This window comes from Bombina bombina, chromosome 8 (assembly GCF_027579735.1).
Source record: "Bombina bombina isolate aBomBom1 chromosome 8, aBomBom1.pri, whole genome shotgun sequence".
Taxonomy (NCBI): domain Eukaryota; kingdom Metazoa; phylum Chordata; class Amphibia; order Anura; family Bombinatoridae; genus Bombina; species Bombina bombina.
Genome location: NC_069506.1, coordinates 245,098,302 through 245,170,390, shown reverse-complemented (window position 1 = coordinate 245,170,390; position 72,089 = coordinate 245,098,302). Strand labels below are relative to the sequence as shown.

The 72,089-nt window shown below is 39.4% G+C and overlaps 1 protein-coding gene across 1 annotated transcript; it reads left to right on the top strand.

Moving 5' to 3' along the window:
- The first annotated feature begins 28,574 nt into the window (after nucleotides 1-28,574).
- LOC128638154 (lens fiber membrane intrinsic protein) lies at nucleotides 28,575-70,658 on the top strand. The gene is made up of 5 exons (XM_053690017.1): nucleotides 28,575-28,650; nucleotides 54,861-55,070; nucleotides 67,892-68,038; nucleotides 69,723-69,851; nucleotides 70,472-70,658. Exons 2-5 carry the CDS (start codon nucleotides 54,899-54,901, stop codon nucleotides 70,534-70,536), a joined length of 513 nt encoding a protein of 170 aa, XP_053545992.1. The 5' UTR covers nucleotides 28,575-28,650; nucleotides 54,861-54,898; the 3' UTR covers nucleotides 70,537-70,658.
- The last annotated feature ends 1,431 nt before the right edge of the window (nucleotides 70,659-72,089 follow it).

Genomic DNA, 72,089 nt, shown 5'->3' with positions numbered 1-72,089 from the left:
ATGGTTCTGCACCTCTACCTCAGCGATATGGAGGTGATCCTATTCAGTGCAGAGGGTTTTTGAACCAGGTGGGCATTTACTTTGAGATGTTACCTCAGGCGTTTCCCTCTGACAGAGCTAAGGTGGGATTTCTCATCTTGTTACTCTCTGACACAGCTCTTGCCTGGGCTAATCAATTGTGGGAGACTAATAAACCTGTGATTTCAAATTACCCTGAATTTGTGGCCTCCTTTCGAAGGGTATTTGATGTTCCGGCTCGCTCCTCCTCTGCTGCTAAATGACTCATGTCCATTCAGCAAGGTACAAGATCTGTTGCTCAGTATGCTATTGAGTTCCGTACGCTTGCCGCAGAGGTAGGTTTGAACAATGAAGCCCTTGTTGCCGCCTTCTTTCATGGGCTCTCTGATGCGATTAAAGACGAAGTTGCTGCCAGAGATTTGCCAGAGGATCTCGAGGCATTGGTGTCTTTTTTGATCCTAATTGACATCAGACTCAGAGAGAGGCCCTCTTTCAAGGAGCGCTTGTGGAAGCCTCCTGTTCCGTTGTCTCCTACGTGTTCATTCCCACCCATGCCTCCCTCTCCTCCCATGCCTCCTGGTCCCAAGTCACCAGGTACTGCTGAGCCAATGCAGTTGGGATTCATGCGTCTCTCCGTGGCGGAAAGGGCCTTTATGAGGAGGGAGGGGCTCTGCCTCTATTGTGGGTTACAGGGCCACCTTTTGAAGTCTTGTCCTACATGGCCGGGAAACACTCACACCTAAGGTCCTGTCGGAGGCAGACCTTGGGTGGTTTATCCTCGTCCCCGGAACCAATTAAGGAGAAACCTTTGGTCACGGTTGTCCTTTCCTGGGTGGACTCCTCCATAGTCACTCAGGCTCTTGTTGACTCCGGTGCTGTGGGCTATTTCATTGACAGTGCTTTTGTATCAAAGCACTCCATTCCTGTTTTGCCTCGGTCCGTTCCACTTGCTATTGAGGCCATTAATGGCAGGCCCCTACAGACCGCACTCGTTACTCACGAAACTGCTCCGTTGTCCATGGCTGTTGGGGCTCTCCATTTTGAAACCCTCCAGTTCCAGGTGATAAACTCTCCGCATTTTCCGGTTGTTCTGGGTTATCCCTGGCTCCATAAGCACACTCCCAGTCTCGACTGGCGCAGGTCCGAAATTTTGTCGTGGTCCCCGCAATGTATTTCCACATGTCTTCGGAAACCAGTTAAAGTCTTGTGCACTTCTTCGGTATCTCAATTGCCAGAGGAGTACCGAGAGTTCCTAGATGTTTTTGACAAGGTGCGTGCCGGTACTTTGCCTCCTCAACGGTCTTACGATTGTGCCATAGACTTGCAACCCGGAGCCATTCCTCCTTGGGGTCGGGTGTACCCTCTGTCTGTTGCAGAGAATTGTGCTATGGAGGAGTATGTTGCCGATCATCCGAAAATCCTGCTCTCCTGCAGGGGCTGGCTTCTTCTTTGTGAAGAAAAAGGGTGGCGAGTTAAGACCATGCATCGATTATAGGGGTCTTATTTGTCTTACCATTAAGAATGCTTACCCTATTCCGCTCATTACGGAACTATTTGACCGCCTCAAGGGAGCTACGGTCTTTACTAAACTTGATTTGAGAGGAGCGTACAATCTTGTTAGGATCAAGGAGGGCCACAAATGGAAAACAGCATTTAACACCAGGAGCGGGCATTATGAGTATCTTGTAATGCCCTTTGGCCTATGTAATGCTCCTGCTGTTTTTCAGGAATTTATTAATGATGTCCTATGAGATATGTTGCAACAGTGTGTTGTGGTGTACTTAGACGACATCCTCATACACTCACCCACACTTGAGGCTCATCGTTCTGATGTTACACGGGTTCTTCAGAGACTACATGAGAACAGCCTGTTTTGTAAACTCGAGAAATGTGAGTTCCATCAGACTCAAGTAACCTTCCTAGGTTATGTTATCTCCATTGCAGGGTTTTCCATGGATCCTGACAAGTTATCTGCAGTTCTGCAGTGGCCTCGCCCAGTTGGTCTTCGGTCTATTCAACGTTTTTTGGGGTTCGCTAATTACTATAGAAAGTTTATTAAAAAAATTTCTTCCTTGGGCAAACCTATGAGAGACATGACCCGCAAAGAGAATGATCCACTCCATTGGTCACCTACTGCCATTAAGGCCTTTGATAGTCTTAAGACTGCCTTTGCTGCCGTCCAAGTTCTGGCTCATCCTAACCCTGTCCTGCCTTTCATTCTTGAGGTTGATGCGTCTGAGACTGGAGTAGGTGCCCTCTTGTCTCTGACGGTTCCTTGCATCCGTGTGGTTTCTTCTCTAAGAAATTGTCTCCAGCGTAGTGCAATTAGGAAATTGGCGACAGGGAATTACTGGCCATAATTTTGGCACTCAAGGAATGGAGGCATCTTTTCGAGGGTACTAGCATGCCAGTGCTCATTCTTACTGACCACAAGAATTTAACTTTTCCATCTGAAGCAAAACGTTTGTCGCCCCGACAGGCCAGATGGGCGCTATTTTTGCCTCGGTTTAATTATGTGGTCTCCTACCTGCCTGGTAGAAAGAATGTTAGGGCTGATGCCCTCTCTCGACAATTTTCACCTCTGTCTAAGGAGTAATCTGTACCTACTCCTGTTATACCTCCTGCCCATATTTTTGCTACCATACGTAATAATTTGACTTCTCCCTTGGGGGAGGAGATCCTGGCTGCACAAACCAATGCACCTCCTGAGAAACCTAGTGGTAAGTGTTTCGCTCCTGAGAATCTTCGAACTAAACTTTTGCACACTTACCACTATCCTAAAGCCGCAGGTCACCCAGGCAAGAACCAAATGATTTGGTCTGTCACTTGACAATTCTGGTGGCCAGGTCTTCGTTCTGATGTTGCTGTGTATGTTGCCTCCTGCTCAGTTTGTGCACAGAATAAGACTCCTCGACATCTTCCTGTGGGTCTTCTTCAACCTATTGCTAATGGTGAGCGTCCTTGTAAACATCTTTCCATGGATTTTATTGTCAAGCTCCCTGTTTCCAATGGCAATACTGTTATCCTTATGGTGGTTGACCATTATTCTAAAATGTCACATTGCATTCCCTTGATGAAGCTGCCTACCGCTCAGGAGCTTGCTTCAATTTTTGCCAGGGAGGTTTTCCGTTTACATGGGTTACCCAAGGAGATAGCGTCGGACCGGGGTAGCCAGTTTGTCTCCAGATTTTGGCGTTCCTTTTGTGCTCAAATAGGGACCCAGCTTTCCTTCTCCTCGGCATATCACCCTCAATTCAATGGGGCTGCGGAATGGTCTAATCAAGTTCTGGAACAGTTCCTCCGTTGCTATGTCTCAGAGCACCACAATAATTGGTCTGAACTGTTACCTTGGGCAGAGTTTGCTAGTAATAGTACTATTAATGCTTCCTCCAAGTTATCTCCGTTCATGGCGAATTATGGGTTTCAACCATCCTTGTTGCCCGATTCATTCATGTCTCAGGGTATTTCGGCTTTGGAGGAGCATCTCCGGCAACTCCGTTCCACGTGGGTGCAGATTCAGGATTGCCTTCATCGTTCTATGCAGCGCCAAAAGTTCCAGGCTGATCGTAGGAGTCTGCCCGCACCTTCCTACCAGGTTGGTGAGAGAGTTTGGCTGTCCTCCTGCAACTTGAACCTTCGTGTGCCTTCCAATAAATTGGCTCCCCGTTATGTTGGTCCTTTTCGAATACTCAGACGGGTTAATCCTGTGGCCTACGCTCTTGACCTTCCTCCTGCTATGCGCATCTCCAATGTTTTTCATGTCTCCCTCTTGAAACCAATGGTTCGTAATCGGTTTACCACTGTGTTGCCTCATCCCCGTCCTATCTTTGTTGACAACCATGAGGAGTATGAGGTCAGCAGTATTATTGACTCTCGTATGTACAGGGGCTGTGTACAGTATTTGGTTCATTGGAGGGGCTATGGTCCGGAGGAGCGTTCTTGGGTTTCCTCCTCTGATGTTCATGCTCCCGCCCTCGTCCGTGCCTTCCATGCCCGTTTCACCAATAAGCCTTTTGTCCTCCTGTGGGGGAGGGGTCATTGAAGGGAGGGTACTGTCAGGGTTTTTTCCCTGTTTTGTTTGCCATGTGCTGCTGGCAGCCATTTTACTCACCTCTCTTGCTGACTATGGTGCATTGTGTGGGATGCTGCTCATGCTTATTTCATGCACTTCCTTTTATGGTCAGACTGGTGTGCATCATCCATGTGAGGCAGGATGCAGTCTCAGAGTTGTGATGTCATCACTTATTATTTAAAGGGACAGTCTACCATAGAATTGTTATTGTTTTAAAAGATAGATAATTCCTTTATTACCCATTCCCCAGTTTTGCACAACCAACACTGTTATATTAATACATGTTTTAGCTCTGTGATTACCTTGTATCTAAGAACCTTCTTCCAGCCCCCTGATCACATGACTGTGACTGCTTATTATCTATTGTCTTGCCGTTAGCATTGTGTTGGGCTAAATCTTAAATAACTTCCTGTGCCTGTACACAGTGTTATCTATATGGCCCACGTGTACTTTGTCTCTTTGTGTTGAAAAGGAATTTAAAAAGACCGTGATAAGAGGCAGCCCTCAAGGGTTTAGAAATTAGCATATGAGTCTGCCTAGGTTTAGTTTAAACTAAGAATACTAAGAGAAAAAAGCAAATTTGATGATAAAAGTAAATTGGAAAGTTGATTAAAATTACATGTCCTATCTGAATAATGAAAGTTTAATTTTGACTAGACTGTCCCTTTAAAGGGCCTCTGTTCAGTATGCTTTGCCTTTGCATTGTCTCAGACCTGTTTGTGAGAGTTCCTGTGTATTACCTGGCTGCCTCATGTCCTTCGTGGTTCCTGATCCCTGGCTTATTCCTGACTCTGCTGTTTTCCTTGTTCCTGATTCCGGCTCGTCTGACTATTCGCTTTGGCTCCTGACTCGGCTCGTCTAACTACCAGCTCTGGTTTTGACTCCTGGCTTGTTATTTGACTTGTGGACTTTTTATTATTTTTTGCTATTAATAAAGGTGTGATTATTTTTGCACTTCTCGTCTCAGTCTGATTCCTGCCACCCTGACATTTGTACTGTTTATTCTTATGTGGGTGTCTGAACTTTAAGCTCTGTATCATGGCACTACATGTAGTGCAACTTGGGCATCTGTATTATCCTTGTTTCTTGGATTTCAACCACTTCTACTGCCTATAGCAGTGTGTAGGATCTGTCTTCATTAAGAAATCTTTCAAATTCCTGTCCCTTTTGTATCCCATTCTGGGGACTATGCTGTCCATAAATGGTAATGTGGGGTCTGTCTGTAACACCCACCAGTTGTTCTTTATGCTGTTGGCCAATATATGTGATTTTGGACCAAATGTTGTAGTCACTGTGATTTTTTCTTCTGTGCTGGATATATCTTTGTCCTGCAATAATGTTGCTTGATCTTTCTTATGAACCTCCTCTTTTACTGATGTTATCAGTTGTTGAGTGTATCCTCTTTTCACAAATTTTTCCGCCATCTCATTTACTTAAGTGGACGCCACCTCTAGTAGGGAGTTGTTCCTAATTACCCTTGTTAGTTGGGCTTTGGGGATTGCTCATATAAGGGACATTGGATAATTACTAGTGGCTAAACGAATTGAATTTCGGTCTGTAGGTTTATGGTATGTTGTTGCCAGACTAATGTCATTTCTAAATATTCTCAGGTCCAGAAAGTCAATCATATCCATATAGTATGACAGTTTAAATATTTCTGGGTTGCCATATTGTTAAGTTCAATGACCCATTTCTCAAGGTCTTCTTCTTTAGCCTTCCAAATGAGAAAAACATTGTCAATATATCTTTTGTAAAAGTATACACTGATATTTTCATATACCTTCAACCCCGGTTTCAAAATTATCCATATAAAGGTTGGCGTATGATGGGGCCATACTCAACCCCATGACTGTACCTGTGAGCTGTTGGTAGAAAGTGATTTCAAATCTGAAGTAACTATGCGTCAAGCATAAGTGTAAAATTTTGCAAATATACTCAGGTTCAGGTCCAACATAGGGGCTCCTTAGCAACACCTCTTCTACTGCTGCCACGCCATCTGCATGTGGTATGATAGTATACAGACTATTCACATCCATAGTCACAAGATATTCTGCAGAAGCCATCTGTGGAATGTAAAAAATCAATTTGATCATAACTGATGAATCTTTAATGTAGGAATTCATCTTACCAACCAATGGTTGTAAGAACTGGTCAATCCATATTGACAATGTCTGGAGCAAAGATCCCCTTGCAGATACGATCGGTTGCCCTGGAGGTTTATCCAGTCTCTTATTGGAGTGATGGGATATAGCACCATCAGCCAATGAAATGTAGACTGATCCATCCAACCTTTCTCTAGACCCTCCAGTAGGATAATCTTAATATCTGCGTGAAACTTGGCCATTGGATCCTTGGGCAAAGGACTATACATGGTTGTATCCATAAATTGTGACATGGTGTCATCTTTGTAATCCTTATAATTCAGGATAACCGTAGCCCCTCCCTTGTCCGCTGGCCTGGCGAAAATGTTGGGATCTTGCACCAGGTTAAGGATAGCAATTCTCTCATCCATGGTAATGTTCTGTTTGGCCTTAGAACTAAACATGGGTTGAGTGTCTTGTGTCACAAGGCACATGTACGTTTTGATGCTAGGATTGACTTGTACTGGATCAAACATACTCGGACATTTACATTTCTCATGCTCATTAATGTTTGATTAAAAAAAATCTTTTAATTTGAGTGTTCGCTGAAATTTGTGCAAATCCAGCCATACATCAAAAGGTTTGGTCTGTGTTGTTGGAACAAAGCTTAGGCCTCTATTCAGTACTTTTTGCTCATGTTAAGTCAGTGTCCTAGAGCTGAGACTAATTACTAGTTCCTCCTCATTCTTCTAGGTAGAGGGGGTCTTCTTGTTGACCCACCTCTCCTCGTATGTGGCCTTTTTCTCTGTGTCTGTGGCCTGATCTGGTTGTCATCCCTAAAAAAACACTGAAATCCAGTGGCCCTCTGAATCTGAGCTAGAGCTACTGTCAATAGTATTTAATTGACACCTTGTGTACATCCTCTGTCTCTGTGGTCTCCTCTGGAAGTATACAAAGAGAGAAGCGCTCTACCAGGAATGAACAACAGCTCATCAGCTAGTTCTATGGTGATTTACCACCCTGGAGCAGCATCTTTTAGATCAGTGTGCTTATCACAGAGAACTTTCCTGAAGCATATCAGTCTGATCCAGTCAAGTAAAGTCAGTCTAGCCCGGAAATACCAGGCAATTCTCCTCTGAACAAGGAACATGACAACCCCAGAGGATCGTTTTGGCCTCCTATGGGCCTCATCAGTGAGGTGCAGCCACATTCCTCTAAGTACACTGGGCAAGGAGTCCACGTCTGGTTTCACCCATAGGGAGACTTCCTCAGGGTCATATTAATTTGCATACGAAGAGAGAAGCGCTTTATCAGGAACAAACAACAGCTCATCAGCTAGTTCTATGGCCATTTACCACCCAAGAGCAGCCTCTTTCAGACCAGTGTGCTTTTCACAAACAAAAACTTTCCTGAAGCATATCAGTCTGATCCCGCCAAGTAAGGTCAGTCCAGCCCCGAAATACTAGGCAATTCTCCTCTGAACAAGGAACATGACAATCCCAGATGATCGTTTCAGCCTTCTATGGGCCTCATCAGTGAGGTGCAGCCACATTCCTCTAAGCACACTGGGCAAGGAGTTAATGTCTGGTTTCCCCCATCACCCATAAGGAAACTTCCTCAGGGTCATATTAATTTGCATACGAAGAGAGAAGCGCTCTACCAGGAATGAACAACAGCTCATCAGCTAGTTCTATGGCGATTTACCACCCAGGAGCAGCCTCTTTTAGACCAGTGTGCTTTTCACAGAGGAAAACGTTCCTGAAGGATATCAGTCTGATCCCGCCAAGTAAGGTCAGTCCAGCCCCGAAATACCAGGCAATTCTCCTCTGAACAAGGAACATGACAACCCCAGACGATCGTTTTAGCCTCCTATGGGCCTCATCAGTGAGGTGCAGCCACATTCCTCTAAGCACACTGGGGAAGGAGTCCACGTCTGGTTTGCCCATCACCCGTAAGGAGACTTCTCCAGGTTCAAATTAATTTGCATACGAAGAGAGAAGCACTCTACCAGGAATGAACAAAAGCTCATCAGCTAGTTCTATGGCGATTTATCACCTAGGAGCAGCCTCTTTTAGACCAGTGTGCTTTTCACAGAGGAAAACTTTCCTGAAGCATATCAGTCTGATCCCGCCAAGTAAGGTCAGTCCAGCCCCGAAATTCCAGGCAATTCTCCTCTGCACAAGGAACATGACAACCCCAGACAATCGTTTCAGTCTCCTATGGGCCTCGTCAGTGAGGTGCAGCCTCATTCCTCTAAGCACACTGGGCAAGGAGTCCACGTCTGGTTTCCCCCATCACCCATAGGGAGACTTCCCCAGGGTCATATTAATTTGCATACAAAGAGGGAAGCGCTCTACCAGGAATGAACAACAGCTCATCAGCTAGTTCTATGGCGATTTACCACCCAGGAGCAGCCTCTTTTACACCAGTGGAAGTAGATATTGCCTTCTTCAAGGAGCAATGTCCATTTGTAGACTTTTTTGTCCTTATAGTCCTCTATGACGAATTTAAGTTTTTGTTTTTGAAATTGGTTATAGCTTCCTAGTATTCCTTCACCTGTATGGACAATTTATTGATCCAATCTTCAGATGTATCAATCTGCAGTGTTACAGTGTTTACTTCTTCAAATTGGGTGATCCCTTGTTTCATCTTATTCAATTGTGTTCTGACTTCTTCTGTTACCAATAGTATTAAGTCTAAAGAACATTTGTTAAAGGGATACTGAACCCATATGTTTTCTTTCAGGATTTAGATAGAGCATGCAATTTTAAGCAACTTTCTAATTTACTTCTATTATCAATTTTTCTTTGTTCTCTTGCTATCTTTATTTGAAAAAGAAGGCATCAAAGCTAAGGAGCCAGCAAATTTTTGGTTCAGAACCATGGACACCAAAAATGGGCCAGCATCTAAACTTACATTCTTGATTTTCAAATAAACATACCAAGAGAATGAAGAAAATGTGATAATAGGAGTAAATTAGAAAGTTGCTTAAAAACAAAATTTATGCTTACCTGATAAATTTATTTCTCTTGTGGTGTATCCAGTCCACGGATTCATTCATTACTTGTGGGATATTCTCCTTCCCAACAGGAAGCTGCAAGAGGATCACCCACAGCAGAGCTGTCTATATAGCTCCTCCCCTAACTGCCACCTCCAGTCATTCGACCGAAGATAAGCAAGAGAAAGGAGAAACTATAGGGTGCAGTGGTGACTGTAGTTTAAAAATAAAAAACACCTGCCTTAAAATGACAGGGCGGGCCGTGGACTGGATACACCACAAGAGAAATAAATTTATCAGGTAAGCATAAATTTTGTTTTCTCTTGTAAGGTGTATCCAGTCCACGGATTCATTCATTACTTGTGGGATACCAATACCAAAGCTATAGGACACAGATGAAGGGAGGGACAAGGCAGGCGCTTAAATGGAAGGCACCACTGCCTGTAAGACCATTCTCCCAAAAATAGCCTCCGAAGAAGCAAAAGTATCAAATTTGTAGAATTTAGAAAAAGTATGAAGCGAAGACCAAGTCGCCACCTTACAAATCTGTTCAACAGAAGCCTCATTTTTAAAAGCCCATGTGGAAGCCACCGCTCTAGTGGAATGAGCTGTAATTCTTTCAGGAGGCTGCTGGCCAGCAGTCTCATAAGCTAAGCGGATTATACTTCTTAACCAAAAGGAAAGAAAAGTTGCTGAAGCCTTTTGGCCTTTCCTCTGTCCAGAGTAGACAACAAACAATGCAGATGTTTGACGAAAATCCTTAGTAGCTTGTAAATAAAACTTTAAAGCACGAACCACGTCAAGATTGTGTAATAGACATTCCTTCTTTGAAGAAGGATTAGGACACAGTGACGGAACAACAATCTCCTGATCGATATTCTTATTAGATACCACCTTAGGAAGAAACCCAGGTTTGGTACGCAAAACTACCTTATTTGCATGGAAGATCAGATAAGGGGAATCACACTGCAAGGCAGATAACTCTGAAACTCTTCGAGCCGAAGAGATAGCTACCAAAAACAGAACTTTCCAAGATAAAAGCTTAATATCTATGGAATGCAGAGGTTCAAACGGAACCCCTTGAAAAACTTTAAGAACTAAATTTAAACTCCATGGTGGAGCAACAGGTTTAAACACAGGCTTGATTCTAACTAAAGCCTGACAAAAAGCCTGAACGTCTGGAACATCCGCCAGACGCTTGTGCAAAAGAATAGACAGAGCAGAAATCTGTCCCTTTAAGGAACTAGCTGACAATCCCTTCTCCAATCCTTCTTGGAGAAAAGATAATATCCTGGGAATCCTGACTTTACTCCATGAGTAACCCTTGGATTCACACCAATGAAGATATTTACACCATATCTTATGATAGATGTTCCTGGTGACAGGCTTTCGAGCCTGAATTAAGGTATCAATGACCGATTCGGAGAAACCACGTTTTGATAAAATCAAGCGTTCAATCTCCAAGCAGTCAGACGCAGAGAAATTAGATTTGGATGGCTGAAAGGACCCTGAAGTAGAAGGTCCTGCCTCAGCGGTAGAGTCCATGGTGGAAGGGATGACATGTCCAACAGATCTGCATACCATGTCCTGCGTGGCCACGCAGGTGCTATCAAAATCACTGAAGCTCTCTCCTGCTTGATCTTGGCAATCAGACGAGGGAGCAGAGGAAACGGTGGAAACACATAAGCCAGGTTGAAAGACCAAGGCGCTGCTAGAGCATCTATCAGCGCTGCCTTGGGATCCCTGGACCTGGATCCGTAACAAGGAAGCTTGGCGTTCTGACGAGACGCCATGAGATCCAGTTCTGGTTTGCCCCAAAGTTGAATCAACTGTCCAAATACCTCCGGATGGAGTTCCCACTCCCCCGGATGAAAAGTTTGTCGACTTAGAAAATCCGCCTCCCAGTTCTCTACTCCTGGGATATGGATAGCTGATAGATGGCAAGAGTGAACCTCTGCCCATAGAATTATTTTTGAAACCTCCAACATTGTTAGGGAACTCCTTGTTCCCCCTTGATGGTTGATGTAGGCTACAGCCGTGATATTGTCCGACTGAAATCTGATGAACCTGACCGCAGCTAGCTGAGGCCAAGCCTGAAGAGCATTGAATATCGCTCTTAGTTCCAGAATGTTTATCGGAAGGAGTGTCTCCTCCTGAGTCCACAAGCCCTGAGCCTTCAGGGAGTTCCAGACTGCACCCCAGCCCAGAAGGCTGACATCTGTCATTACTATTGTCCAATCTGGCCTGCAGAAGGTCATACCCTTGGACAGATGGACCCGAGATAACCACTAGAGAAGAGAATCCCTGGTCTCTTGATCCAGATTTAGTAGAGGGGACAAATCTGTGTAATCCCCATTCCACTGACTGAGCATGCAGAGTTGCAGCGGTCTGAGATGTAGGCAGGCAAACGGCACTATGTCCATTGCCGCTATCATTAAGCCGATTACTTCCATACACTGAGCCACTGAAGGGCGAGAAGTAGAATAAAGAACACAGCAGGAATTTAGAAGTTTTGACAACCTGACCTCTGTCAGGTAAATCTTCATTTCTACAGAATCTATCAGAGTTCCTAGGAAGGAAACTCTTGTGAGAGGGGATAGAGAACTTTTTTCTTCATTCACTTTCCACCCATGCGACCTCAGAAATGCCAGAACAATGTCTGTATGGGACCTGGCGATTTGAAAATTCGACGCCTGTATTAGAATGTTGTCTAGATAAGGGGCTACTGCTATACCCCGCGGCCTTAGGACCGCTAGGAATGACCCCAGAACCTTCGTAAAGATTATTGGTGCCGTAGCTAATCCAAAGGGAAGAGCCACAAACTGGTAATGCCTGTCTAGGAAGGCGAACCTGAGAAACCGATGATGATCTCTGTGTATCGGAATGTGCAGATAAGCATCCTTTAAGTCCACGGTAGTCATATATTGACCCTCCTGGATCATAGGTAGGATGGTTCGAATAGTCTCCATCTTGAAGGATGGGACCCTGAGAAATTTGTTTAGGATCTTGAGATCTAAGATTGGTCTGAAGGTTCCCTCTTTCTTGGGAACCACAAACAGATTTGAATAGAAGCCTTTCCCCTGTTCCTCCTTTGGAACTGGGTGGATCACTCCCATAACTAGGAGGTCTTGAACACAATGTAAGAATGCCTCTCTCTTTATCTGGTTTGCAGATAATTGTGAGAGATTAAATCTTCCTTTTGGGGAAGAAGCTTTGAAGTCCAGAAGATATCCCTGGGACACAATTTCCAATGCCCAGGGATCCTGGACATCTCTTGCCCAAGCCTGGGCGAAGAGAGAAAGTCTGCCCCCTACTAGATCTGTTACCGGATCGGGGGCTGATCTTTCATGCTGTCTTAGAGGCAGCAAAAGTATCAGGGTTTTGATCTCCATGTGGAGGTGTGCTCATGGATGTAGAAAAAAATGTCCAAAGTAACGGCAGCTCTTCCGAAGGTTTCAGGTACGATGAGGAGATCTATAGTAGGGATAAGAAGGCGCCAAACATAGGGTGATATCGTCAATGACTGGAAGCACACTTGGGTAACAGATAGAAGGGATACTTACAAACAAAGCGGCACCACAATGTGCCTAGCAACACAGACCGGGACCTCAACCGTCGCCCGGAAGACCAAACAATGGCGTGCACCAAGCCTCCCGCAGTCACGTGAATCGTGTGGCCAATCACGAACCCTTGGGCTCACACACCTTTCTTCCGAGTTTCCGATTGAGCTATGCAGCAACAGTGTAGACAAACCAGGTGTCCCATACACTGCAATCTCTGGAAATTGGTTAGTTATAATAGGAGGGTAAAAGGAAGACCCACTCCAAAGAGGTACTATAAAAACAATTTATTTAAAATGTCCTTAAAATCAGCAACGCGTTTCGCAGCCACGCAGGGCCGTTTCATCAGGCTGTAATACACAGTGTAACATTCCCGCTGCTTATGTACCTCTTCTAACCAATCACAACATTTCCTACCTAACACACCTTAAAGGGGGATGGATATATTGTTCTCAGTGTATGCTTCTATTTGATACACCAATGCAACTATTACTATTACCCATGATCATTCGTAATGCCATAAGGACACCATTATATGCCCTCTATAAACTAAATCTATACTTTGTTTTATTCTTATATTATTATATTGTGGGTGTCCCTCTATTACATATTTGAGATATTATATTTGATTCTATACTATTTTTGTCGTTACAGAATCAATTTCCAAACATCCTATATTATTTATAATCGACATATTCTTAGGTTAATTAGATATTAATACATGGACTCAATGATTACAAAATGGCTACAACATAGTCATATATATTCCTAAATATCAATTGTGCCATAATTCTACCCTAATCCTAGATCATTAATTATATATCAAAATATGATTCACATACTCTACCATCACAATATATGACATTTTAAAATTGACAAAATCTACTAACAATTAATATTATAGACCTATACATTTCTCAAGTGTGTCTTCAAAATAACCTCATATAGTTTTATGATATCAATATATAAACATAAGGTATCTGTACAATCTATATCTATTACATATTCCTTAACAATTTGCCTATATGATATATATGGTCAGTGTTTTATTTTATTCTATTTGGGTCTTATATATTCAACTATAGGTTTCTCAAAAAATAATATACCGTTATGTCATTAATGGTAGATGTCATTATTAAACTAGCTATGATCTTTGTAAGCAAGTATATATTGTTATATTGTGTCTCATACCCAATACAAGTTATATTTACATGCCAAAGTGTCTTATTCGCTCATTGATTATTGAACCCTATATAATATATAACCATTATTTTGTTTGTTTAATCAATTAATTATTTTATTATTTAAAGGCTGCAAGGTCAATATTTATATTTAGACCTAGATGATGTAAGGTTTGTAACCTGTATATCCAAAAGGTCTCTCTTTGCCTTAAACTGAAGAAACGGTTGTAAAAATCAGATTTGGAGATATGTTCTATTGGAGTTATTTTTAGACAGCATGGATTCCCATCATGTTTTACATTACAGTGTCTGGATACACTGTGTAATTTATAATTCTTTTTAATATTACGGAAATGTTCGGACCATCTCACACTTAGGCGTCTGCAGGTACGTCCTACATATTGATAACCACAGACGCAGGTTAACAAGTATATTATGTAGTTGGATGCGCAAGTCATTCGACTACTCATTCTGAATATTTTGGAAGTAACATTAGATTGAAATGTATTGACATTATTGGTTATATGGTCATACATCTTACATTTCTTATTGTTACATTTGAAACTGCCTTTTCTTAATCGTTTACTAATGGTATTTTTATTTTTATTCCCAAGATGATTCGGTCTCTCTCCATTATTTTTATTTTGCATGGGTTTAAACTTGTTCTTAACTATTTTACTGGGTGCTAAAATCCTTTTTAAATTTGGTGCCTTTTTGAAAACTACTGTAGGTTTTGTATCTAATACCTGACCCAATATAGGATCCTTCATAAGAATTCTCCAATGTTTGTCTATGCTCCTTTTGATCATGATTACAATTGTATTATGTAATAAACATAACTTGGTTTTGTCGACTCTCTTGAGATGGATTAGATTTTTTTGAGAAATATAAATTTCTATCATCATTTTTGGCTCTCTCATACCCACTATTGATAATATGTTCTGGATACCTTTTTTTCTCTAAATCTTTTTTTAAGGATTTGACTCTGAGACTCATAATCTATTATGTTACTGCAATTTCTACGAACACGTTTAAATTGCCCATAGGGCACATTCGTCTTCCATGGGCGATGGTGATTGCTCCTATAGTCAAGGTAACTATTACAGTTAACTTGATTAAAATGGGTACTAGTAATAATTCTATTATTATCAAAACGTATAAATAGATCCAAAAATACAACACCACTATCATCTATTGTGCTAGTGAATTTTAAACCTCTGTTGTTATTGTTGAGGTGTTTAACAAAATTTTCTGCTGATGGTTTGTCGCCTTTACAGACGATAATCAAATCATCTATAAACTGGCCATAGTATACCAGGTTCGCCCCAGAGTTTGAGTCATAGATATATCGTTGTTCAAATGACCCCATGTATAAATTTGCATAACTAGGGGCGAACCTGGTACCCATGGCCGTCCCTCTGACCTGAAGATAGTATTCATCTTGGAAAATGAAATAATTGTGATATAAAATAAAAGAAATTAATGATAAAATAAAATCTTTTTGTGTGTCTGGTAGATATATGTCTGTCTCCAGAAATTCAGAAATAGCTTGAATACCCATAGCATGTGGAATGTTGGAGTATAGGGCTTGTACATCACATGTGATAAAGATTAGATCACAAGTGATGTTGATTTTTTCTAATTTACTGATCAAATCTGATGAATCTCGTATGTAGGAGGTTAGGCCTACTACATACTTCTGTAAAAAGAAGTCTACGTAGGATGAGGCATTGTCTGTTAAGCTCCCTATTCCCGAGATTATCGGGCGACCGGGTGGACATTTAGAGTCTTTATGCAACTTTGGGAGATGATAGTAAAATGCTCGATTAGGTTCGGTTGGAATTAAATAGTTTTTTTCCCACAATATAATAATATAAGAATAAAACAAAGTATAGATTTAGTTTATAGAGGGCATATAATGGTGTCCTTATGGCATTACGAATGATCATGGGTAATAGTAATAGTTGCATTGGTGTATCAAATAGAAGCATACACTGAGAACAATATATCCATCCCCCTTTAAGGTGTGTTAAGTAGGAAATGTTGTGATTGGTTAGAAGAGGTACATAAGCAGCGGGAATGTTACACTGTGTATTACAGCCTGATGAAACAGCCCTGCGTTGCTGAGAAACGTGTTGCTGATTTTAAGGACATTTTAAATAAATTGTTTTTATAGTACCTCTTTGGAGTGGGTCTTCCTTTTACCCTCCTATTATAACTAACCAATTTCCAGAGATTGCAGTGTATGGGACACCTGGTTTGTCTACACTGTTGCTGCATAGCTCAATCGGAAACTCGGAAGAAAGGTGTGTGAGCCCAAGGGTTCGTGATTGGCCACACGATTCACGTGACTGCGGGAGGCTTGGTGCACGCCATTGTTTGGTCTTCCGGGCGACGGTTGAGGTCCCGGTCTGTGTTGCTAGGCACATCGTGGTGCCGCTTTGTTTGTAAGTATCCCTTCTATCTGTTACCCGAGTGTGCTTCCAGTCATTGACGATATCACCCTATGTTTGGCGCCTTCTTATCCCTACTATAGATCTCCTCATCTTAGAGGCAGCAGCAGGTTTTTGGCCTGCTTTCCTTTGTTCCAAGCCTGGTTAGGTCTCCAGACCGGCTTGGACTGGGCAAAATTTCCCTCTTGTTTTGTATTAGAGGAAGTTGAAGCTGCACCACTCTTGAAGTTTCGAAAGGCACGAAAATTAGGCTGTTTGGTCCTTAATTTGTTGGACCTATCCTGAGGAAGGGCGTGACTTTTTCCTCCAGTAATATCAGAAATGATCTCCTTCAGTCCAGGCCCGAATAGGGTCTGCCCCTTGAAGGGAATGTTGAGAAGCTTAGACTTTGAAGTAACATCAGCTGACCAGGATTTAAGCCATAGCGCCCTACGCGCCTGAATAGCAAAACCTGAGTTCTTAGCCGTTAGTTTGGTTAAATGAACAACGGCGTCAGAAACAAATGAATTGGGTAGCTTAAGAGCTTTAAGCTTTTCAAGGATATCATCCAATGGGGTTTCTACCTGTAGAGCCTCTTCTAAAGACTCAAACCAGAAGGCCGCAGCAGCAGTGACGGGGCAATGCATGCAAGGGGCTGGAGAATAAAACCTTGTTGAATAAAAATTTTCTTAAGGTAACCCTCTAATTTTTTGTCCATTAGATCTAGAAAAGCACAACTGTCCTCGACAGGGATAGTTGTACGCTTCGCTAGAGTAGAGACTGCTCCCTCCACTTTAGGGACCGTTTGCCACAAGTCCCGTGTAGCGGCATCTATGGGAAACATCTTTTTAAAAACAGGAGAGGGAGAGAACGGTACACCTGGTCTATCCCATTCCTTAGTAATAATTTCTGAAAACCTCTTAGGTATTGGAAAAACATCAGTGTAAACAGGCACTGCGTAGTATTTATCCAATTTACACAATTTCTCTGGGACTACAATGGCGTCACAGTCATCCAGAGTTGCTAAAACCTCCCTGAGCAACATGTGGAGGTGTTCAAGCTTAAATTTAAATGTAGACATATCAGAATCAGGTTGAAGTATCTTCCCTGAGTCAGAAAAATCACCCACAGATAGAAGCTCTCCTTCTTCGGCTTCTGCACATTGTGAGGGTATATCGGACATAACTACTAAAGCGTCAGAGAGCTCTGTATTTTTTCTAGCCCCAGAGCTGTCTCACTTTCCTTGTAACCCTGGCAGTTTGGACAATAGTTCTGTAAGAGTATGATTCATAACTGCCGCCATGTCTTGTAAAGTATACGCAATGGGCGCGCTAGATGTACTTGGCGCCCCTTGAGCGGGAGTTAAAGGCTCTGACATGTGGGGAGAGTTAGTCAGCATAACTTCCCCCTTGTCAATTTCCTCTGGTGATAAATCTTTTAAAGCCAGAATATGGTCTTTATAACTTATAGTAAGATCAGTGCATTTGGTACACATTCTAAGAGGGGGTTCCACAATGGCTTCTAAACATAATGAACAAGGAGTTTCCTCTATGTCAGACATGTTTAAAAGACTAGTAATGAGACCAGCAAGCTTTGAAAACACTTTAATTAATGTGAAAAAGCAGAATATAAAAAACGGTACTGTGCCTTTAAGGGAAAAAAAACAAACACAAAAACTGCAGAACAGTGAAAAAAGCAGTTAACTCTATGAAATTTTTACAGTGTATATAATAGACTAAAATAGCATTGCACCCACTTGCAAATGGATGATTAACCCCTCAGGTTCAAAAACGAAGCAAAAAAACAGTAAAACCCGTTATAACAGTCACAAGCAAACTGCCACAGCTCTACTGTGGCTCCTACCTTCCCATAAAACGACTTTTGTAGGCACAAAAATCCTTTACAGAGGACCAATATTTCAGGGGACTCCTTCAGGGAAGCTGGATGTCTCAGAATGTAAAAACAACTGCGCAATTAGAGCGCGAAAATAGGCCTCTCCCACCATGCACTCAAAGTCAGAGGGCCTTAAAAAACTATTCCTAGGAGTAAAATAACAGCCATGTGGAAAACTAGGCCCCAAATAAAGATTTATCACCTCAGTAAAAAACGTTCCTAATATATATAACGTTTTACATACTAAGCCATAATAGAAAGTAATATGAAAATTACCCTTTACTGCAAGCATGATGCCAGTCGTTATTAAATCACTGCAATCAGGCTTACCTTAACTATATCAGGCACTGTCAGCATTTTCTAGTTCTTATCATCCTCTAGAAAAAAATATACTGAACATACCTCAGGGCAGTTAATTCTGCAGGCCGTTCTCCCAGCTAAAGTTTCCCCATACTCTTCAGTTATGTGTGAGAACAGCAGTGGACCTTAATTACAACCTGCTAAGATCATCCAAAACCTCAGGCAAATTCTTCTTCTAATTTCTGCCTGAGGTAAAAAAACAGTACAACGCCGGCTCGGTTTAAAAATAACAAACTTTTGATTGAAGATAAACTACACTAATTCACCACATCCCTCTAGCTACTTCCCTTGTCGAGAGCTGCAAGAGAATGACAGGAGGTGGCAGTTAGGGGAGGAGCTATATAGACAGCTCTGCTGTGGGTGATCCTCTTGCAGCTTCCTGTTGGGAAGGAGAATATCCCACAAGTAATGAATGAATCCGTGGACTGGATACACCTTACAAGAGAAATTGCATGCTCTTTCTGAATCACAAAATTAAAAAAAATTGGGTTCAGTGTCCCTTTAAGCACCACACATCATTTTCTGCAAAATTCCGGATTTGGCCTGCCGATAGTAGGTATATTTCTTATTCTGAACCCCCGTGGTATAATTTTTTTCTTATTGCAGAATACACAGGATTCAAGCCTATCTCACCCCCTGATGCGTAAGCAACTAAGAAACAGGAAAACCTCTACAACTTCCCAAAATATAAATATTTAAAAATCAAAAAGTGCGCTAAGAAAGCAACAGCATCACCCAGAATGTAAAAAACTGTGAATATTTTAAAGCACTTTCAGCAGTAACGATGTATTATATTCATCAAAGTTCACTAAGAAAACAGCATCATCCACAATGTGATAGAAATGAAACAATTTATTTTAAATGCAGCAAATGCGCTTGCATATAAAGATACTATGTATTGAAGAATATCTTAAATATAACATACAAAAGCAATATTAAAAAAACATATTAAAAACATATGTATAATTATATGAGAGAACACTGGTGGTCAAAAATTTGATTATTTTAAAAATTCCAAGAAGAATTTTTTTTTAGAAAAAATAGCAGCGATTGAATGGCAGCATGAGCAATATGATCAAATTCACATGCTAATGGGAGTTTTTCAAATGTAGTATCCCAAAAGTGGCAAATTACCAAAACATATTTTAAAATGTAATGTACGTTTCTTTTAGACAGTAAGCGTATATTCCACTGTATTGCAGATAATGTCCACCTCTATGTTAGGGTATATGTGGCTCCTTTAATTCCCCTGGTTCAAAACAACTGTGATAGTGTATTACCTTTTCAAAGACAATACATCTGCTCCCTCTACCACTGGTTGTGGTGTGACCTGGGTGGTGTTGTCCATTGCTGTATCTATTGTGTCTGTGTCTTACTGGACACTCCCAAACACCCAAAGTGGATAGGTGAACTGTGTAACATTGTATATATACGATATATAATGTGGTTTAGATGATTGCATATGTTGATGCTATTGAACATGTGATAGGTGGAGCACTATGGGGGAGGGGTTTGGATTTGTTTTAAAATTTGCATCTTTGCTCTGAATCTTTGTCTGAGGAAGGGGTGAATACCTTGTAACATCACGCAGTAAACAGTTTTGTTCTTTATAAATCCAGAGAGTGCAATTGTCTTTATTCCTTATATATATATATATATATATATATATATATATATATTTATTTATTTTATTTTTGCACCCTGATATATTGAAGACTAAAGGATAGTGAGAGTGCTGTATCTTCCGGTAAATATATATATATATATATATATATATATATATACAGTATATATATATATATATATATATATGATTATTTTTGTAAAATTTATATCTATACCTATACATATTATATATATTTATATATATATATATATATATACACAGATGCGAAAAATTCAATAGGAAATCAATAATAGAAAACTAGCACACAATACCAAAATCTCAATATAAAACAAAGCAATATATAATATATGGTACAGGTCTAGCAGTCTGTATGAATAATACAGTATGTAGAAAAATCACTTTGTATGTGAGTCCAAAAAATGAGACTGCTGTCTGTTATAAGAATGGATGTCCGCTAACCAAAGTAAACCTCAATCGTATGAGGTAAGATCTCGGCTCTATGGGAGTCAGGTATACTTTCTCCTGTCCTCTTAGGTCTTAAGTCATCTCTCCACTTGTAGTCTATTATTCTTTTCTCTTGTCCCTTCGTGTGACTAAGAGATGATGTGGATATGTTTCTTTTTGTTCCGCCCCTGGGTTAGTGAAACTTTCAAATCCAGAAAACCGGGGTACTTGGTGTCCTCAGGAGTATGGATAATGGGAATGTTCTCCAAATAGAAGATATATATGAAAAGAAAAAATCACATAGCATAATACTGTGATAAACAGGCACACAATTTATTAATTGAATTAGGAAACACACTTAAAATGTTATACCTCAATCCCTAATGAGGTAAGCTTAATAACAATAAATAGAAGTTCCCCAGTAAACCTCTGATCCACAGAGGAAGGTGAAAAGCCTCTTATAAAATGAGTTTGTAAAATGCTAGTAGCAAAAATACAATTATATAAGAGCTATGGGGCATATAAAAGGTGCTGATAAATCAGTCTCCATATAAAACATAAAACAGTCAGAAGATCTAAATACCAATGGTATCAAGAGTAATCCTGCAGTTTCAAAAGTAAACCAAAGTGCTGAGTTATTTCCTGTAAGCCCACTCAGGTGTCCTTAGACGTTTCAAAGTTATTAAATACTTCTTCATTAGAGGAGTGTGAAGTTACAGGTGCCCGGCTTGTCAATTTTAAAGGGTAGCCGGGTGGGCGTATCTTTTTTCGGAGCCGTGTGACGTCATGCATCATACGTGAAACTGCAGCCATACAGATCTATTATGTATCTCTGTTGTCATAGCAATCAATTGTGTACGTCACAGTGCGTGTTACGTGTTGCTGTCCTTATTACAGTCGGTCAAAAGTTTATTCCTCTGGGTCCTAGTATCCCTATATTCCCTAGACTATGTACCTCTATATACTCCATACGTTACTCCATAGTATGGTTTCATGCTTTATGTCCATTTTTGTGGAAAAGAGAATATAAACTTCCTTGACGTTTATATAAAAAAGGTTTGTAGACCTAAGTTTGCACTAAAAAATTTACCCTATGTTTACTTTTATTACACAGATATACAGATATATATATATAGAAATATATATTTTAAAATACAAAGATCATTTTCTTCTAAGTAAAGAACATTGGAATGTTATAATATCTACAGTAAAAACACCTTAAAACACATTAAAATTGATTTAAAATTATTTCTCAACTTTTGAGGTATTTAACAAGAAAGCGTTCCAAAGTGTATATATAAGTGTACATATGTATTTATGTGTGTATACTGGCATATTTAGGTTTTGTGCTGCCCTAGGCACTCAACATTCTGCTGCCCCCCCACCCCCCAGGTTTCAGGCCTTTCTTGGCCACTAATAAAACCTAACATTACTACAAATAAAAAAAAACTAAGATTACTAAAAAATTAAAACTACAATTACAAAAAATAATAAACACTAAAATTACAAAAAAAGTAAATTTATGGTTACCTGATAAATTGATTTCTTCTATGATAAGACGAGTCCACGGATTCATCCTTTACTTGTGGGATATTATCCTCCTGCTAACAGGAAGTGGCAAAGAGCACCACAGCAGAGCTTTCTATATCGCTCCTCCCTTAGCTCCACCCCCCAGTTATTCGACCGAAGGTACAGGAAGAAAAAGGAGAAACTACAAGGTGCAGAGGTGACTGAAGTTTAAATCAAAAAATATAATCTGTCTTAAAATGACAGGGCGGACCGTGGACTCGTCTTACCATAGAAGAAATCAATTTATCAGGTAAGCATAAATTTACTTTTCTTCTATAAAGGTAAGACGAGTCCACGGATTCATCCTTTACTTGTGGGATACAATACCAAAGCTACAGGACACGGATGAACGGGAGGGACAAGACAGATGGTTAAACAGAAGGCACCACTGCTTGAAGAACTTTTCTCCCAAAAATAGCCTCCGAAGAAGCAAAGGTATCAAATTTGTAAAATTTGGAAAAGGTATGAAGCGAAGACCACGTCGCAGCCTTACAAATCTGTTCAAGAGAAGCATCATTTTTAAAAGCCCATGTGGAAGCCACCGCTCTAGTAGAGTGAGCTGTAATCCTTTCAGGAGGCTGCTGTCCAGCAGTCTAGTATGCCAAACGGATGATGCTTTTCAGCCAAAAGGCAAGAGAGGTAGCAGTAGCTTTTTGACCTCTACGTTTTCCAGAATAGACAACAAACAAAGAAGATGTTAGACGGAAATCTTTGGTCGCTTGCAAGTAAAACTTTAAAGCACGAACCACATCCAAGTTGTGCAATAGACGCTCCTTCTTAGAGGAAGGATTAGGACACAGAGAAGGAACAACAATTTCCTGATTAATATTCTTATTAGTAATAACCTTAGGAAGGAATCCAGGTTTGGTACACAAAACCACCTTATCAGCATGGAAAACAAGATAAGGCGAGTCACATTGCAATGCAGATAGTTCAGAAACTCTTCGAGCCGAAGAGATAGCAACTAAAAACAGAACTTTCCAAGATAGAAGCTTAATATCTATGGAATGCATAGGTTCAAACGGAACCCCTTGAAGAACTTTAAGAACTAAATTCAAACTCCATGGCGGAGCAACAGGTTTAAACACAGGCTTGATTCTAACTAAAGCTTGACAGAACGGCTGAACGTCTGGAACATCTGCCAGACGTTTGTGCAGTAGAATTGATAAAGCAGATATCTGTCCCTTTAAGGAACTAGCTGATAGCCCCTTCTCCAATCCTTCTTGGAGAAAGGACAAAATCCTAGGAATCCTGATCTTACTCCATTAGTAGCCTTTGGATTCGCACCAATAAAGATATTTACGCCATATCTTATGATAAATTTTCCTGATGACAGGCTTTCGAGCCTGAATCAAGGTATCTATGACTGACTCCGAGAAACCCCGCTTGGATAAGATCAAGCATTCAATCTCCAAGCAGTCAGCCGCAGAGAAACTAGATTTAGATGCTGGAACGGACCTTGAATCAGAAGGTCCTGTCTCAGTGGCAGAGTCCATGGTGGAAGAGATGACATGTCCACCAGGTCTGCATACCAAGTCCTGCGTGGCCACGCAGGTGCTATCAAAAACACTGAAGCTCTCTCCTGAATGACCAGGGTACTGCTAGAGCATCTATCGGTACTGCCTGAGTGTCCCTTGACCTGGACCCGTAACGAGGAAGTTTGGCGTTCTGACGAGACGCCATCAGATCCAATTCTGGTGTGCCCCATTGCTGAATCAATTGTGCAAACACCTCCGGATGGAGTTCCCACTCCCCCGGATGAAAAGTCTGACGACTTAGAAAATCCGCTTCCCAGTTCTCCACCCCTGGGATATAGATTGCTGATAGATGGCAAGAGTGAGTCTCTGCCCATCAAATTATTTTGGTAACCTCTATCATCGCTAGAGAACTCTTTGTTCCCCCTTAATGATTGATATATGCTACAGTCGTGATATTGTCCGACTGGAATCTTATGAATCTGACCGACGCCAGCTGAGGCCACGCCTGAAGCACGTTGAATATCGCTCTCAGTTTTAGAATATTTATCGGGAGGAGAGCCTCCTCCCATTTTCACAAAGTAGCAGAGCCCATGGGTGGATTCGATCCCTCATCCTACTGCTTCGTAGAAGAAATTAAAAACTAATATTTTATCACCTCTTTCACTTTACCTTTCCTAGTACTTAGAGTAGGCAAAGAGAATGACTGGGGTGTGGAGCTAAGGGAGGAGCTATATAGACAGCTCTTCTGTGGTGCTCTTTGCCACTTCATGTTAGCAGGAGGATAATGTCCCACAAGTAAAGGATGAATCCATGGACTCGTCTTACCATAAATACCGAACACTAACCCCAAAATTGGTACTCACAGTTGCTAAATTCCGGCAAAAGATCTTCATCCCACCGGCAAAGCATATTCATCCAGGCGGCTCCATCTGTATCCATTGCGGGACCAGTATCTTCTATCTTCATCCCAGCGGAGGTGGAGCGGTCATTGGATGCGCGGAGGTGTAGTTCCAGGCGGAGTACCATCGGTCTGACGTGGAGGTCCTCTTCATGCAATCGACTGCCGCACACTGAAGATTGAATGCAAGGTACCCCTTTTATATATGGGTACTGTTGCATTCCTATTGGCTGAAAAATTATCTTACAGGTAAGTTTGTATTTATTTTAACTAGGTAGTTAGTAAATAGTTATATTATAGCTAGCTTAGGTTTTATTTTTATTTCACAGGTAAGTATGTATTTATTTTTAAATAGGTAGTTAGTTAATAATTGTAACTTTAATTTAGGTCTATTTTAATTATGTTAAGATTAAGGGGTGCTAGGTTTAGGGGTTAATATAGTTTAATTTAGGTTGTTGCGATGTGTGGGTGGCGGTTTAGGGGTTAATAGGTTTATTTAGTGTTGCCGATGTGGATTTATGGCGGTTTAGGGTATAATAGATTTATTTAGTGCTTTAGTTAATATTGGAGATGTGGGAGTACAGTGGTTTAGGGGTTAATAAGCTTAGTTAGTGTCGGAGATGTCGAGGAACTGCAGTTTAGGGGTTAATAGGTTTCGCTGGTGTCGGCAATGTCGGGGAACTGCGGTTTAGGGGTTAATAGGTTTAGTTAGTGTTGGTGATGTTTGGGAATGGTGGTTTGGGGGTTAATAGGTTTATCTGGTGTTTTAGTTAGTGTCCGCGATGTCGGGGATCTTCGGTTTAGGGGTTAATAGGTTTAGTTAGTGTTGGCAATGTTTGGGAACTGCAGTTTAGGGGTTAATAGGTTTAGTTAGTGTTGGCGATGTTTGGGAACTGCGGTTTAGGGGTTAATAGGTTTAATTAGTGTTGTCGATGTCAGGGAATGGCGGTTTAGGGGTTAATAGCTTTATTTAGTAAAACTGTGGTTTAGATTAGAACAATGAAAATTCCGAATATGAATAAAGAATGGATCCGAAAATTCGGAAACTGATTATTCACTTTCAGAATTTTTCGGGATTATAGTTATGGTGCAGATTCCGAAATTCTGATTCATTCAAATCTCCGAATCGGCCAAAATTCAGCCGAAAACAAAATGCGGCCGAAATGAATTGCACATGTCTATTTTTTAAGGTTTCATTGGCTGTTTAAATAGTGACAAAATAAGTGTAAAATTTTAATGCCTATAAAACAATGGGAGCTGCCATGTTGTAACTTAGGTTTCTTTCTCTGCTGTGGCCAATTAAGGACAGTTATAAATAGGTCAGTATAGTGTCCAGCCAATGGCTTTGTGGAATATAACAGTGTTCTACACTTGCATTTCTAACAGGAACTGAAAAGCTCACAATTTCAGAATGGAATTACAGGAAAAGGTTACGAAATAAATAATGAAAGAATATTGTAAAGTTTTTATATATATATACGATTTATCACTTAAAGGGACATAATACTCATATGCTAAATCACTTGAAACTGATGCAGTATAACAGTAAAAAGCTGACAGGAAAATATCACCTGAGCATCTCTATGTAAAAAAGGAAGATATTTTACCTCACAATCTCCTCAGCTCAGCAGAGTAAGTTCTGTGTAAAAAGTTATACTCAGCTACTCCCAGCTGCAGGTAAAATATTTTTTTAAAAAAATGAAGAAATGAACAGCAGCCAATCAGCATCAGCAGTGCTGAGGTCATGAACTCTTTTACTGTGATCTCATGAGATTTCACTTAACTCTCATGAGATTTCATTGTTACACTGAATAGGGAAATAACATGAGAGTGCACGAGGCTCATCCCCTTAGCTGTCCCAGGACAGACATACTAATATGCTGCTTTGAAATCCTTTACAATGGGAGGTGGCTACTGAGGAACTTTTGAGGTAAAATATCTTTCTTTTTTACATAGAGATGTTCAGGTGATATTTTCTAGTCAGCTTTTTACAGCTATACTGCATCACTTTCAAGTGTTTAAACATTTGGGTATTATGGCCCTTTAATGTACTATCTTAAAGTGTTTAATGTCCCTTTAAACAAATTTTGCTATGTTTAAAGGGCCAGTAACCCCACCAAATAAGGTTATATAATAATGCACACAGTGCAGAATTATATAACATTAGCCTAGCGCCTCGTTTCTAAAGCAGAGTATAGCAAAGATATTTACCTACGATAATCTATTTTTCAGAACGCCGCTCCTGGCTCTACTGAGCGGGTCTGTTTTTTACCTAAGCGCAGTCTAGTCACAGCACGCCCTATCGCGCCATTAAACTGAATGTGCTCGCTCCCGCTCGGGTATGGTAGCGAGAGCGAGCTACATTCAGTTTAATGGCGCGATCGGGCGTGCTGTGACTAGACAGCATGCCCGATGCGCTTAGGTAAAAAACAGACCCGCTCAGTGGAGCCAGGAGCGGCGTTCTGAAAAATAGATTATCGTAGGTAAATATCTTTGCTATACTCTGCTTTAGAAACATGGCGCTAGGCTAATGTTATATAATTCTGCACTGTGTGCATTATTATATAACCTTATTTGGTGGGGTTACTGGCCCTTTAACTTGTGAGGATTGTTATTGTCTACCAATAAATCAATGGGAGATCTGCTTATTAACTAGTGAGCAGTAAGTCCTTAAGGTCCTACTGTACTCAGGCATGCACTTCTTGAAATTTTAAAATCAAAATAAACTCTTGTTACTGCTTTGATGATAATGACGAACAGGTCATTATGTAAAGTGCTGCGTATAAGTGCATGACAACCAGTTCTTGAGCTTCTCGTCATTAAGAGGAATTGATCACACTACCGGATCATTGATTCTTCTTAACGGCAGACCCGATTATTGGTGGTATAGTGGGAAACACTCCCAGAACTACATGGGAGTGCTGGAGATGTCACCATGAACTTATGAGGGGACATCACAGAGGGGGTGGAGCACACTGTGACAGGCAGCTAAGGGAGCTGGATGGTGGAGTGGGAGTTCAACCCCTCAATCTCAGCTCCTCTACTAACCACAGATCTCCAAGACCCTCATTTGAAAGAGAATCACCTGCTCTTTCAAAAGGGGTCTTGGAAAGCCACAAAAATCCAGATCTATGTAATAAAGTAGAAAGCCCAACACAGGGTTTTGCGGGGAATGGGAACGTTTACAAGCCCAATAAAAAAATGATATTATATCTAGAGACCCCTAATAAAGTTTATATTATAGTAGACAATCTACTGTATATTATACCCATCAAAAGCTCATATGGGCCCTTATTTCACAAGTGGCTACCCTTGATGACAATTTAGTAAATTGACCACAGTAACACCAGTGGTCACTTGGCCATTTTCAATATTATTTACTAAAATCTAACAAAAATATAAATGTTAACAGTTTTTGCTGGAGCTATCTCTCATGCCATGAAATATAATAATGGTATATTGTGAAACTGATGGGCCTGCTGAAAAAACCCAATATATAATTTGTGTGGGTCACTCACTGAAATTACACTTTCAATAGGGTTTAAATGTAGGTAGCAAATATTGTTTAAACGTAGGTAGCAAAAAAAACTCAAAATTAGCTCAGGACAGGGCTGTAAATAAGGCTTATCAGTGAAAGGGTTAACATAATAATTGTCATGAAAACATTATTCTTTACATATTTAATTAGTGCTCATATGTACAACAGAAATTTAGGATTATTGCCCCTTTAAAATAAAAAAGCAGAATCAATTATTTTATTTTTACATGATTTCCAAATACACAGTCTTTAGATATTTACTTTTTTAATTTAAAGTAATTTTTTACTTTTTTTCTTTTTTTTCTCTTAATGTTCAGATGCTTACTGGAAAAGGGTATATTCATACCTGTGGTTTATGTAGAGAAAACGGAGATGTTTCTAATAAGCTATCCTACACATCATTTCACAAGCCCACCCCTTTCATACAGAGCTTGTAATGCTGCACTGTTGGAGCCAGATCACTCAGTAAACAGAGGCACTAACAGATCTCCCCTTCAGAAGGTAATATAGTCTCTTTTATGGTGTAATTAATTGGGGTATGGGCACATTTCATGACTTTTAATAATTATTCTACAGCATTATAGAAAGACAGACAGAAAGACAGAACAAACAGTCATACAGATAGATAGATAGATAGATAGATAGATAGATAGATGATAGATAGAGATAGATAGATAGATAGATAGATAGATAGATAGATAGATAGATAGATAGATAGATAGATAGATAGATAGATAGATAGATAGATAGATAATAGATAATATATTTCAGCCAGCTGATCTAAATGCACTATTGCATGCATATAACTATATGGTTAACAACTGCAAATGAATTAAATACATAGTTAAAGTCAGTTCCTGAGCAGCAATGCACTAGTGGGAACTAGCTGAACACATCTGGTGAGCCAATTACATAAGGCATATATGTGCAGCACAAAATTCAACTTTTATGATTCAAATATCAGTCAACATCTCTAGTGTCTATATCTGTTATCGCACTGACTTATTTCTCTTTATCTCCTTGGTTAAAATGTATCGCCTTTCCATAAGAGCATACTGAGATATTTGGGGAATAAAATGTACCTTCTAGGTAGACATGTTAGATTAAAGGGACAGTAAAGTCAAAATTAAAGTTTCACAGTTAAGATGGAAGATTCCATTTTAAGCAATGTTCCAAATTACTTATATTATCAAATTTGTTTTGTTCTCTTGATATCCTTTGTGGAAGAATAACCCTAAGTAGGCTCATAGAAGCTCAGGAGTGTGCATGGAAGAAGTGTCTGCAACAATGTTTGGAACAATGTAGTTTTGCGCATACCTCAGTATACTACAGATGTAAAACTGGATATGTCTGTATCTCAACTCTGACATATCATCACCCAGTATGAGAAGCTACTTACTTAAAAAAGTCTGTTTCGTTGTTGTAATAAAAAGAACTAAGCATTAACCTATACTAAATAGAAATCATTGCAACATGTATTATTCATCATTTTAAAAGGATTTTACCTTTTATGTTTTTAACTAAATTTGTGCAGTGTCCATTACGATCTCTACAGGAAAGCATATCTAACTTGATGTCAAAAATATCTCCAAGAATAACATGAGTTGGATACTATTCAATGAAAGCTAGAGAGACAGGAAGTAAAGACCGGCGACCTAGGAGCGTGGAGGATCCTCTTCGTATGATCGCCGCCGTACACTGGATAGTGAATTCAAGGTACGAGATTAAAGATGGTGTCATTTGAATTCCTATTGGCTGATTTGATTCTTCAAATTCAAATCAGCCAATAGGATGAGAGCTACTAAAATCCTATTGGCTGTTCAAATCAGCCAATAGGACGAGAACTACTGAAATTCTATTGGCTAATCAAATCAGCCAATAGAATTTTAGTAGCTCTCATCCTATTGACTGATTTGAACAGCCAATAGGTTCTCAGTAGCTCTCATCCTATTGGCTGATTTGAATTTGAAGAATCAAATCAGCCAATAGGAATTCAAGGGACGCCATATTTAATCGTGTACCTTGAATTACCTATCCAGTGTACGACGGCAATCGTACGAAGAGGATCCTCCACGCTCCATGGCTCCGCGGTCGCCGGTCTTCAGTTCCAAGGTCGCCGGTCTTCAGCTACGTGGTCATCGATCTTCAGCTCCGCTCCGTGACGGATTGTTCCTGGAAAAAGAAAGAAGGGGTTGCCGCTTGGAAGAAGACGTCGCCGCATGGGACAGGACCTTCTCCTCCGGACTTCAGGAAGGGTGAGTACCAACCTGGGGGTAAGACATAGGTTTTTTTTTTATTTTTTGTTTGTTTTTGTTTTTTATTTAGATTAGGGTGGACATTTTGTAAAAGAGCTAAATGCCCTTTTAAGGGCAATGCCCAAAAAAATGCCCTTTTCAGGGCAATGGGTAGTTTAGGGTTTTTATTTTGGTGGGTTGGGGGTTTTACTGTTAGAGGGGACTTTGTGTATTTTTTAATGTAAAAGATCTGTTTATCTTGGGGCAATGCCCTGCAAAAAGCCCTTTTAAGGGCTACTGGCAGTTTATTCTTAGAGTGGGGGGGAGGGTTATTTTGAGGGGGCTTTTTTATTTTCATAGGGATTAGGTATAATTTTTTAAAATTTGATAATTTTTGTTTTTTTATTTTCTGTAATATTAGATTTTTTTATTTTCTGTAATTTTAAATATATTTTTTTTTTTAGATTAGGGATGGGCAGCAGAAGAGCTGAATGCCCTTTTAAGGGCAATTCCCATACAAATGCCCTTTTCAGGGCAATGGATCTTTTAGGTTTTTAGTGTTAGGTTTATTTATTTTGGGGGGTTTGGTGGGTGGTGGATTTTACTACCTTACATACAGAATTTTTGGTAACTGCAAAAGAGCTGTTTAGCAATGCCCTACAAAAAGCCCTTGTAAGGGCTATTAGTAGTTTAGCATTAGATTAGGGGGTGTTTTTATTTGGAGGGGGGGTTTATTTTCATAGGTATAAAGTTTTATTTTTATTTTTGGGGGGTTTTAGACAGGTTTTTTTTTTTTTTTTTTATTTTATTTTTTTTATTTTAGATTAGGGAGGGGTAGCAAAAGAACTGAATGCCCTTTTAAGGGCAATGCCCATACAAATGCCCTTTTCAGGTTTAGGTTTTTTAGTGTTAGGTTTATTTATTTTGGGGGGTTTGGTGGGTTTGTGGGTTTTACTGTTAGGGGGGACTTAGAATTTTTTGTAACTGCAAAAGAGCTGTTTAACTTAGGGCAATGCCCTGCAAAAAGCCCCTTTTAAGGGCTATTGGTAGTTCAGCATTAGATTAGGGGGTGTTTTTATTTTGGGGGGCTTTTTAATTTTCATAGGGATTAGGTTTAATTTTAATTTTTTTTTTTTTTTTCCGTATTTCAATTATTATCATTATTTTTTTATTAACAACACATAGACTGCCCTCTGGGTAGGCTAACTAACTAGTTTAATAATAAAAGTAAATTGAAAACATTTTTTCTAAATCGTATGCTCTGTCTGAATCAGGAAAGAAAATATGGGGCGTAATGTTTCTTTTACTGCATAAAACAACATAGGATCTGGTGAAACATAGTTCATTTCCCCCTGCAAGTCTAATTTAATAGAAGACTTTACTTTTTTATTTTTTATTTAAGCAACGCAAAGCAAAATATTTTTAAGAAAATACACCCATATAGAAGAGGTGTATGCCAGTAAAATATTAACTAAATATCTTTTAACTTAAAGGGACACTGAACTCCAAATTTTTCTTTTGTGATTCAGATAGAGCATGATTTTTTAAGCAACTTTCTAATTTACTCCTATTATCAAATTTTCTTTATTCTCTTGGTATCTTTATTTGAAATGCAAGAATCTAAGTTTAGATGCCGGCCCATTTTGGTGAACAACCTGGGTTGTCCTTGCTGATTGGTGGAAAAAATCCATCCACCAATCAAAAAGTGCTGTCCAGAGTTTTTAACCCAAAAAAGCTTAGATGGCTTTTATTTCAAATAAAGATAGCAAAAGAACGAAGAAAAATTGATAATAGGAGTAAATTAGAAAGTTCCTTAAAATGGCATGCTCTATCTGAATCACAAAAGAAAAAAATTGGGTTCAGTGTCCCTTTAATAATCATGCTGTGGTAACGCAGTGATAAACTGTAACGATTTCCTGTTAGTTCATGTGGTTTTTAAATACCTGCAGAAAGCGCATAGATATCAGCATATTGTTTTCTACTTTAGCAGAGAAAAAGCTTATATATGATGCTACTGCCATGTGTTAGGTCATTAAAATGAGTGTTAAATGTATTTAAAAGCACTGACACTACTAGGGGCTTATACCACAATAAGGTGGAATTAGATATTTATACCATATGTCCTAAACAATATAATCACATTTATCATTTATATACTTTCAACCGGTTGCACACAAAAGGTTTTCACACAAGATCAAAGGTTGTTTTTATAGTTATTCAATGTTTGCTGTTAAAATATATTGTTTATGGTATTCTGGGGTTTTGTTATTTTTTTTTGCTTTTTTTTCCTTTTCCTAGAGAAGTTTTTACTATTTTAATAATATTTATTTGAAAAGTCATATATTTTTTTTTGTTTGTTTTTGTTTATCGCGATGTGAAGATAATTAAATGGAAACTCTGTCTGTATATTAGAGACTACCTTACATACAGCTAGATTACGAGTTTGGCGTTATGAGTGAAAAAGCAGCATTATGGCCCATAGCACTTCATTTTCCCTAACGCTGCTATTACAAGTCTTGTCGGTATAGGTGTACCGCACACCTTTTAGCCTGTCACGCAACGTCAGTACCACACTTTTTAAAAAGTTCCTTTTCAATGGGACTCCCGTAGCGCCAGTATTACGAGTATGCCTGGGAGGCCAAAAAGTGAGCGGTGCACTCTATAACCACAAGATCCATACCACCATCTAAAGTCAGCAGTTATGAGTTTTACGCTACAAAGCTGTAACATAAAACTCATAACTAAAGTGTTACAAAGTACACTAACACCCATAAACTACCTATTAACCCCTAAACCGAGGCCCTCCCGCATCGCAAACACTATAATAAATTTATTAACCCCTAATCTGCCGCTCCCCAACATTGTCGCCACTATAATAAAGTTATTAACCCCTAAACCGCTGCTCTCCCGCATCAAAAACACTATCTAAATATTATTAACCCCTAATCTGCCGTCCGTCCATACCGCCGCTATAAGAAACCTATTAATCCCTAAACCGCAAGCCCCCCACAACGAAATATACTAAAATAAACTATTAACCCCTAAACGTAACGACTCCCTAACTTTATATTAAAATTACAATTTCCCTATCTTAAATTAAATTAAAACTTACCTGTCAAATTAAATAAATTAATTTTAAACTAACAGTTAAACTAAGATAATTATTAGTCTACAATTAAACAAACTACCAATTGAATTAAACTAAACTGCACATTAAAAAAATCCTAACACTACTCTAAAAATTACAAAAAGTATCTAATTACCAAATAAAAAAATAAAAAAAATTACAAAAAAACAAACAAATACTAAATTACGAAAAATAAGAAACAAATGATCAAAAATTTAAAAAAAATTACACCTTATCGAATAGCCCAGTCAAAATAAAAAAGGCCCCCCAAAATAAAAAAAACCCTAGCCTACAATAAACTACCAATAGCTCTTAAAGGGTCTTTTGTGGGGCATTGTCCCAAAGATAACAGCTCTTTTACCTAAAAAAAAAATACAAACACCCCCCTAAAGTAAAACCCACCACCCCCACAACCAACCCCCCCAAATAAAATAACTATCTAAAAAAAACTAAGCTCCCTATTGCCCTGAAAATGGCATTTGTATGGGCATTGCTCTTTTACATGTCCAGACCCTAAACTAAAAATAAAACCCACCCAAAAAACCCTTAAAAAAACCTAACACTAACCCCTAACGATCTACTTACAGTTCTTAAAGTCCTGCTTGAAGGACCTATTCAGCCGGCAAAGTCATCATCCATGCGGCAAGAAGTTTTCATCCAGATGGCATCTTCTATCTTCATCCATCCGGCGAAGTCATCATCCATGCGGCAAGAAGTCTTCATCCAGATGTCATCTTCTATCTTCATCCATGCAGCACAGAGCGGGTCCATCATGAAGACATCCGGCGTGGAACATCCTCTTCATACGGTCTCCGCCATACACTGGAACTTCAATGCAAGTGACTTTATTCAAGATAGCGTCCCTTGCATTCCTACTGGCTGAAAGATTTCAATCAGCCAATAGGATTAGAGCTGCTAAAATCCATTTGGCTGTTCCAATCAGCCAAATACGATTGGACCGTATGAAGAGGATGCTCTGCGCTGGATGTCTTCAGGATGGACCCGCTCCACGCCAGATGGATGAAGACTTCTTGCCACCTGGATGAGGACTTCACCGGCTGGATGAAGATAGAAGAAGCCGCCTGGATGAAGACTTCTTGCCGCATGGATGATGACTTCGCCGGCTGGATGGTTCCTTCAAGCGGGACTTCAAGAACTGTAAGTGGATCGTCGGGGGTTAGTGTTAGGTTTTTTAAGGGTTTTTTGGGTGGGTTTTATTTTTAATTAAGGGTCTGGGCATGTAAAAGAGCTAAATGCCCTTTTAAGGGCAATGGCTATACAAATGCCCTTTTCAGGGCAATAGGGAGCATAGTTTTTTTTTAGATAGTTATTTTATTTGGGTGGGTTGGTTGTGGGGGTGGTGGGTTTTACTGTTGGGGGGGTGTTTGTATTTTTTTTTTTTACAAGGGCCATTGGTAGTTTATTGTAGGCTAGGGTTTTTTTTATTTTGGGGGTAATTTTTTATTTTGATAGGGTTATTAGATTAGGTGTAATTCTTTTTTATTTTTGATAATTTGTTTCTTATTTTTTGTAATTTAGTATTAGTTTTTTATGTAATTTAGTTATTTTTATTATAGTAATTTTAGTCTTTATTTTTTTTTGTAATGTTAGGTTTTAGTGTAAGGCAGGTTAGGTTTTATTTCACGGGTTAATAACTATTTACTAACTAGTCTACCTAGTTAAAATAAATACAAACTTACAAGTGAAATAAAAATAAAACCTAAGCTAGCTACAATATAACTATTAGTTATATTGTAGCTAGTTTAGGTTTTATTTTACAGGTAAGTATGTATTTAGTTTTAAATAGGTATTATTTAGTTAATAATTGTAACTTTATTTTAGCTGTATTTTAATTATGTTAAAGTTAGGGGGTGTTAGGCTTAGGGTTACGTTAGGGTTAGGGTTACGTTAGGGTTAGGTTTAGGGGTTAATGGATTTATTTAGTGGTAGTGATGTGGGAGGCCAGAGGTTTAGGGGTTAATAACTTTAGTATAGTGGCGGCAACATCGGGAGCGGCAGATTAGCGGTTAATAACTGTATGTAGGTGGCGGCGATGTCGGGACAGCAGATTAGGGGTTAATAACTGTATATAGATGGCAGCGATGTTGGGGGTGGCAGATTAGGGGTGTTTAGACTTGGGGTTTATGTTAGGGTGTTAGGTTTAAACATAACTTTTTATTTCCCCTCAGACATCAATGAGGCTGCGTTACAGAGCTTTTCATTCCGCGATCGCAGGTGTTAGGCTTTTTTTTTTTGCCGGGTCTCCCCATTGATTTCTATGGGGAAATTGTGCACGAGCATGTCAAAGCAGCGCTTGTTTTCGGTGCGGAATGGAGCTCAAACGCAACCATTTTGCCTGCACAAGCCTGCTTTTTTAAAACTCGTAATACCAGTGCTATAGGGAGGTGAAATAACGCAGCTTTTGTGGCAGTCGTTAAAATCCCTATAGCGCTCAAAACTCGTAATCTAGCTGATATTTAATTATCAGATATAATGCCTTAGTTTATATCACATGACAATTTCCCTGAGTCTCTTTACATTTAATAACCTGAGCTGGCAATTTTTCTCTATACGGTTTAATAACAGTTATTGAGCAAGAAAATTGGCAGCTTCCTAGTACTGTTAAGGGTTCACACTCCAACAAGGGGAAACCAGATTTCTATATTATGTGTCACATATAATACATTCATAATACTTATATATACGTATACAATACTAGTCCTGCAAATTATTTTACAATTAGATCAAAAAATAATATTATGTGTTTATCTAATGTTTATTGTGTCCAGGAACTGAGCATAGTATCTGTGTGTAAAGGGATCATTTGGTTAATTAACTTTTTCTCCCCTCTCTTCCGATCCCCATATTAAAGGGCCAGTAAACATGGATTTTTTTTTTTTTAGAAATTATTAAATAGTGTTCTGTATTAATCACAGCAGTGTAAACATGACTGCTGTATCTTCAAAATAAGACCCCCCAAAATTTACCTCTAAAACACAACTCTGCTTGCTTCCCGTGGCCGCCCCCAGGTTCATTGTCTTTTTCTTCTTCTCACCCAGGGGTGATGAAGCCAATAACAACAAGGATACCGATCACACTTTTCTAATTTATGAAGGCGTGCTGCTTTATCTCTATACAGGCGCCTGCCTGTCAGATTTCTTGCGCATGCGCACATTACTCCATCATCAGCACACACACACAGAATGTAAACAGTGAATCTTGCTGTGCATGCCAATGTGATTTACTGTTTACTTCTGTAGCTGTGTGCGGAGCAGAGAAAGAACAAGCCCCTAATAAAAAATAATAATCTATTTTAAAAATAGAAGGTACAGCAATGTACTGGAGCGCGCTCAACAGGAAGGGGAAAGGGGCGGTACATCTTTCTGAGGGGCTAGGAAGGAATTAGAAGCCAGGAGCTGTAAAGCTGCGGGGGGCGGCCGCACATGGATTGCAAGAGGCCAATACAGAAGCTATTTCAAACTATTAATCATTAAATATAATAGCGTTTAGGAAATAAATTTAGCCTGAAACATCATGTGCAAACATAGTAACATACAGATATGCAATTTGATTTCTGACGTTTACTGGCACTTTAAGTTCTATACTTCTCTCCATTTATTTATAATTGATATGTTTCTAAAAAGTCTCATGGAGGGGGAGCCCCTCTATCTCTCTTCTCTTTTTAAGCTTCTTTATGTATCTTTGCCAATCCCATACTTTATACTGATTTAATCAAATAGCACATCCACCCCCCCCACCCCCCCACCCCCATGGAGCTTACTTAGTAAGCTTATCAAAATATATATTCTATAGAACCTTTCATATTACAAATTCCTATAGACCAGAATGCTGAAAACACAATTAGATTGAATACCTAAAAATATTATTTAAACAAGCAAGTAGCTCTTATTTTTAGTTGTAGTATAATTCTAAGATACGACACCTCCAGCGACTAGTTGTAATTAAATTAATTTTTTAAAAATTCCTTTTTTTACATTATGACCAATGTTCCTAATATTACGTTTACCTCCCTTAACACTAGAGGTTTAAATTCACCATCAAAACGTAGTTTACTTATAAATTACATTAAATACCTCACAACAGAAATTATGTTCCTACAGTAATCATTTCCCTACATTGTTTACCTCTTTGTACACTGGGAAAAGTAGAGGAGTAGCCATTCTAATTAATAAAAATGTTTTATTCCAACCTATTCATCTAGAACAAGATATTGAGGGACAATACCTCATACTCGTCTGTAAATTAAATAATACCCTATTCACTCTTGCCAATGTGTATGGCCCTAATCAAGGCCAACTGAAATTTGTACAGAAGATTTAATCTTTAATTGATAAACTTAAACAAGGTACGTTCATTCTAGGAGGAGATTTTCATTTACCTTGGGTACCTACCCTAGACCCATAATATCGGGGATCGATTCCCTAACGTCAAACTTATCTCAATACATTGACGGATTTCTTCAAAACTATGTAAAAAGATTGCCCTCCTACTTAAAGGATACCACAGATATGTTACATTGTTTGGAAGCATTAACATGGGATTTTCAATACACATTAGTAACATGTGACTTTTTTTCCCTTTATACTAGTATTAACCACAAATTAGGTATAAGAGCTGTTAAGTGTGAACTTGATAAAGACCGGACACTAGTCACTGAACAGAAAACCTTCATTATAGACACTATTACATTTATTGTAAATCACAACTATTTTGCGTTTGCGGACAAATTTTATATACAGATGAAAGGCACGGCTATGGGCACAAGATTCGCACCCAGCTATGCCAATATCTTTATGGTGAATTGGGAAAATTACTTCTTTTCTAAACATAGCTTGGGTGCGAATCTTGTGCTCTATAAAAGGTACATCGTTGATGTATTCTTTGTATGGAAGGGGGAGTCAAGGGAACTAGATATTATACTTGAGTATATGAATAAGAATGACATAGGAATACAATGTACCAGTACATATAGTAAGGAACATATAACATATTTAGATTTGGATATAGCAGCTGTGTCAACTAAGACACATTTTAAAGAGGTAGATGCCAACAACCTCATACATTACAATAGCTGCCATTTGAAAAATTGGAAGAACAACATCCCTAAGGGACAGTACCTTAGAATCAAAAGAAACTGTAGTAATATAAGGGATTATGAAACACAGATAAAAGTTTTGGAACAAAAATTCACTAATAGAGGATATAATACAGATATACTAGATCAGGCAAAAACAGATACTGACAAGAGAGACAGAGAAAGTGTTACAGTACCAACAGGATACCAAGGGTTAACACCAGGGAACAATGTCCTGAATATGTGTCAGGGTTACTGCTTACTAATGATCTGTCCCTTTAAGTTCTTCCTATATCAAGCACTTCCCCCAGCACTCATTGCTGGTTAATTGAGAAAGGATTCACAGTTCAAGCGTGTCTCTGAGAGTTTTCCACACTCTCCAACAGCCTCTCTAAAATTCTATTTAAAGAGTTCCTAAAAGTTACTGATAATATCTCTTATTTTCATTCCTACCTTAAGCAGCACTACTACCTTAATCCACTACTGGAATATATCACCTATTGCAAGGAAATCAACAGACTCGACATCTCATCCTGAAGCTGTTACAAGGTAACAGGATTTGCAAGCCGCTTCAGACACAGCACAGCGAGTAGCGGTGACGTCATCAGCTGCAGCCCACAACCGCTCTCCCTGTGAGTACCACGCTGCTGCTCATAGCAAACGGACACAAGTATCTAACTCCTGGGTTTTCAGGTCAGATCTATTTAATCCATTATTATTCGTTATTCTCACATAACTTGATGAACTATACCTGCCTAATCAAGGGATACAATTATTTACGTTATTGCTTAATTTGAGCTGTTTGCGTTTACAATTGCCCTGATAGTATTGTACAGTTTATGAAGTCAATAAACTGACACTTATTGGGCAAATATTAAAACATTATAAGAAGCATTAACAACTAATTCATCAAGCTTCTTTAATGTTACAAATCTATTTTTGAGGCTTGTTCAAATTGATACTATTACAATATGGGATCAACAACTCACAACCCAGCCAGTTTTCAGGTTTAAAACAGAATGACTTTATTAAGGGCCATATGCCCAGTATTTATGCAGGTCTGACCCCAGATGGGGGGTTGAAAGAATGTTGTACATTAGATAGAGGGGAAACGCCCTTTGACATGATACAATAGAATTACCTTTTAAGCAGATAACAAGTTAAACACAAGACATACTTGATCCTTTCTTATCACTGGGGCGTCTGCTCTCTAGATGTGATTGAACAATGGGAATGTTTATCACTTAAACTTAATTATAGCTGATGCCAGCAAACCTGTCTTTAGAAAATAGCTTCTCAAAGCTGAACAAGGTTAACCCTTCCAGTACTGACAGAAGGGTCTGTCACATAGCTCCCCCCTTGTGGAACACTCCGGCAGACCCGGCTTGACCCTTTGGGGGGTCAACCTGCGGATGACCGGACTAGGAGGTGGTAGGCATGTCAGTTTGCCGGGACAATCCATCTGTATTCCCGTTATGAGAGAGAATTCCTGCCCGTAAAAATAAGGGTTCAACTTCTTCAGTGCCCAGACTAGGGCTAAACAGTCCTTCAAAATCTCATCAGCTTCTTCACGAGTTTTTTTTTTTGTACCTGCTCTTTATAGGTATCCACAATCCCTTCATACTGACATAGGGTGCCCTTGAGTTGCTGCACCTCACTATGAGCCAGCGTCAGCTTCTCCTCCAGTGTCACTAAGTTTGTCTTTAATGTTTCATGTTCCCCTCTCAAGCTGGTGTTTTCTGCAGTCTGTCGGTGCAGCTTGTCTAGCAGAGATTCCTGTTCTAAACGTGCTTTTTCCTCTGCACTCCTCTTCTCTCCCGCTAGCACTGTTACATGATTATTTAACATGACCATTTCATCCTCTACTTGACTCTTCTCCTTCATCAGCGCATTGTAACGGGACTTCCACGTATCAATAGCAGATAGAGATTTACTGCGCTCAGCGTCCTGGGGCTTAGCAGCAGGTGGGTCAGTCTCTGCTGCACGGATCTGGGCACGGGTAGTCACAGGGTTAACATCAGCGGGACCCATGGGAGCATAGGCAGAAACCAGGGGGGCTAAGTCATTTCCAAGGAGAACATCAGCAGGTAAGTCCTTCTTGACCCCCACATTCACAGGTCTAGCGCCCACTCCCCAATCCAAATGTACCCTGGCAACAGATAGGCGGAACACAGTGCCCCCTGCTATCCTCACAGCCACAGTGTCTCCAGTGTGCTGTTTCTCAGACACCAAGTTCTTTTGAAGCAAGGTCATGGTAGCACCAGTATCCCGTAGACCACTGACCTCCTTCCCATTCACTTTAACCAGTTGCCGGTTATTCCGGTGGGCAGCTTGCACGGGGTCTGCTTCATGTAGGCTGCCCCAGCATTCTGGCGCCTCTATGTAGCGGGCCGCAGGCTGAGGATTACGTGGGATTCCGCCGGCGGGTCTTCTCCAGGACTGTGCTTGGTTCGCTGCATTTAGGGGACACTCTGGTCTTTTGTGCCCTAGTTGCTTACATCCAAAGCACCGAATAGGTTGTGAGTAGCCCCGCGAATTGAACCGGGCTCTCTGAGGGTAGTTCGTGGCCTGGACCGACATCACCTCATGCAGAATTCCCAGGGGTTCCTCGGCTTGGGTGCTCAACACCTCATGAGCGGCTGGCTCCATTTGGTAATGGTGAGCAGCCGCCCTTGGGGCTGAGCGAAAAGGTGTCGCTGTGGGGTTGTTAGGCTGTAGAGGACTGGGTTGTCCCGTGGATCGAGCGTACGTCTTAGGCAGTAGTCCATGGTGCCTCCTGGCATCAAAATGCTGGTCTGCTAATCTGGCTGCTTCGGTTAAGGTGAGGGGTTTTCGATCTCTCACCCATTCTTGGGCTTCTGGGGACAAGCCGTTAAAGAATTGCTCCAACAGCATCAGTTGTCGCAATTCTTCCATGGTGGTAGCTTGGCTGGCCTGTATCCACCCCTGAGATGCTTGATCCAGCTTGTGGGCCCACTCTGCATGGGAATCTCTTTCTGGCTTGCGCAGGCCTCTAAACTTGTGCCGGTATGCCTCTGGGGTAATGGCATATCTTTCCAAGATCGCTCTCTTCACTTTAGCGTAATCCTTGCTGTCCTCCCTGGGTACAGCGTGATACGCTTCCGCTGCCCTACCGGCTAGCTTGCCTGCTAGCACCGGCACCCATACGGACTGCTCTAAATCATGTAACTCGCACAGTCTCTCAAAATCCTGTAAATACCCATCGATCTCATCCTTCTCCTCACAAAACATTTTAAAGGCATGGTATGAGATTTTGGGTCTTACTGGGTTGCTGAGTGCTTCCGAAATGGATTCTGCTCGGGAGGATGCATTCCACGGACTGTGTGCCATCACGTACTCCTGCACATCTGCCATTACCACGGATAGCATGTCCCGTGGTACAGGTTGGGGTAAAAATTCCAGCGTGGTCCTCATTTCCCTCTGGTAAAGGGTCTCCTCCATGGCTGCTGGAGGCGTAGCACTGCGAGCTCTGTCTCCCTCCATCAGCTCGGCAATTAATATAGCCTTGGGTTTGCTGCTGGCTATGTTTCCCCTGGCTTGTGTAGTTGCTCTTCTGGGCGATAAGGTTCATTCCGTCGCTTGCCACCAATTGTTACGGTACCAACAGGATACCAAGGGTTATCACCAGGGAACAATGTCCTGAATATGGGATCAACAACTCACAACCCAGCCAGTTTTCAGGTTTAAAACAGAATGACTTTATTAAGGGCCATATGCCCAGTATTTATGCAGGTCTGACCCCAGATGGGGGGTTGAAAGAATGTTGTACATTAGATAGAGGGGAAACGCCCTTTGACATGATACAATAGAATTACCTTTTAAGCAGATAACAAGTTAAACACAAGACATACTTGATCCTTTCTTATCACTGGGGCGTCTGCTCTCTAGATGTGATTGAACAATGGGAATGTTTATCACTTAAACTTAATTATAGCTGATGCCAGCAAACCTGTCTTTAGAAAATAGCTTCTCAAAGCTGAACAAGGTTAACCCTTCCAGTACTGACAGAAGGGTCTGTCACAGAAAGTTTGCTAATATACAAACAAAAGAGTAATAGATACCAAAATACACACAATGATGAGTTAATCAATGTTCCGTTTATCACAGATTATAACCATGATAATCAACTAATTACCAAAATTCTGAGAAAACACTGGTATCTAGTACAAACGGATCCAGTGATAGGAGAGAAAGTGGTAGATGTACCAAAAATTATATACAGAAAATCAAAAAATCTTAAAAACTTTCTGTCTCCAAGTAAACTAGTACAAAATAAAAAAAGGACAATGAAGTAGGCATAGGAGGCCAGAAACTAAAAGGGTTCTTCCCCTGCTTCTGATGCCGAGCATGCCAATATAGTAACAAAATAAAGAGTCTCATTTCAACATAAAATAATTTTGAATATGTCATTAAAAATGTAATAAGATGTCAGGATAAGGGAATTATCTATGCTATTGAATGCAAATGCAATTATACATAGGAGAAAAGACTAGAACTCTAAGGGAACGAATAAGAGAACATATGTCCTGTATTGGCAGGGGTAATTTAGGCACCTGTCTGTACAGCCACTTTAGAGAATTTCATAATAATAACTTAAAAGATTTCAGATACTGGGGTATTATGAAAGTTAGACCAGATTGGAGAGGAGGTGATTGGGAAAAGAAGCTACTTAGACTAGAAGCGGAATTAATTTATAAACTAGACACACTACATCCAAAAGGATTGAATTCTGAAATTGATATATCACCATTTATGTAAAAAATAGGAGGGCAATTCATGTAAAAAGAAATGTTGTATCATTTGAGAGCTTTACTCATTTTTTGATACAATAATAGGAGATACATATGTCCATTCCATGATCATATTCTAGTACCCAATGTAAAGCAATAATACAAATTCTGAACCTTTTTAAAATTATGGTCCAGAACCAATAACAATGTAGGATATGAGCCAAAAGGAGAGTATAAGATAATGAAAACAAACTAAACTGTATGAGATAGACTTAAACTAACTAACCTTAGAATAAGATAAGAGGAAAGATCGTTAAACACATAGTATCCCTCAAATTGCTTTCCCAGAGTCCAGTAAGTTTTAAAATTTATGAACCTAAGTATTTTGTAAATATGTACATTACACACTGTAACAAAAGAAATGAAATAGTATCTCTGTTGAGAATTTACTGTTTGTGAAACTGAAGTCATGAGACCAAAATAAAAAGCATGTGATAAGGTACAATAAATAACTAAATTTGTGAGACCAAAATAGAATAGATTATAGAGACTATGATAAAGAATTCCACCTTAAGTAACAATTGCAGAATTCCACCTTAACAGTTAATTACATTTGACAAACCAATCAGGATGAAAGGAAGCCTTTTTAAATCCTGGAGTGTATACATTAAAACATGTCTTGATAAATCCCTAGAGGCGAAACGCGTTGACCAGGACTGTATTCACTCTAAGTGTTTTGAGCCCCCAACGTTGCTGCCACCTACATAAATTTATTAACCCCTAATCTGCCGCCCCCAACGTAGCCGCCGCCACTATACTAAAGTTATTAACCCCTAAACTTCTGGCCTCCCACATCACTAACACTAAATAAATATATTAACCCCTAAACCTAAGTCTAACCCTAACACCCCTAACTTTAATATAATTAAAATAAATCTAAATAAAAATTACTATCATTAACTTAATAATTCCTATTTAAAACTAAATACTTACCTATAAAATAAACCCTAAGCTTGCTACAATATAACTAATAGTTATATTGTATCTAGCTTAGGTTTTATTTTTATTTCACAGCTAAGTTTGTATTTATTTCAACTAGGTAGACTAGTTAGTAAATAAAATAATAATGTATGTTGGTGCGCAAATTCCTCCCCTGCACATACACTACTCTGCACCCATAAGCAGAAAAAAGGAGTAATAGTTCATATAAATGTGTGTAAGTGCGCTGCCAGCTATGGGGATATTAAATAAAGGATGAATGTCTATGATCTCTATAAAGGAATATGTAAACCTTAAAATAATAAAATGATGATACAGCCACTATGAGTATAGTATAAAACAAGATTTAATAAAATGTTAGAAAAATGTTCTAAAATCACATATATATGACGGGTCATAAAAACAACTATGGCTAAGTAAACTCTTAGATAAATAAAATGCACAGTGCCTATTGTCGCTAAAAGAAGCGTATATCTGGTTCTTAAAATATGCTTAATGGACAGGAGAATACATGTTTAAACTTGGAAAAGCAATGTCCATATATAACGTGGCAGTTAGAGTGTTTCTAGTTCATAAAGGTATAGGACTTCATATGCTTATCGATGGTGTCTCTTATTCTTGAAAGTGCCAAGATAATCTAATGTCACTTGGAAGGATAAGGAGAACCGTGTATATCTACCGCACTACGGGATTGCTACACCTCTCCGTGCCTACCTGTTTTCCTTTGAGTGTGGTCCGTTAACTCACGATAAGGCACAGGTGTCCGTGCAGCTCCTCTGTAGTTGGTGACGTCACACGTTACGTCAATTTCCCCAGAAAGTAGATCCGTTCCGTGTAATGATCTTTAACTCTGCGCAGTGTTGTAGTTATAATGCGAAAGTAGTCCTTCTTTAAATCCTTAGTAATCCTTCAAATCTGTAGTATAATTCTGTTAGATTGACATCCATGAGTCTTTAGTTAGTTACCATCAACGTGTTTTGCCATTTATCATGGCTTTATCAAGATGGTTTCAGATAGTTACTTCTTTCCTTATAAATGCTTAAATGGTCCGTTATTGGTCAGAATTTTATGCCTCTTTTCCAAGTATTTTTTTAAGGTGGAAATTGTGGTTGCCCATACTGTCATAATCTCAAAATAGCATATGTATTCTTGTTAGAGCGATCATAAGTACATGGAAATATGTTACTTGACAAAAGTACACACTATCTAATATTGAAGTGGCAAAGGTATATATAAAAAATAATAAATAAATAAAAGGTATATGTATATGTTTCAAATAGTTCCTCTTCTTTACATAAAGTATTTTGAGATAGACCTATTACTAAAAGGACTAAAAATTAGGCAACTATAAATAGTTGTTAAATCGATATTAACCCTTCCAGTTTGGTTTATAGAACTATAGCTAATAAGACCTGGTTAATCTATTATCAAATGATTCTTATTATTGTTGCTGTGTATATATAAATTCCAAATATTAAAGGAACCACTCAAATTATTCTATCAAAAATAAAAATAGAGAGTAAACTCACAGGTAAAGTTAACTGTCTAAAATGAGAAAAAAAGCTATGATAATCCTTCCTTGCATATAACATCAAATATATTAGAGTGGACAAGTAGCTAGAAGGGCTAAAAATTAAGCAACTATAAATAGTTGTTAAATCGATATTAACCCTTCCAGTTGGATATATAAAACTAAATTTGATATGCACTAGTTAATCTAGTTCTGTTCTCAAAGCAATGTTATTGTGTATATAAGAAGTTATATCAATTCAAATATAAAAAGCCTTATCTACTATTAAACTCATAGGTAAAGTTAGCAGTCTAAAATAAACGGATTGAGGTCTAGCTCAGAATTTATTATTATTAACTATTTACTAACTATCTAGTTAAAATAAATACAAATTTACCTGTAAAATAAAACCTAACCTGCCTCACACTAACACTTAACATTACACTAAAATTAAATACATTACATTAATTAAATACAATTAACTAAATTACAACAACAAAAATAAATACTAAATTACACAAAATAAAAAAGAAATGATCAAATATTTAAACTAATTACACCTAATCTAATAGCCCTATCAAATTAAAAAAGCCCCCCCCCCCCCCAAAAATAAAAAAACTCTAGCCTACACTAAACTGCCAATGGCCATTAAAAGGGCCTTTTGCGGAGCATTGCCCCAAAGAAATCAGCTCTTTTACCTGTATTAAAAAAATACAAACAACCCCCAACAGTAAAACCCACCACCCACACAACCAAACCCCCCAAATAAAATCCTATCTAAAAAACCTAAGCTCCCCATTGCCCTAAAAAGGGCATTTAGCTCTTTTTCTGTGCCCAATCCCTAATCTAAAAATAAAACCCACCCAATAAACCCTTTATAAAACACAATAGATAGAGGCGCCAATGGTGCAGATCAATGGTGAATCTTGAGAGCTTCAGACAAGAGGTATACACGGGGTACTCACTTGTAGTAAAGGCAATCAGTCATGCCCATAGAAACAGGCTGGATTTCTACAGCAGTCCAGCTAGCTGGTCAGCGTCCCACAGACAGCTCCAGGATACAGGGGAACATCAGGTCCAGAGCACACCCCAGAGAGGTGTAAAAGCAGGATATTAGAGTCAGGGATTCATGCCCTGATAGTAGCGTAGCTTCCAAGATATAATGGACACTTAGAGTTGGTAAAATAAAAACAAATTTATTTAAAAATTGTAAAATACACAACTCATGTTTGTGCCAAAATAAAAACTTGGACAAATAGAGAAACTATGCAACGCGTTTCTCAGTATAAGTGTTTCATCAGGCATCCCTTTATAAAACCTAACACTAACCCCTGAAGATCCACTTACAGTTTTTGAAGACCGGACATCCATCCTCATCAAGCTGGGAGAAGTCTTCATCCAAGCGGCAAGAGGTCCTCAACAAAGTCGGGAGAAGTCTTCATCCAAGCAACAAGAAGTCGTCCTCCAGACGGGCAGAAGTCTTCATCCAGACAGCATCTTCTTTCTTCATCCTTCTGACGCGGAGCGGCTCCATCTTCAAGACATCCAGCATGGAGCATCCTCTTCTTTCGATTCCTCTTGAAGAATGAAGGTTCCTTTAAATGACGTCATCCAAGATGGCGTCCCTTGAATTCCGATTGGCTTATAGAATTCTATCAGCCAATCGGAATTAAAGGGTAAAAAATCCTATTGGCTGATGCAATCAGCCAATAGGATTGAGCTTTAATCCTATTGGCTGATCCAATCAGCCAATAGGTTTGAGCTTGCATTCTATTGGCTGATTGGAACAACCAATAGAATGCAAGCTCAATCCTATTGGTTGACTGCATCAGCCAGTAGGATTTTTTACCCTTTAATTCCGATTGGCTAATAGAATTCTATCAGCCAATCGGAATTCTAGGGACGCCATCTTGGATGACGTCATTTAAAGGAACCTTCATTCTTCAAGAGGAATTGAAAGAAGAGGATGCTCAGCGCCGGATGTCTTGAAGATGGAGCTGCTCTGCGTCGGAAGGATGAAGATAGAAGATGCCATCTGGATGAAGACTTCTGCCCGCCTGGATGAAGACTTCTCCTGGCTTCGTTGAGGACTTATTGCCGCTTGGATGAAGACTACTCACTGCTTCGTTGAGGATGGATGTCCGGTTTTCAAAAACTGTAAGTGGATCTTCGGGGGTTAGTGTTAGGTTTTTTTAAAGGGTTTATTGGGTGGATGGTTTTATTTTTAGATTAGGGACTTTGGGCAATGTAAAAGAGCTAAATGCCCTTTTAAGGGCAATGCCCATCCAATGCCCTTTTCAGGGCAATGGGGAGCTTAGGTTTATTTAGATAGGTTTTTATTTGGGGGGGGTTGGTTGGTTGGGTGGTGGTGGGTTTTACTGTTGGGGGGTTGTTTGTATTTTTATTTTACAGGTAAAAGAGCTGATTTCTTTGGGGCAATGCCCCACAAAAAGCCCTTTTAAGGGCCATTGGTAGTTTAGTGTAGGCTAGGGTTTTTTAATTTTGGGGGGCTTTCTTCTTTTGATAGGGCTATTAGATTAGGTGTAATTAGTTTAAATATTTGATCATTTCGTTTTTATTTTGTGTAATTTAGTGTTTATTATTTTCTGTAATTTAGATAAATGTATTTTGCTAATTCAATTTATTTAATTTTAGTGCAATGTTAGGTTTTAGTGTAAGGCAGATTAGGTTTTATTTTACAGGTAAATTTGTGTTTATTTTAACTAGGTAGCTAGTAAATAGTTAATAGCTATTTAGTAACTATTCTACCTAGTTAAAATAAATACAAACTTACCTGTAAAATAAAAATAAAACCTAAGATAGCTACAATGTAACTATTAGTTATATTGTAGCTAGCTTAGGGTTTATTTTACAGGTAAGTATTTAGTCTTAAATAGGAATTATTTAGTTATTAATAGTAGATTTTATTTAGATTTATTTTAATTATATTAAAGTTAGGGGTGTTAGGGTTAGGGTTAGACTTAGGGTTAGGTTTAGGGGTTAATATATATACAGTATTTAGTGTTAGTGATGTGGGAGGCCAGAGTTTTAGGGGTTAATAACTTTAGTATAGTGGTGGCGACATTGGGGGCAGCAGATTAGGGGTTAATAATATTTAACTAGTGTTTGCGATGCGGGAGTACGCATTTTAGGGGTTATTATGTTTATTATAGTGGCGGCAATGTCCGGAGCGGCAGATTAGGGGTTAATAATTTTATTTTAGTGTTTGCGATGCGGGACGGCCTCGGTTTAGGGGTTAATAGGTAGTTTATGGGTGTTAGTGTACTTTGTAACACTTTAGTTATGAGTTTTATGGTACAGCTTTGTAACGTAAAACCCATAACTACTGACTTTCAGTTTACGGTACGGATCTTGTAGTTATGGGCTGTACTGCTCACTTTTTGGCCGGACAGGCAAACTCGTAATACCGGCGCTGTGGAAGTCCCATTAAAAAAGGACTTTTTAAAAAGTATGGTAGTTACGTTGCGTGACAGTCAAAAAAGTGTGCAGTACAACTGTACCTACAAGACTCGTAATAGCAGCGGTAGTGAAAAAGCAGCGTTATAAGGCTTTTTCACTCATAACGCAAAACTCGTAATCTAGCCGATGGTTAGCAATATATATGCTGCTTAATCTATATAGCGTTGCCTATAAGCTTTAAAATTTAGTTTCACACTGAAATGGCGATTTTCTAGTCCAGTGTTTCTAATTGCTGTTAAATTAAAAAATGGAGGTTTATATTTTGATACTCACAATCATATAGGCAATTTTGCTAAACTAGAATAACTCCGGGCTATGGTATTTGCGCCCACTTGAATTATTAAAATATATGTTATTAGTTATGTCTTGTTATAATGTTAATGATTGGATTGCTATATTATATGCCAAGATCGTAATCTTATTGTAACTCATCCCTAAGGGCTGAGGATAAATATGTGGTTAATTTTGTATTGTTTTTCATGTTTTAACATCAATAAAATAAAAATAAAAAATAAAATAATCATCACAAAAGGAGACAGAGAAGTCTGTGTGTTTGTATGTGAATAAATATATAATATATATGTGTGTCTAAATACATAGCTGTATAGAGAGACAGATAGATGATAGATAGAAAAATAGATGATAGATAGATTAGATAGATTGGATGGATGGATGGATAGATAGATTAGAAAGATTGGATGGATGGATAGATAGATAGATAGATATAGATAGATAGATAGATAGATAGATAGATAGATAGATAGACTGTTTAAATAAGGGTGGCTGCCCAGGGGCCTAGTGTGGCCAGTAATTCCACTGAGTGGCTTTTTGCCGGGCAATAAGGACTAACTGCTACCCCCTTTTTTGCTCCTCATTTACTAAATAATTTGTAGCACACATTTGGGTGTTTGTCTTCAATCTGCTAGCAGCCATTGCTGGTTGCCTTAAAGGACCAATAAAGACAGTAGAATAGCATAATCAATAAATTCATATTAAAAACCAAGGCACCTAGTTTAAATTTCAAATGAGTAGTTGATTTTTCTCTAACAAATGTCAAAGTTAGTTACATTTTTCTTCCAAGCACATCATGTGACAGCCATTAGCCAATCACAAAATGCATATACGTATATCCTGTGAATCTTGCACATGCTCAGTAGGTGCTGGTGCCTCATAAAGTGTGCATATAAAAAGATTGCAATTATTAAGATAATGGAAGTAAATCGGAAACTTGTTTAAAATTTATTTGAATTATGAAAGTTTAATTTTGACTTCACTGTCTCATTAAGTTCTATAGCTTTTTTTTAAAGATTGAGAAGACATTACAGCCAATGTGCTACATGCCCCTCAGGCAACAACCAGAGTTCACCTCAAATGATCCCTCTAACATAAAACCTCCCTACATAGACCCTTCCCACTGCAACCATTCCCCATCACAAGAATTTGAGACCAACATCTACTTTTGTATTTCTAGCTTGAAAACATCACATAGTTCCCCATATTCATCTTAACAAAAAAGGTGATAGCCTTGCTCCAGAATTCCTCAACTAATAGAAACTTTCATTCCTTCCACATATACAGATCTATTGAAGGTCCTTGGTTAATTAAAATTGCAAACCAGCTTCTGATTGACAAATTCAAAAGCCAAAATTTACAACAAATTATTTGAGATAAAAAGTTGTTCTAGGTGGGTGTGTTAGATTAAAGGGACAGTAAAGTCAAAATTAAAGTTTCATTGTTTAGATAGCACTTTTAACAACTTTCCAAATTATTATTTAATTTAAATAAATACTGTTATCAAATTTGTTTTGTTCTTTTGGTATCTTTGTTGAAGAATATACCTACGTAGGCTCATAGGACCTCAGTAGTGTTCACATGTCTTTAGCACTCTATCAGGTAGATTACAAGTTATGCGCGTTAGAGGGTATTTAACGAACGCAACAAAAGTTGCGTTATTTCACCCTCTATAGTGCTGCCATTACAAGTTTTGAAACATCTGGCTTGTGCGTGCGATATGGTTGAGTTGAGCTCCATACCGCACAAAATACAAGCGCTGTTTTGACATGCTCGTGCACGCTTTCCCCATAGACATCAATGGGGAGAGCGGGTTAGAAAAAAAACACCTGCGATCGCGGAATGAAAAGCTCCGTAACGCAACCTCATTGATGTCTATGACATCGCCGACACCTACATAATGTTATTAGCCCCTAATCTGCCGCCCCCAACATCGCCGCCACCGAAATAAATCTATGAACCCCTAAATTGCTGCTCCTGATATTGCCGCTACTATACTAAAGTTATTAACCTTTATTCCCCTGCACCCCAACATCGCCCACACTATAATAAATCTATTAACCCCTATTCTGCCTCTCGCTGACATCACCGCCATTAAATAAAGTTATTAACCCCTAAACATCTGGCCTCCCACATCACTACCACTAAATAAACCTATTAACCCCTAAACTGCCAGCCCCCCATATCGCAACAACCTAAATTAAACTATATTAACCTCTAAACCTAACCGTAACCCTAACACCCCTTAACTTTAACATAATTAAAATAGAGCTAAATTAAAGTTACAATTATTAACTAAATAATTCCTGTTCAAATCAGCCAATAGAATTTCAGTAGCTCTCATCCTATTGGCTGATTTGAACAGCCAATAGGATTTCAGTAGCTCTCATCCTATTGGCTGATTTGAATTTCCAAAATCAAATCAGCCAATAGGAATGCAAGGGACGCCATTTTGAAAAGGCTCCTTTGCATTGAAGATTCAGTATACGGCGGCGACCGTATGAAGAGGATGCTCCACACTGAATGTAGTGTTAGGATTTCTTAAACTTTTTTGGGTGGGTTTTGTTTTTAGTTTAGGGTTTGGGCTTTTCTTAAAAGAGCTTAATGCCCTTTTAAGGGCAATGCCCATACAAATGCCCTTTTCAGGGCAATGGGTAGGTTAGGTTTTTGTTAGAGTTATTTTTTTTTATTTTGGGGGGTCGGTTAGGTGGTGGGTTTTACTGTTGTGGGAGTCTTTGTATTTTTTTTTACAGGTAAAAGAGCTGTTTAATTCAGGGCAATGCCTTACAAAAGGCCCTTTTAAGCGCTATTGGTAGTTTATTGTAGGCTAGGTTTTTTTTTATTTTGGGTGGGCTTTTTTATTTTTATAGGGCTATTAGATTAGGTGTAATTCTTTTTTATTTTTGATCATTTCGTTTGTTATTTTTTGTTATTTAATGTTTGTTATTTTTTGTAATTTAGTATTTTTTTATTTTTGTAATTAGATACTTTGTAATTTTTATAGTAGTGTTAGGATTTCTTTAATGTGTATTTTAGTTTTCTTTAATTGGTAGTTAGTTTAATTTTAGTTTAATAGTTATATTAGTTTAATTGTTAGTTTAAACTTAGTTTTTTTAACTTGACAGGTAAGTTTTAATTTAATTTACGATAGGGAAATTGTAATTTTAATATAAAGTTAGGGGGGCGTTAGGTTTAGGGGTTACTAGTTTATATTAGTTTATTGCGATGTGGGGGGCTTTCGGTTTAGGGGTTAATAGTTTAATTTAGTATATTTTGTTGTGGGGGACTTGTGGTTTAGGAGTTAATAGGTTTATTATAGTGGTGGCGGGGAGCGACGGAATAGGGGTTAATAACTTTAGTATAGTGGGGGCGATGTGGGCGGACGGCAGATTAGGAGTTAATAATATTTAAATAGTGTTTGCAATGCGGGAGGGCGGCGGTTTAGGGGTTAACAACTTTATTATAGTGGTGACGAGGTTGGGGAGCGGCGGAATAGGGGTTAATAAATTGTATTAGTGGCGGCGATGTTGGGAGCGGCAGATTGAGGGTTAATAACTTTAATATAGTATGTGCGATGTGGGAGGGCCTCGGTTTAGGGGTTAATAGATAGTTTATGGGTGTTAGTGTACTTTGTAACACTTTAGTTATGAGTTTTGTGTAACAGTTTTGTTGCGTAAAACTCATAACTACTGCTCTCAGATAGTGGTACGGATCCTGTCGGTACAGGCTGTAATGCAAGCTTTTTAGCCTCACCACAAAACTCGAAATGGCAGCTCTATGGAAGTCCCATGAAAAAATGTCACTAACTAACGTTCGTTACAGGCTTAAAGGCTTGCAGTACAGTTATACCGACAAGACTTGTAATGGCTGCGTTGCTGTTTTAATGCTGAAATTACCATTTTTTCAGCATTAAAAGACGAACGCACAACTCATAATCTACCTGTATGGTAGCAGAGTTTGCAACAATGCATAACATTGCTATAAATAATGTTGCAAAACAATGCTGCAAGAGAGTACTAATGACATGTGCACGCTCCTGAGCTCTTATGAGGCTACCTAGATCTTCTTCACCAAAGGATTCCAAAAGAACAATGCAAATTTGATAACAGAAGTAAATTGGAAGGTGGTTTAAAATGACATGCTTTATCTGAATCATGGAAGTTCATTTTTGACATTACTGTCCCTTTAAATGTATACTAAATCTAAAAATTGTCTTAATGATTCAGATAGAGCATGCAATTTTAAGCAACTTTCTAATTTACTCTTATTATCAATTTTTCTTCGTTCTCTTGCTATCTTTATTTAAAAAGCAGGAATGTAAATCTTAGGAGCCAGCCCATTTATTGTTTAAGAACCTGGGTAACACTTGCTTATTGGTTGGCTGAATGTAGTAAACAATAAGCAAGCACTATCCAGGGTTCTGAACCAAAAATGGCTCCTTAGCTTAGATTCCTGCTTTTTCAAATAAAGATAACAAAAGAACAAAGAAAAAAAGATAATAGGAGTAAATTAGAAAGTTGCTTAAAAATTGCCTGCTCTATCTGAATCATGAAAGTTTAATTTGGGTTCAGTATCCCTGTAAAGGGATAGGAAAGTCAAAATTAAACTTGCATGATTCAGATAGAACATGTCATTTTAAGACACTTTTAAATTCACTTCTATTTTTAAATGTGCTTCATTCTCTTATTATCCCTGGTTAAAAAACGAATATGCACATATCATACACTAGTGGGAGCTGCTGCTAATTGGTGCCTGCACAGATTTGTCTCTTGTGATTGGCTAAATAGATATTTTCAGCTTCCTGTCAGTAGTGCAATGCTGCCCCTTCAGCAATGGATAACAAGAGAATGAAGAACATTTGATAAAATAATTAAATTGGAAAGTTGTTTAAAACTGTATGTTCTATCTGAATCATAAAAGAAAATTTTGGGGTTTACAATCCCTTTAATGCTCACTGGCTGTTAGGGACAATTGAATAACTCTACTGGTGGACTGGGTAAAGCCTCCACAAAACTAAAAATAAACAGCTGATTCATGTAGTAGTGAAACATCAAACCTGTAGTATTCTTTGAAACACCCTTGAAAATATAATATTCCTTTAATTGCACAAAGGGTGTTGCTTAAATCAATTGCTCTTAAATAGCAGTGTATTTGAGAGCTTGTTTTGTCAGTACATTCACACAAGTGTCACCAATTCCTTCCCTATCACCATCTGTTTCTGTAGATCTCACTTATTTGTGACTGTGAGCTCTGGTCGAGACGATGTTGTGCAGTAAGATTGCCGGGATCTCTGCCTCCAGCCTCAGTTTCATTCTTCTGCTCACGGGGATATTGACAGATTATTGGTTGGTGAATTTTGGTCAAGGATTATATCATGAAGGGCTATGGCAAAGATGTTCCAAAAACATATGTGACAAACTGTCCTCAAAGAATGGTAAGATGCTTTATATTTGTCTGATTTTACAGATTAGATAGAACAGCACAGAATCACCATTAACCTCTTGGCAACAATAGAGTTGTAATTTATTAAAAAAACAATGTGTTACAGTCCTCATTGGTAGCCAATGGGTTAACCCACGCCACCTTACATATTCCATTAAAGCGACATTAAACTAAAAAAAAAATTGCAATGTAGTTTAATTATTCACTTTGCTGTCTTCCTGTAATTTATATTGTAAAATGTTTTTTTTTACTCTGTCCCAGAGAGGCTGGAATGTATACTGCAGACTTCAGATTCTTAACCAATCAAATTTCAACACAGTGATTACTTGATCAATGCAGGAGCTAGTTTAGAAGTGACCCTAACTGTTCACAGCAAAGGAGATAAGATAAACATAAACAAGAGGCTTTGAAAGGGTACGTCCCTGGACCACAAAATAATGCAACTTTGACAATTTTAAATACTCTTAAAATATTTATTTTGTATGTGGATTTTTTGCAATGTATAACTTAAGTGTTGATAATATGCTATGATTCTAGTGAACTATGAATTAGAAAGTAAATTTAAAGAAAATAAATTCTAACCATTTAAACCTTAAAATGTGTTAGATAATCGTATTATTGCACTTTTGTTTGCATTTAACTATGTGTTTAAAGGGCAGTAAAGTGAAAATAAAACTGTCATGATTCAGATAAAGAATGCCATTTTATACAACTTTCCAATTAACTTCTATTATCACATTTGCTTCATTTTCTTGGTGTCCTTTATTGAAAGGCATACCAAGGTAGGCACAGGAATTCACTACTGTGAGCTAGCTGGTGATTTTGTGGCTGCACATATATCCCTCTTGTCATTGGTTTACCAAATGTGTTCAAGTAGCTCCAAGTAGTGCAATGCTGCGCTTACTCTTTAACAAATGTACCAAGAAAACAAAGCAAGTATAATAATATAACTACATTTTAAAATTGCTTTATCTGAATCACGAAAATTTAATTTTGACTTTACTGTCCCCTTAACCTGTGCAAAGGATTAAACACATTGTTGAAGTCATTTCTAGAGCAGCAATTCCCTACTGGGACATAGCTGCATACAGTACATCTGGTGAGCCAATTACAAGAGGCATATGTGTGTAGCCACCAATTAACAGCTAGCTCCCAATTGTGCACTGTTCCTAACGGGACTAATGAGAATAAAGTAAATCTGATACTAAAAATAAATTGTAAACATCTCATAAAATTGCATGCTCTGTCTGAGCCATAAAGGTTTTTTCTTTTACTTCCACGTCTCTTTAAAAAGAGCTGATAGGAGCATCTGAAAAAGATATAAGAACATCTCTGTGCTGTTCTGTGCATAATGCATAATAAATGCATAATAATACGCTACACAATAAATAAAACATTCAGTCTGATGGACAAGATCAGATGCTGGGATGATTACAATCACATATAAAAAAGGGATAACGTTTGGTATTGTTTACCTATGAATCTTGTAGCCTGAAAGATTAATATGCATTAAAGACAGGTCCTTCCTACAATATCTAGTTTATAATTGTAATCAATGGGTTTTTAAGCATATTCTATAAATAAATATAGGTAGTAAAAAGATTGCCTGTGTCATGTATCTGTGTGATGTACCTGTGTCATGTGCCTTTGTCATGTGCCTGTGTTTATTTTAAAAAGACATGAAATTTAAAATTAACCCCTTAACGACCAAGGACGTACGCCACACGTCCTCAAAAAAAAGACAGTTAATGACCGAGGACGTGTGGCGTACGTCCTTGGTCTGGAAAGCAGCTGGAAGCGATCCTGCTCGCTTCCAGCTGCTTTCCGGTTATTGCAGTGATGCCTCGATATGGAGGCATCCTGCAATAACCCCCTTTGGCCATCCGATGCAGAGAGAGCCACTCTGTGGCCCTCTCTGCACCGGACATCGGTGGCCGGTATCGTTGGTGGGTGGGAGCTTACGTGGGAGGCGGGTGGGCGGCCATCGGTGCTCAGTGTGGAGTGGAGGGGGGCAGGATCGGGGGCGGGAGCTACGGGGGCGCGCACGGGAGCGCGCGCGTTCACGGGGGGGTGGTGGGCGGGCGCGTGCACGGGGCGGGAGCGGGTGGGAACCGCTACACTACAGAAAAAAAAGGTTAAAAATTAAAAACACAATGAATGTAAAATATCATCTAAGGGACCTGGAAGGGGTTGGGGGTTGGTCTCGGTGGGGGGGGGGAAGCTACACTACAGAAAAGGGAAATTTTTTAAAAAAAAAGGCACATTTTGTTACAAAACTGGGTACTGGCAGACAGCTGCCAGTACCCAAGATGGCGCCCATTATTGCAGAGGGGAAGGGTTAGAGAGCAGTTTGGTGGGGGATCAGTGAGGTTGGGGTCTAAGGGGGGATCCTACACATCAGCATATGTAAATATGCTTTTTTTTTTTTTTTTTTTTTAAAAAAGGGCCAAATACCTTTTATTTTAGTACTGGCAGAGTTTCTGACAGTACTTAAGATGGCGGGGACAATTGTGGGGTGGGGGAGGGAAGAGAGCTGTTTGGGAGGGATCAGGGGGTCTGATGTTTCAGGTGGGAGGCTGAGCTCTACACTAAAGCTAAAATTAACCCTGCAAGCTCCCTACAAGCTACATAATTAACCCCTTCACTGCTAGCCATAATACACGTGTGATGCGAAGCGGCATTTAGAGGCCTTCTAATTACCAAAAAGCAATGCCAAAGCCATATATGTCTGCTATTTCTGAACAAAGGGGATCCCAGAGAAGCATTTACAACCATTTGTGCCATAATTGCAGAAGCTGTTTGTAAATAATTTCAGTGAGAAACCTAAAATTGAGAAAAAAAATTAACGTTTTTTTTAATTTGATCGCATTTGGCGGTGAAATGGTGGCATGAAATATACCAAAACTGGCCTAGATCAATACTTGGGGTTGTCTACTACACTACACTAAAGCTAAAACTACCCCAAAAAGCTCCCTACATGCTCCCTAATTAACCCCTTCACTGCTGGGCATAATACACGTGTGGTGCGCAGTGGCATTTAGCGGCCTTCTAATTACCAAAAAGCAACACCAAAGTCATATATGTCTGCTATTTCTGAACAAAGGGGATCCCAGAGAAGAATTTACAACCATTTATGCCATAATTGCACAAGCTGTTTGTAAATAATTTAAGTTAGAAACCAAAAGTTTGTGAAAAAATTTGTGAAAAGTGAATGATTTTTTTGTATTTGATTGCATTTGACGGTGAAATGGTGGCATGAAATATACCAAAATGGGCCTAGATCAATACTTTGGGATGTCTTCTAAAACAAAATATATACATGTCAATGGCTATTCAGGGATTCCTGACAGATATCAGTGTTCCAATGTAACTAGCGCTAATTTTGAAAAGAAATGGTTTGGAAATAGCAAAGTGCTACTTGTATTTATGGCCCTATAGTTTACAAAAAAAGCAAAGAACTTGTAAACATTGGGTATTTCTAAACTCAGGACAAAATTTAGAAACTATTTAGCATGGGTGTTTTTTGGTGGTTGTAGATGTGTAACAGATTTTGGGGGTCAAAGTTAGAAAAAGTGTGTTTTTTTCTATTTTTTCCTCATATTTTATAAAAATTTCTATAGTAAATTATAAGATATGATGAAAATAATGGTATCTTTAGAAAGTTTAATGGCGAGAAAAACGATATATAATATGTGTGGGTACAGTAAATGAGTAAGAGGAAAATTACAGCTAAACACAAACACTGCAGAAATGTAAAAATAGCCTTGGTCCCAAACGGACAGAAAATGGAAAAGTGCTGTGGTCATTAAGGGGTTAAACTTTGCACGCAAAATTAAACAGCGCACGCAATTTTGAAACTTTTCAGTTTACCTCTACTATCAAATTTACTTAGGGCTAGATTACGACTGGAGCGCAATATTGCGCTTTTACGAGCATGATATTTGCACTTCACTCAGTAATACCAGCACATTTAAACATACTTTGGTGCGCTGGTATTACAAGTGAGTTAGTGAGGCCAAGCACTCACGAGAGCGTGATTCCAAAGGCTTCAATGGGTATAGACACAGCAAACCACCTAGCGCAGCACAGGTTGCAACCTGCACACGGTTGGGCTGCAATAAATATATATGTATGTATATGCTTATATTTATATATATTAATGTATTTATATGTGTATATAAACATATTAACACATAATATATATGTATATAAGCATATACAACATATATATTTATAGTGAAAACACAGTCTCCCATTCACCTCCATGTAAAGGCACTTTAGGTGCCGTTTTTTTTTTTTCTAACACCCCATATCCCTTCACTTTAACCCTTTGTAACTGCTTCATGCAGTTTTTTTTTTTACAAAATAAATAAATAAAAATTCTAATCTAATTTACATGTAAACGCACTGTAATCTGTATTTTGGGGGCAATTGGAGCATATTTTAACCAGAGGTCTGACCTTTGGTTAATTGCGCAATGTGCATAGTGAAGCCGCGAGCTTGTTGGAGCATTAACCAGACTCTTATAATGGCTAGTTATTTAATGTGAGCCGTAAACATGCAAATTTGCCCCTTTACGGGTGCACGTTCAGATAGCTCTTCACTTGTAATCCAGACCTTTTATTTGGCATATTTTCTTGAAAAGCATAACTAGGTTGGCTCAAGAGCAGCAATGCACTTCTGGAAAGTAGCTGGTAATTAGTAGCTATGCACATATATCTCATCGCTCATTGGTTCACTAGATGTGTTTAGTTAGTACATTGCTGCTCTGGTGCTGATTTTAACTATGTGTTTAATCCCTTTGCAGGGGTTAAACAAACAGTAATATGCAACAAAAAGTGCAATAATTAATGTTTTACACAGAGAATTGTATTTCAGCACTTTTATGTTGCTATAAGGAAATATTCTTACTATGGGCCTGATGACCAAAAACTCGCCAGCATGGAGAGAAATCACGCAAATCTTTTTTTACCTTACATAGTAATATAGGTGTCTCTCCCTCACTCCCAGCACCCTGCATAGCCAGATAAACTACTCTCAAGCTAAACATTGCATTCATATGACTGTCTAAGATAGTCTTGCCAGAGAGGAGATCTTTAGATCATCGAGTCCTCTGAACCAGATTATTAGTGGAGTGCAATTTAGCGCTTTCGCTAGAGAGTTAATTTCCCTAGAACTAAACTTTTTGCTTGTGTCGGGTTGCACTCATATTACGAGTTGAAAGTAAAAAGTTATTGCTCACGCACTAACCCGACGCACGCAAAAAGCCGAACTTACAATATCGTGCCCGATAACCTATTCCCCCCGTAGAAGTCAATGGAGAAAAAAAAAGTGGAAAAAAAACAAACACCCTACTCGCGTGCAAAACCCAAACTCATATTCTCATGTGCGCTAACCTGACATGAAAATAGGAATATTTCAAATTCCATAATATGTTCTATTCATTAATAAATACATATTTCTACATATATATATACAGGGAGTGCAGAATTATTAGGCAAGTTGTATTTTTGAGGATTAATTTTATTATTGAACAACAACCATGTTCTCAATGAACCCAAAAAACTCATTAATATCAAAGCTGAATAGTTTTGGAAGTAGTTTTTAGTTTGTTTTTAGTTATAGCTATTTTAGGGGGATATCTGTGTGTGCAGGTGACTATTACTGTGCATAATTATTAGGCAACTTAACAAAAAACAAATATATACCCATTTCAATTATTTATTTTTACCAGTGAAACCAATATAACATCTCAACATTCACAAATATACATTTCTGACATTCAAAAACAAAACAAAAACAAATCAGTGACCAATATAGCCACCTTTCTTTGCAAGGACACTCAAAAGCCTGCCATCCATGGATTCTGTCAGTGTTTTGATCTGTTCACCATCAACATTGTGTGCAGCAGCAACCACAGCCTCCCAGACACTGTTCAGAGAGGTGTACTGTTTTCCCTCCTTGTAAATCTCACATTTGATGATGGACCACAGGTTCTCAATGGGGTTCAGATCAGGTGAACAAGGAGGCCATGTCATTAGATTTTCTTCTTTTATACCCTTTCTTGCCAGCCACACTGTGGAGTACTTGGACGCGTGTGATGGAGCATTGTCCTGCATGAAAATCATGTTTTTCTTGAAGGATGCAGACTTCTTCCTGTACCACTGCTTGAAGAAGGTGTCTTCCAGAAACTGGCAGTAGGACTGGGAGTTGAGCTTGACTCCATCCTCATCCCGAAAAGGCCCCACAAGCTCATCTTTGATGAAACCAGCCCAAACCAGTACTCCACCTCCGCCTTGCTGGCGTCTGAGTCGGACTGGAGCTCTCTGCCCTTTACCAATCCAGCCACGGGCCCATCCATCTGGCCCATCAAGACTCACTCTCATTTCATCAGTCCATAAAACCTTAGAAAAATCAGTCTTAAGATATTTCTTGGCACAGTCTTGACGTTTCAGCTTGTGTGTCTTGTTCTGTGGTGGTCGTCTTTCAGCCTTTCTTACCTTGGCCATGTCTCTGAGTATTGCACACCTTGTGCTTTTGGGCACTCCAGTGATGTTGCAGCTCTGAAATATGGCCAAACTGGTGGCAAGTGGCATCTTGGCAGCTGCACGCTTGACTTTTCTCAGTTCATGGGCAGTTATTTTGCGCCTTGGTTTTTCCACACGCTTCTTGCGACCCTGTTGACTATTTTGAATGAAACGCTTGATTGTTCGATGATCACGCTTCAGAAGCTTTGCAATTTTAAGAGTGCTGCATCCCTCTGCAAGATATCTCACTATTTTTGACTTTTCTGAGCCTGTCAAGTCCTTCTTTTGACCCATTTTGCCAAAGGAAAGGAAGTTGCCTAATAATTATTCACACCTGATATAGGGTGTTGATGTCATTAGACCACACCCCTTCTCATTACAGAGATGCACATCACCTAATATGCTTAATTGGTAGTAGGCTTTCGAGCCTATACAGCTTGGAGTAAGACAACATGCATAAAGAGGATGATGTGGTCAAAATACTAATTTGCCTAATTATTCTGCACTCCCTGTATATATATGATGGCATTTTTGTAAAAACATAAATTATGCTTACATGATAATTTCATTTCCATCTGTGGGAGGAGAGTCCACTGCTTTATTCATTACTTGTGGGAATTAAGAACCTGGCCACCAGAAGGAGGCAAAGACATCCCAGCCAAAGGCTTAAATACCTCCCCCACTCCCTTCATCCCCCAGTCATTCTGCCAAGGGAACAAGGAACAGTAGGAGAAATATCAGGGTATAAATGGTGCCAGAAGAATAATGATAAATTTAGGTCCGACCCCCGGAGCAAACGGGCGGGAACAGTGGACTCTCCTCCCACATATGTAAATGAAATTATCAGGTAAGCATAATTTATGTTTTCCATCTTAATGGTAGGAAAGTACACTGCTTCATTCATTACTTGTGGGAACAAATACCCAAGCTCTAGAGGACACTGAATGAACAAAACGGGATGGTAAAAGGAGGCGGACCCTATACTGAGGGCACCACAGCCTGCAGAACCTTTCTCCCAAAAACAGCTTCCACCAAAACAAAAACATCAAACTTGAAAAATTTTGAAAATGTATTTAAGGAGGACCAAGTAGCCACCCTACAAATCTGCTCCACAGAGGCCTCATTCTTAAAGGCCCAAGAAGAGGCCACAGCCCTAGTTGAATGAGCCGTAACCCTCTGAGGAGGCTTATGTCCAACTGTCTCATAGGCCAAACAGATAATGCTCCGCAACCAAAAAGACAGAAAAGTGGAAGAGGCCCTCTGCCCCATACACTTCCCAGAATACACCACAAACGAAGTCTGTCTGAAATCCTTCGTGGCCTCAAACCACATCCAAGATATGAAGTAACCTTTCCTTAGACGAAGAAGGGTTAGGACACAAGGAAGGAACTACTATCTCCTGATTGATATTACGATCTGACACCACCTTGGGAAGAAATCCCAAACAAGTGCGACGCACAGCCTTATTGGCGTGAAAAAACAGGTAAGGGGGCTCATGTTGCAAGGCCGCTAACTCAGAGACTCTGCAAGCCGACGCAATAGCCAGAAGAAACAGAACCTTCCAGGAAAGAATATTAATGTCAAGTGTATGCATAGGCTCAAACGGAGCCCTCTGCAAAACCTTAAGAACCAAGTTCAAGCTCCAAGGAGGATCCGAAGGTCTAAAAACCGGTCTGATTCTGGACAGAGCCTGAACAAAGGACTGAATATCAGGAAGCTCTGCTAGCTTCTTGTGTAACAGAACCGATAAAGCCGAAATATGTCCCTTTAAGGAACTAGCGGCAAGGCCCTTATCCAGACCTTCTTGAAGAAAAGCCAGAATCCTGGATATCCTAACCTTATGCCAGCGATATCCATGTTCCTCACACCAGGATAAATAGGTCCTCCACACCTTATGATATATGCGACCGGTTTCCTGGCCTGAATGAGAGTATCAATCACTCTCTCTCCGAGAACCCTCTCTTGGCCAAGACTAGGCGTTCAATCTCCACGCAGTCAGCCTCATAGAATGGAGATTTTGGTGGAGAAAGGAACCCTGCACCAACAGATCCCTGCGACAGGGTAGCCTCCATGGAGAAGATGACGACATCCCCACCAGATCCGCAAACCACGTCCTCCGTGGCCACAACAAAGCAATCAGAATGGTTGAAGTCTGCTCCTGTTTGATGCGAGCCACCACTCGAGGGAAAAGTGGTAACGGTGGAAATATGTCAATTAGATTGAACTCCCAAGGGACTGCCAAGGCATCTATCAGTTCCCCCTGGGGATCCCTGGACCGTGACCCATATCTGGGTAGCTTAAAGTTGAGTCTGGACGCCATAAGGTCTATCTTCGGTGTCCCCCATCTGTTGCAGATCTCTGTAAACACTTCGGGATGGAGAGACCATTCCCCCGGATGAAACGATTGTCTGCTGAGAATATCCGCATCCCAGTGGTCCACACCCGGAATGTGGAGTGAACAGTTGTGGGTCTCTGCCCATTCCAGAATCCGAGATTCTTCCCTCATGGCAAGGGAGGATCTCGTTTCCCCCTGATGGTTGCTGTAAGCCACCAAGGTAATGTTGTCCGACTGGAATCTGATGAATCAGGATGCCCCCAGGGGGGGACAAGCCCTAAGAGCATTGAATATCGCTCAAAGTTCCAGAATATTTATTGGTAGAGATGACTCCTCTCGAGTCCACCTGCCCTGTGCCCGTCTGGCACCCCAAACAGCTCCCCGTCCGTGGTCACAATCTCCCAGGATGGCCTCAAGAAGGATGTCCCCTGGGACAGCTGTCCCGGACGGATCGAACAAGAGAGGGATTCCCTCACTCAATTGTCCAGAGATATCTGTTGGGATAGATCTGAGTGATCGCCGTTCCATTGTCTCTACATGCATAACTGAAGAGGTCTGAGATGGAACCTGGTGAATGGAATGACATCTATGCTGGATACCATGAGCCCAATCACATCCATACACCTGGCAACAGATGGCCTTGAGGAGGACTGAAGGGCAAGACAGCTGGACGCAATCTTGGTACGTCTCTGGCCTGTCAAGAATATCTTCATGGATAAAGAATCTATTATCGTACCCAGGAACTCCACCCTGTTGCTGGGGACCAGAGAACTCTTTCCCTCATTTATTTCCCATCCGTGGGATCGAAGGAGAAGAAGAAGAGCCCTCGAGTGGTCCCCTGCAAGTCTGCAGGATGGAACCTGGACCAAAATATCATCCAGGCAAGGAGCTACCACGAGCAGCGCTCCCAGAACCTTCGTAAAGACTCTTGGGGCAGTCGCCAGACCGAATGGTAGGGCCACAAACTGGAAGAGTTGGTCCAGAAAGGCGAATCTTAGGAACCTGACATGGTCCTTGTGTTTTCGCACATGAAAGTAGGCATCCTTCAAGTCTATTGTCATCATAAATTGCTTCTCTTGAACTAGGGGCAGAATTGACCTGATCGTCTCCATTTTGAACGATGGGACTGACAGGAACTTGTTGAAGCACTTTAGGTCTAGAATTGGAAGGAACGTGCCCTCCTTCTTTGGGACCATGAAAAGGTTTGAATAGTACCCTAAACCCCTTTCTGCTAGAGGTACTGGAACGATTACACCGAAAGATGAGAGATCCCTCACGCACTCTAGAAAGGCGTCTCTCTTCTCTGGTCTTGAGGATAGGTTTGATAGGAGGAATCTGCTCTGGGTGGATGAGTCTTGAACCCTGTCCTGTAACCCTGGGTGATAACCTCCAGAACCCAAGGATCCTATACGTCCTTTATCCAAGCCTCTGCAAACAGAGATAGTCTGCCCCCTACGCGATCCAGAGATGGATCGGGAGCCACCCCTTCATGCCGACTTTGTCTCAGTGGGCTTCTTGCTCTGCTTGGACTTGTTTCAAGATTAAGCTAGGTTTCCAAGATCCCTTGGACTGTTCGGCCTTCGCAGCAGGCTGCAGGCACTGAGCCTTGTAGGAATCAAAGGGACGAAAAGTAGAGCCTTTTCTTATCCTGCGGAAGGAAATCACCCTTGCCTCCCGTGACCGTGGATATTATAGAGTCCAGGCCTGAACCCAAGAGAACTTTCCCTTGAAACGGGAGGGATGGTAATCTTGACTTGGAAGTCATGTAAGCCGACCAAGACTTTAACCACAGCGCTCTACGGGCTAGAACAGAGAAACCTGATGTCTTAGCATTCAGGTGAATTACCTGCATGTTTGCATCACAGATAAAAGAATTAGCTACCCTTAAAGGGCCATTATACACTAATTTTTTCTTTGCATAAATGTTTTGAAGATGATCTATTTATAAAGCCCATAAAGTTTTTTTTTTTTTTTAAATGTATAGTTTTGCTTATTTTTAAATAACATTGCTCTGATTTTCAGACTCCTAACCAAGCCCCAAAGTTTTATTTGAATACCTTCAGCTACCTTCTCCAGCTTGCTCCTGTTTGTGTAAAGGGTCTTTTCATATGCAAAAGAAGGGGGAGGGGGGCGTGTCTAATTTCCCACTTGCAGTGGGATTTTCAACTGCCTTTTCAACAGAGTTAAACTGAAAGCTTCTAAGTACGTTTTTAAACCATTTTATACTGGATTTTTATAACAGTATCTGTGCATCTTATTCTTTATAGTAGTGTCTATTACATGCAGTTATATGAAAATGAGTGTATACTGTCCCTTTAAGGCCTTAATCTTTTCCTGTAACTCCTCGAGGGGAGTCTCCACCTCGACCATAGCGGACAGTGCATCACACCAGTAGGTAGCCATTCCCGCCACTGCAGCGATTGCAGCTGCAGGTTGGAAAACTGAGAGTCCGGAACGGGGAACAACTTCTTAAAAGAAGTAGAGGGAGAAAAGGAGAAGCCCAGTTTCTCCCACTCATTCTTAATAATAGTAGCCATCTTCACTGCACTGGGAAGGTCTGAGGCACCACCCTGTCCTCGTAAAAACCCTATCTAATTTAGGGATTGAAGGTTCTTCCGGAAGTTTCGGTTCTAGAACCTCCAACGTAGCAAGCACTTCTTTCAGTAAAAAGCGCAAATGCTCCATTTTAAACTTAAAATCTGGCTCCTCCGTAGTCGAAGGTTTCAAAGACACTGATTCCGTCTCAGAGAGGTCACCCTCCAATGAGTCGGAGGCGTCCTCATCATCAGATAATATCTCAGGCTGAGAGACATCCAACGGATATATATATGTACATACATAGACATCTTAAGACATGTATATGTATGTATCTCTATGTTAAAGCCCTTTCTCTGCCTTTTTTCTTCTAACACCTGAGATCTCATATCTTTGAGCCCTTATAACTTTTGTGTGCAACATTTTTTAAAAATCATTTTTATTATATGGTATAAGTGTACTTTGTAATGTATCTTTGATGTGTTTTGTGGCACTTTTTGTTTCCCAAAACAGTTAACCACAGCTTTGAGGATGAGGTAATAATTCTAGTATAAATCACGATTGAGCTCAAGCAATCGTGTTTACTTTCAGCGCAATCAAACCTGCCCGCAAATGATCGTGAAAACCCAATATGCAAACATTTGCACTCCACTTATAATCTAGCCCAATATACTTTATTTATTTATTGATCAAATGGGGTGTTTTACAGAATATTCTATCAAGAAATATTGGAAATTAAAAGAGTAGGACAGGCTCTTAGTGAATAGGGAGACTGGCAAGGTTGCAATGGCAGGGGCGTACTGAGACCAATCAGGGCCCCGGGCAAAAATTAGGGAAGGGCCCTCACTGTCTCACACTGACCCAAATGTATGCAAGTTAACATTGTAGCCTCCCTGTCCCCCCCACCAGGCCCCTCAACCTCCAGGGCTAGTACCCCCAGCGTCAAGGGCCAGAGACAGGGCCCCCAACCTCCAGAGCCAGACCCCACACTCCATGGTCCTCACAGCAACAGACCCCCGACAGGACCCCCTCACTCTAGGCCCCCTCAATGCAACAATCCCCACATCCTGGCACAAGGCCCTTCACTAAACCCACACTTAACTGCTTAGTTACTGATAGGACAGTTGTCAATCCCAGCTTAAGCAGCACACCAGGAGCCATGGAGATGGCATATGTGGGTCCCCCTACATGATGGGCTCTCGGTCCAGGTCCTATTTGCCCGGCTGATCAGTCCGCCCCTGTGCAATGGGCAATTAGTGAATCTTTTGGGTTGGAATAACGAAGGGAAAGGGTTGTTGGTGTTCCAAAAATGTAATATTAAATCAAAATTGAAGCAAATTGCTATACTAAATAAGTGAGTGAGTGTGAGGAATGAACTTGACCATTAAGTAACATATTTACCTCTTACATCTATAGGGTATATTGAGGGCACCCGTGGACTTCTGATTGTGTCAGCAGCATTCATGGTCCTTGGATTAGTGTCCTCTTGTCTTTCCTTTGCAAATGTTTACGTGGGTAAAATCTCAGTCTCCCTTATAGCCAGCGGTTTGGAATCTATATCAGGTACTGTAAATATTATTTATAATTAGAGCATGTTTTGGCATTGTATGATAAAGGGCATTATTAAATAAACAACTTTGCACACTCAATAGAATAATTTGTGTTAAAGGGACAGTCTACTTGAACATTCTTATTGTTTAAAAAGTTAGACAATCCCCTTATTACCCATTCCCCAGTTTTGCATAACCAATATGGTTATATTAATATACTTTTTACCTCTGTGATTTCCCTGTATTTAAACCTCTGCAGACTGCCCCCTTATTTCAGTTCTTTTAACAGACTTGCATTTTAGCCAATCAGTGCTGACTCATAAATAATTCCATGGGAGTGAGCAAACTTTTATGTATATGGTACACATGAACTAGCAGTGTCTAACTGCACTGAGATAAGAGGCAGCCTTCAACGGTTTAGAAATCAGTTTATGAGCCTACCTAGGTTTATCTTTTGAAAAAAAAATACCAAGAGAACAAAGCAAATTTGATTATATAAGTTAATCAGAAAGTTGCCTGCACTATCTGAATCCTAAAAGTTTAATTTCGACTTAACTCCAATTAGAATTTAGACAGTGCACTTTTGTCTCAATAGATTGTACACAGCTTGCTAACAATGGGGCCGATTTATCAAGCTCCAAATGGAGCTTGATGCCCCCTATTTTTGAAGGCTCGCCGGAAACAGAAGTTATGAAGCAGCGGTCTAAAGACTACTGCTCCGTAACTTGTCTGCTGCTTTGACGTCGCGGACAGAAATCAACCCGATCGAATACGATCTGGTTGATTGACACCCCCTGCTAGCGGCCGATTGGCCACGAATCTGCAGGGGCAGTATTGCACAAGCAGTTCTGGTGATCTGCTTGTGCAATGATAAATTCCAACAGCATTTATCGATGTGCAGCGGACATATATACATACAAATATACCCCAATGTGTTCAGTTTGAAAGCTTCCTGAGATATATACCACACATGTGCAGCAGTCCCGTGAGCATGCTGTGTAAATTCTAATTGGGAAATCAGTTGCCTTTTTGTTGGCAGAACCACTCACCCTTAATTCGATTTTAAAAAACACTGTGGAAAGAGACTCATAAAATAAGATGATCTGAGGTATATTTCAAGTATAACTCAACATGTTAGACTATCATTTATACGGCTGTTATACATTTTTAACATAAATAAATCCATTGAATGCATATTTATTACAGCACTTACTGTCCCTTTAAATGGACAGGTTAATTCAAATTAAACTTTCATGATTCAGATAGTAATTTTTTTTAACAAAATGTCAATTTACTTAATTTTTACATAAATGCCCCTTTAGTAACACATATTTCCATTATTCCTTACAAAGTCCAAAAAGAGGCAGCACCACCATATGTATCAAAATGTCTTCTTTATTTATTCCATCAACAAGGAGCAGGTAAAAACAGCAAGACTACGTTTCGGGTTACAAACCCTTAGTCAGACACGACTAAGGGTTTGTAACCCGAAACATAGTCTTGCTGTTTCTACCTGCTCCTTGTTAATGGAATAAATAAAGAAGACATTTTGATACATATGGTGGTGCTGCCTTTTTTGGACTTTGTATTTCTCAAGGTATGCAGTAACCTTTGGCGTGCACACTTCTACTACTTTGGTGCTGGATTGTATTAAGGACTGTACATTATTCCTTACAAGTTGCTTATTCTTGTTACAGCTGTGCTTCTTATCATTGGAATGTCTGTATATACGGCGGAGAACACCTATATAGTCAATAATTCCTCATTCAACTTCAATTGGTCATTCTTCCTGTCCTGGGTTTCAGTTCTGGGTCTGCTCATTGCAGGTAAGTTCTCTTCTGTCCTCAATATTCAAATGATATATCATTTATTTCAAGTTTGTATTCGTGTCAGAACATTATCCAGTTATATTATTATTGTTTATATATAAAAAAATATGATATCACGTAGATTAAACTAATACGCATGTAAAACTTTTTCTCAACTAACGGTTGTATTCAATTGTATCAGAGGTCTCAACTATTTCAGATATTAGTAAATTCATTTTTTTTGTCCCGCTACAGTTTTAACTATGGGGGGGAGAAACGGTATATAAGTCTTATATTGGAAATAGTTTTACCAAATTATATGATATATGCCATATACTTTCACCTATTAAAAACCCATTTTGAGAGGCATAGTTTGGCTTTATGCATGTCTATTTTTTCATGTTTTTGGTTTAATAAAAAGCTAAAAGTACTGATCAAATTGCATGTTCAAACTATGAAACTGGCACTCAAATCAATTACAATCATCAGATGTTCATTTTTATTACAACAAATTATTTAAATATTAAGCAAAATGAATTACAAAATTACTCAGAATATTAAATTGTTAAATGTTCACATATTATGAGGTGATGTTATTGGTTAAGTGAAAAAATTAATAGGCCCCCTTCTCTCCTCAGCTGTCTCGCATATCCTGGCATACAAGGCTTCGCCCAGACCTGGATACGATACAGTAGGATCGTGACCTTGGACCACAACTTTTCCTTCCATGTAGCCCTTTTCTTCAGTGCTGATTTGCAACAAGAACATGAGATTAAATGCAATGACATAATTATTATCAATAAACTATTGTTTGCTTCCCAGGCATCTTCATTGATTTCATTCTTATTTATACAAATACTTGGCTATACATAGTGATTACAATCATTTAATGGTACTTGTTGAAAGAACAGCAAAGCAAAAGTCAGTAATGATATTTAGATTAGCACAGTTGAAACCCATGTCATTCTGAGGGCCTCATTCTTTAAATCTCTCTGGTTTGGACAGATTTTAAAAGATAACCTGTCAGTATTATGCAGTCCCTCAGGGATTGTTTAAAGGCAATGTTTGACCTTGGGAGCTGTGTATCTGAATAAGAGGAGTTCACTAATATGTTTTATGTTAAGGAGATACAGTTACAATATAATGCTCAGTACAATTAGCTCATGACTTCTCTCCATGCCAATGAGTTTTTTGAGAATCGTGCCCCATGTATCAATGTAGCCTTGTTCACTAAAGTACCAACATTCTAACATACAGGGATATTTTCATTATGCCAGTTTAATGTGAACTGTTTGATGGTAATTTTTCAAGTATATTTTGATAAATAAAAACCATCAAAATCATGTTAACTTGAAACAGAGGGGGATATTTATCAAGCCGTCAACGCTGGAATTTCGCAGCGTAATTGTTGCGAGCTTAATCCGACCTAGTTATCAAAGCCTACAAACCGGCAGAAGTTGAAATTTGTGACGTAACATACGATCCACCAGTCTCAATCCGACGCAGATCGATGCTTACGTCATTACAGATGTTCTGAATACACATTCGGCTCTATCTGACATTTATAATATTTATATATCAAATTTCTAATAGGTACGCTCGCAGCTATTCCAGCCCAGCGTACCTGGTTTTCAATCAACCACCCTGGAGGCCGCAGATGCCATAGAAATCAATGGGAGTCTGAAACCAGCTAAAGCTTATGTTTTGCCAGATATCCCATTGATTAAATGGTTGAAAACAAGTTACGTTAACCTAACACCCTAACATAAGCCCCGAGTCCAAACACCCCTAATCTGCTGACCTGACATCGCTGCAACCTAAATAAAAGTTATTAACCCCTATCCCGCCACTCCCGGACCCCACCACCACCTAAATAAAGTTATTAACCCCTATCCCGCCGCTCCCTGGCCCCGCCGCCACCTAAATAAAGTTATTAACCCCTATCCCGCTGCTCCCGGACCCCGCTGCCACCTAAATAAAGTTATTAACCCCTATCCCGCCGCTCCCGGACCCTGCCGCGACCTAAATAAAGTTATTAACCCCTATCCAGCCGCTCCCGAGCCTCGTCGCCACCTAACTCCCGGAACCCGTCACCACTAAATAAACGTATTAACCCCTAAACCGCCAGCCCCCCACATTGCCATAAACTAAATTAAGCTATTAACCCCTAAACCTAACGACTCGCTAACTATAAATTAAAATTACAACATCCCTATCTTAAAATAAATTAAACTAGTAATTAAATAAACTAAATTA

Coding starts and splice junctions, on each gene's coding strand:
- LOC128638154 (XM_053690017.1), top strand. CDS start 54,899: ATGTTGTGCAGTAAGATTGCCGGGATCTCTGCCTCCAGCCTCAGTTTC. Junction 55,071..67,891: donor CAAACTGTCCTCAAAGAATG/GTAAGATGCTTT, acceptor TTACATCTATAG/GGTATATTGAGGGCACCCGT. Junction 68,039..69,722: donor CGGTTTGGAATCTATATCAG/GTACTGTAAATA, acceptor TTCTTGTTACAG/CTGTGCTTCTTATCATTGGA.